The sequence below is a fragment of the Lotus japonicus genome, chromosome 1 (genome assembly GCF_012489685.1).
Source record: "Lotus japonicus ecotype B-129 chromosome 1, LjGifu_v1.2".
Classification (NCBI taxonomy): domain Eukaryota; kingdom Viridiplantae; phylum Streptophyta; class Magnoliopsida; order Fabales; family Fabaceae; genus Lotus; species Lotus japonicus.
Window position 1 is genome coordinate 64,267,204 of NC_080041.1, and position 72,089 is coordinate 64,339,292.

The 72,089-nt window shown below is 38.9% G+C and overlaps 4 protein-coding genes across 4 annotated transcripts; 3 read left to right on the forward strand and 1 right to left on the reverse strand.

The window, feature by feature from the left end:
• Positions 1-21,381: 21,381 nt before the first annotated feature.
• Positions 21,382-23,289, forward strand: LOC130742179 (uncharacterized). The gene has a single exon (XM_057594439.1). The coding sequence runs from the start codon at positions 21,382-21,384 to the stop codon at positions 23,287-23,289; it is 1,908 nt and encodes a 635-aa protein (XP_057450422.1).
• An 8,607-nt stretch (positions 23,290-31,896) lies between these two features.
• On the forward strand, positions 31,897-33,480 carry LOC130731967 (uncharacterized). The gene has a single exon (XM_057584120.1). It carries the CDS (start codon positions 32,602-32,604, stop codon positions 33,403-33,405), a length of 804 nt encoding a protein of 267 aa, XP_057440103.1. The 5' UTR covers positions 31,897-32,601; the 3' UTR covers positions 33,406-33,480.
• A 14,244-nt stretch (positions 33,481-47,724) lies between these two features.
• On the forward strand, positions 47,725-49,519 carry LOC130731968 (protein ALP1-like). Its single transcript, XM_057584121.1, has one exon. It carries the CDS (start codon positions 47,967-47,969, stop codon positions 49,413-49,415), a length of 1,449 nt encoding a protein of 482 aa, XP_057440104.1. The 5' UTR covers positions 47,725-47,966; the 3' UTR covers positions 49,416-49,519.
• Positions 49,520-58,117: 8,598 nt separating this feature from the next.
• LOC130742195 (uncharacterized) lies at positions 58,118-60,304 on the reverse strand. The gene has a single exon (XM_057594440.1). It carries the CDS (start codon positions 60,302-60,304, stop codon positions 58,118-58,120), a length of 2,187 nt encoding a protein of 728 aa, XP_057450423.1.
• Between the last annotated feature and the right edge of the window lie 11,785 nt (positions 60,305-72,089).

A 72,089-nucleotide genomic window follows, 5' to 3' on the forward strand; every position in this document is an offset into this window, starting at 1 on the left:
GGCTCTTCTGTGTTGTCTCATGAGGGGAATCAGGGGTCGTATTTCTGGCAGTCCATTCTGAAAGCTAAGAAAGTCCTTAAGGATGGTTTTAGCGTGCGGTTTGGTAATGGGAGCTCTTCCTTTTGGTATGATAGCTGGTCCCCTTTGGGCCCTCTTTGTCATAGGGTCCCTTTTGTGGTTATTCATGATATGGAGCTTCAGCTTCAAGATGTCTATGCTTCAGGATCTTTTAATGTTAACATGTTGTATTCTGGTCTCCCCTCGGATTTATTACAGTACCTTGGCAGCTTTCAGCAAGTGTTGCTTGATAAGGATTCTCCACATTGTTTGATTTGGTCACATAATGTGAATGGTGACTATAGCGTCAGGGATGGGTACCGGTGGTTGGTGGATCGAGATCAGGCTTCGCCCGCTGTCCCCTTTTGGCACGCGCTCTGGAAGCTTCAGGTTCCGCATAATATTCAGTTCTTTGCTTGGCAAATTGTTCATAATGCCCTATCTACCTCTGAGTTTTTGTGTCGCCGTCATATATCTGGTTCTGGGATTTGTGGTCGGTGTGGCTCCGCGATTGAGATTGTGGTTCATTGCCTGCGGGATTGTCCGGCTTCGCTTCAGGTTTGGCAGGGGATTGGTTTTGTGCTTCCGGCGGCTTTTTTCACGCTACAGGATTTTCAGGATGTGTTGCATGAGTTCGAGGGGTTTAGCCTGCTTGTAGTTTTATCGACAGCTTGGACAATTTGGAAAGCAAGATGTAAGGCCTTGATTGCTGGCCAGAATCTTGAGGTCTTTCAGGTGGTGCGCGAGGCTCGTTCTCTGTGGGTGCTGGTGGCCCATGTCTTTCACCGTTCGACAACCCCTGCTGTGGAGCGATGGGTTAGATGGATCCCTCCTAGGACGGGCTTCGTTTCTCTTAATACTGATGGCAGCTCGATTGGGAATCCAGGTCCCTCTGGGTTTGGAGGTGTCGTGCGTACCTCCCAGGGTTCTTGGATATTTGGCTTTGCTGGGTTTGCGGGTGTTGGTGATAGCCTTCATGCGGAGTTGTTGGCTATTCTTAGGCGTTTGACGTTGTGTTGGGAGCATGGATATAGGAGTGTGGAGCTTTTCACAGACTCTATGCTTGCGTTGGGGCTTTTGGCTTCTAATCATCCCCCGTTTCATCAGTATGCATGCATAATTAATGGCATCAAGGGTCTTCTTTGCTGGAGTTGGGTTGTCCACTGTCATCACTTGCTCCGTGAAGGAAATGTTGTTGCTGATTATTTGGCTAAGCTTTGAGCGTCTTCTACGACCACTATTAGCTTTTGGGATTCTCCTTTAGCAAGGGTCATGTCTGCTTTGCATGCTGACGCCCTCGGTGTCGCCTTCTTGAGGCAGTAGTTTTCTTTCTGTTGTTTTTCTTTCTTTGCTTCTTTATCCAAAAAAAATGACATCAGAGTAATTAAAAAAAGTCAATTGTGACTTTTCTAAAAAATAATTAATGTATCAATTTGGCATTTAATGATTTTTAATGACATTAGAATGATTAATAAAAGTCATTTGTGAATTTTCTACCATTAAGATGTATGGTGACAATTTTTCTTTAATGATTATGGTTATTTTTTGTATTAAAAAATTTGAACATAATATCTTACGCTCAAAATGATATCAAATATGTCATAAATGTTTTTTATATCATATAGTTTTTAAGGAATAATTTGAGAATTAACAAAAAAAAATTGTATTTTATGTTTTCGTATATACATATGGAAGATTAAAATGATTTTGGTATTTGATTCAAAGCATAATAAATTAGAAAAAAGGAATTATAATGTAATTATAATTAAAAAAATTAAATAGGTGATATATGTATTTAAAAAAGAAAAACGATTGAGGAAATATGAAAATGTTTGATGTATACCGATAAAGTATTTTTATTCTATTCGTGCATGGCGCGAGATCAATACTAGTATATCCTCTAAACTAATCCTTAAGTTGCACAGCTCGTACATCAGAACGCAAAAAACTAGAAAGCCCCGGTGTAACATCCTGACTTGACGACTGGCCTCACGGTAACAACACGAGTCTTTTCAGTGCGCTTTGTCCTCACTCGCGCACTTCCCGGGAAAACTTCCCAGGATGTCACCCATCACGATATTGCTCCAAGGCAAGCACACTTAACCATGGAGTTCTTATCAGTTGGGCTCTCGAAAAGAAGTTGCAACTTGTTGTTATGAGTAGTACCAATCAAATCTCTTATGCCCTCCTTAACTGTATAGTCCATCCCTATACAGTCTCGGAATACCTCTTGTTCGGGTGTGAGATCGGTTCATTCTTGTGCCCCTCCACCTAGAAGCCTGCCAGGAGCCGCTCTTTGTCCGTGCCTCACTGCACCGGCGATCACTCCCCGCCCTCGTCGGCCCCGGGCGTCACAGGCTTAATGTGAGACCCAAGTTTTTAAGCTTAGAATAAATCGAATAAAATTCCTATTCACGATTAGTTGGATGTAACGTGAGGGAAAAACCTGAATAGGTGTTTATTGAATGGAATAAATTTATGAAGGAGGAAGTTCAGGAGAAGGCTAAGGAAAGTACTAAAGTTGATATAAGTTATAGCGCAAGTATTATTCGTTTACGCCTAGGACAAGAACCTTAGGAAAAGATTAATTTAACCCTCGGAACACTATAGGAAAAAATTCCAAAAATCTTCAAGAGGAATATAAGAATTTCTCTTATTCCTTTCCATGACAAGCGTTTCGCTACGAAACCCTGGAATGTACAAAGGTCAAATTCCAATACTCGGAAGTTTGCCGAAACTAAGTCACTGATAGTTCAAGAAACCTAAAATCAACGGACGATGAAGACTTTTTCTATTCAGAGCTTCAAACGAAGATTCCACACGCGTACACCTATTTCTCTCGATGTTCTGAATCTTTCTTCAGAACGAAGTTTCCTCATTCGACATCAACTGCAAAAAGTAACTTTTCGGGTTAAATCGATTCACACCGACTTTGGATCGTTTGCTTTAATTCCAAGAAACCTGTTTTGAGTTCTGGAATTCTGTCACCAGAACCTATCTTAGAATTCACGGAGGAATGCGCAGGAAAAATCGGAATCGCGAAATTTTCATTTTTCTGCATTTTCCAAAACCTATAAATAGCAAGAAAATGAAAAAAAATTCAAAAAACCCTCACCATTCTCACCTTTGAACCCGCGAGCTTGGAGGAGGAGGAGGAAGAAAAGATTTTCGCCGTTTCTTGCCCGATCGCTGCACCGTTCGTTGCTATGCGTAGACCTCGAGGTATAGATGTTATTCCTTACTTCTGATCGTCAATTCTGTCGCTTTTCTCTATGTCTTTCTGTGCTCAAAGTTTTGAGCTTTTTGTAAAACTGTCCAAATAACTTGATTTCAGTGTCTAAACTTATTGCCTACATGCCCAAGAGCATGAATATCCGGTTGTTTTCTGTTGAATCTCGCCGAATTGCCGCCGAGTTTCAATTCTGCTTAAAATACCCATTTTTGGCCAAAGCTTCGTACTTTGGATTAAAAACTCTCGACTGAGCTTAGTGTTAGTAGGATTAGTTGTCATAAACGTCGTTGGTAACGTCCCCATCCAATTTGTTTTTCGAAATTCCAATTTTGAAATTCTAAGCTAAAAATATTGACCAAAATACCCCTGCGACAATTTTCGACCCAATAATTTTTCTGAGAGTTTCCCTTGCTTAGATATCGCCTAAGAATACCTAGGAATTAAATTAGATCGAAGAAAAAGTTCGGGAAGCCCTATTTTGATAGTGGCCGAAACTTATATGCCATGGTACCGTGTCCAAAAATAATTTTTGGGTCTGTATGACCTGAGTTATAGCGTAGCTCTCTCCGTTGTCGAAATTTTGGCTTTGGTTTCGTGTCATTCTGAGTTCTGTAGCTCGAGTTATGGATGTTTTAGCGAATAAAGTGTTTTTGTACAAAACTTGAATCGAGTCGAAACTCATCCATTAGGGAAAAGCCTTTCCATTCGTGCCTAAATGTGGTACTCTGAAGCTCCTTGAGCTTTGTCTAACTTTAGTTAGTATTGTTTCGAGTGTATCGACTTATTTTGATTGATTTTGCTTTGTTTGCTCTAAGGTTCGTTGTGGAAACCTTAGACTTGACTGAGCAAGCTTGGCTGTGTGACTTACACTGTGATTCTGGAAGAACTAGAGGTAAGGGCAACTTACACTGCTAGCTAATGCTTTAGGCGTCGATAATTTCGACTTGCTTATTTATGTTTCTTTATCGCTGTGACTGGAGAAAATGTTTTGAGGCTTCGGCCGTGTGAAACTAATATGAGACGTGTGTCTCCGTTTTCTGAGAGGCTTCGGCCGTTTACTGGTTTCCGTCTTACTGCTTCCTAGTGGATAGGACAGGGTTATGTTTTACCGCAATTACTTGATTCACATGCCATACTTGCTATGTGCTAAATGGTTAATCTTAGGCTATGTGAATACTTGTGCACATTATTTTGGAACATGCAATTATTGTTAGAATATGCTGACCATATGGTGCAATTTATATCGTTTATTCATGGACTACCAAAATGTGAGGAATAACGGTTAGTTATGCCTCGTTGGTGGCGAATTCTTAAGGGTTTATCTCGACAAGACAAACTGAGGTTCAGACTCTTGTCTTCTTTTGTGGTTTCAAGACCTTCTCATGGGATTTGGGGGATATCGGGATCTTTTGAACTTATAGTTTTGGAAAGAAAATATTTTCATGAGAAATTCCATAATGCTTTAAATAACATTCAAACTCTTTTAATTAAATGTTAATGATCTCAAATGAACTTCTAGGATTTGAATATTAGTTTTGGAAAATGAGAAGTGTCGCTAAATCAAAGTTTTGGGGAAGCTCAAAAGTTTCTGAGTATGCTTATACTTTTTCGCTCGATGAGCAGTTTATTTATTTGACTATCTAAAGGATAAGTCAGGGAACTATAAGTTTCCAAGTACATTGTTACTCTTTGCTCGCTGAGCAGTTTTGACCATCGAATTAGATGAGTCGGAGGACTCGAGAAGTTATCATGAGTGATTGCACTCTTTTTATAGTTATCTGCCTTTTGTCGCAGAATCGATATATGCCTTCGGGTACAGTATATGCCTTCGGGTACAGTATATGCCTTCGGGTAACTCGGGCATTTGATGGGGGATATGATCGACCGTATGGTTAGGATCGACCTGTTGATGTCAGGCACAGCGGAGGGAAAAGTCGACCCGCAGGGTTAGGACTGATCCGGCTATGTCAAGGTTGTAAGTGACACCCGAGGGTTATGGTCGACACAATGCCAGTGTTAGGACCGACTCGATCGTGCCCAGCCTACTTCTTCCGGAACCTTTTGAATTGACGTTGCATTGACATATCATGCACTCTAACTATATTTGTTGAGGTCTTGATGATTTGATGTTGATAAACATCGTTATGTGTTTTGATGATTTGATATTGATAAACATCGTTATGTGTTTTGATGATTGAATTGTATTAGAGATTTGATAACATGCTATGTATAAACCTTAGGGTAGACAATACAGAACTTATATGTATATATACAACATATATATGTATACCCCTTACACTTTACCTTTTGTCTTGTATTCATTATACTATATTTTGTAAGTTGACCCTTGCGCGTGCTACCTGTGTGTGGGGGGCTATGTATGCCCTTTTTGTCAGATGCCGATGACGGATTGTTTCGTGATGCTTCGTCGTTCGGGGAAGACCCGGAGTGAAATGACTACTACCGAGCCTTCGACGTGGACCCGGACTTCATGCAGGATCGGATGAGGGTCGATGTTAGGGGTGTAGTATATCGGGTTTCGTTGTCATAGCTCTGATTTTCATTTCTTATTTTGGGGCAGGGTAGGTCCCCGACTATTAGCTTTTTGTGTGATTCCCTTCCATGAGGATCACAGAGAGTTTGTCGGACGTAGGAAGTCCTTTGGAGGCCGTTTGGGCTGACTTACTTTCTTGGAGGACTGTATTTATAAAACTTAAGACTCTAACTATGGGTCGCACTTGTTTGCCTTTGGGCAATACGTTTAGTTACTTGATGTTACTTTCCGTCACTTGAGGACACTCGTGACGATGATTTTGGTTGCAGCAAGGGCTGTGCTTTTATTGTATATCAGTCGCAGTTAATCGCGATTGGGTTGAGTCTTTATTTCGACAAGTCTTTTTATTTAAAAAGAAAACGAAAAAAAAACACCTGCTTTTCCGCTTTATTTGATTTTTGGTTACTAAAGTGACGCCACCGAAATCGGGGTGTTACACCCGGCGGACCCTCCTCTATTCAGACAACATCATGAAAGGTAGAGATGTGCCAAGCAAGGTAGTCAGCACAAAAGTTCCCTTGACGACGAACAAAAGAAAAATCAACATAATCAAAAGCTGAAAGAAAACTACGACAATCACAAATAATTGAAAATAAATAAGAAGTTCCATTCGCCTTCTTCCAAGCCTGAAAGAGAGGTAAGCAATCTATCTCAAACTGAACGCGTCTGAAGCCAAGATGCACAGACAACTCCATAGCCCACCTAAGACACAAAGCTTCAGCCACCGTTGGAGAAAGAACAAGCGTTGGAAATTTTGCAGTAGACGCGAGCAACTCACCGGCTTTGTCCCTCGCCACCATACCAAACCCCACCATCTTGTCCCTCCCCACTGCAGCATCCACGTTGACTTTCACGATGTCAACCGGAGGTCGGACCCACTTCCCTGACCCTTGACCCCGCCCACCATTCGCCAAGGAGAACGACGACGAGTGGGGCATACTAGCGCAGCAGCCCGAGCCAAAACCGAAGCCACATACCAAGGTTTCTCCTAAAAAATCTGCTTATTCCTGGCCTCCCACATATCAAACAATATCTGTTGCACATAAGCCACCACCTCTAGCTCCATCTCCGTCACAACCTAACCCATAAACTCAGCCATCTTCGTACCTGATAAAGATATCAAGCCCAAATTCCTAGCGAACCAGCAACCACAACTCGCATTACAACTCAGGAAAAGATGCTCCACGGTCTCATCCTCCAACCCGCATAGAGGACAGTTCGGATCCACATCAACACCACGCTGGCGGAGCTTAACACGCACCGGAATCGCCTCCGTGCACACTTTGCACGCTACTTCTCGTACTTTTGGTAAACTCGGCGCTTTCCAAAACTTTTCCTATTGAACCGGCTCAAGTCCCACTTCATGTGATGAAGATGGACACTTTTGGTTAGCCAACTGTTGAAGCCACTCATAACCTGTTTTAACCGTGTATACACCATCAGCAGTGCCCAACTAGAAAAGACAATCAATCGCATCCTGATGTCGAATAGGTATAGACAAAATTCGAGCAGCTGTGGAAGGACAAAAAGTCCACTCAACAAGAGGAATATTCCATCCACCATGGTTTGGGAGGAGGAGATCCACCACCTTAACCAACTGTTGCTCATCAACAACCTCTTGACAAAAATTAATGCGAGGTCCGCTAGGTAGCCAATTATCATCCCATATTCGAACCTGTTTACCATCACCAATCCTCCAACAACTACCTTCCTAGATCATAGATGAAGTTTTAAGAATGCTACTCCAAGCATAACTCGGGCAATAACCCTTCTTAGCATCAATTAAGTTACTAGAAGGGAAATAAACAACTTTAAAAAGCCGCCCCAAAAGTGATACCGGGCAATTCTGAATGCGCCACTAATTCTTAGCCACAAGGGTCATATTAAAATATTTAAAATATCTAAAGCCAAGACCCCCCATACGTTTGGGCTGGCACAAAGTTTTCCAATTAGTCCAATGAATACCACGACGAGTAACATCCCCACCCCAATAAAAACGAGAAATCATACTCTCATTCTCATCACACAAGCCATCCGGTAAGATAAAACATGACATAACATAGGATGGGATGACTTGTGCCACTGCCTTAATTAACACCTCCCGACCTAAACGAGACAAAGTTTTTTCTTTCCACCCCTTAAGTTTCTTCCACGCTCGTTCCGTCACAAAACTGAAAACCCTACTCTTTGATTTCCCAATAGGTAACCCTAGATATTTGGCATAGATATCTACAGCTTTTACTTCCAACAACTGTTGCAAATCAATAAAACAATTCTCTGGCACATTCCGGCTAACTGACAGCATAGACACTAAAGATTGTGTTTTCTCTACTTGTGAAGAATTGGATTTTAAGCTGACACTAACAAAGTTGAGGACGCTTGTTGAAGTGCTTAGAGCCAAGCAATAGTCCACCAACATTATGAGTCTTTTTTTTGGTACCAACATTATGAGTCTATCTAAATTAAAATGAACATTAAATTATCTGAAAAGTAATTATACTCTTAAATAAAAATAATTCATAATTACTAAGGCTAAGTAGATTTTTTTTTGATAAGCCAAAGATGTATTAAAGGGAGTAAGACTAAGTAGATATTGACACAAAAATATTTGAAAAATAAAATAGGTGATAATTGAATATATATATATATATATATATATATATATATATTTTGATCGGGGAGCGACCAAACTACCCGTGGGAGAGGGTAGCGGAGAGAGGTGGAGGAGTGGCGAGCCAGCTATCAGGACGTTCCCAGGAGGGGCTCCTGCAAGGGACTCTGATGTTAAAGTAAGTAGAGGAATGAAGAATGTGTAAGTGAAGAGGTGAAGAGAATGAGTTACCTTAATATGGAGGAGGAGCCCTCCTTATATACACGGGAAATTAGGGTTGGAGCCATGCAACGTCATGCCTGGCTCGTACTTGGTTCATCTTGGGCCGTTAGATCCTCTGTTGCTCCCTGCCGCAAAGTCGTGATCCAATGGTCCAGGGTTCCTTGGGATCTGTGCCTCCAACCACTAGTACCATAGGGTGGTTGGGATAGGTCAACCCCTACGTGGGCCCGGTGATTGTCTTGTACTCAAAAGGGAAGTCTCCTCCATTCCAAGCGGGCCGGGAGGAGGTAGCGATCGTTTAGTGGGTGATCGTCCCATTAGGTCCACTCTGGTCGTCCGTCCAAGAGTTTCCTGGAGCGGTGATCGTCCACGGGCGGTGGTGGTCGTTTCATTAGGTTTCCGCCCTGGGCCCGCTCTGGTCGTTCGTGCCATGATTTCCCAGAACAGTAGTCCCCCAGCTCTGGTCCACTGCCACAGTGGAGCATGAGCTTTAAGGGCGGCGTTTTCACGGAGGAGTTACTGGGTTTCCCGGAACATTCATGCATGCCCTGTGTGCGGGTGGCTCCCAGTCGTTTGATCCTCAGTCATTCCTGCGACGCTAGTGAGATATCACGGTCCAGGATTCCCCGTGTGGTAGGTTCAGTCCCTAGCTTTCTAGGGTGGTTGAGGGAAGTTAACTCCTAGTTCCTGGGTCCCACCGTTGTCCTTTGTGGGAGCGTGGGGCCAAACCTAGGTATTTCCTAAGTTCCCATAACAGTAGTCCCCCAGCTCTGGCCCAATGATTCAGTGGGGCATGAGCTTAAGGGTGATCTTCCCACACGATCTCCCTACAGCTTGTGATGTGGGTCTATGGGTGGACGGTTGCGCGGTTTGCGTGCTCCTCCCTCCCCTTCCTTCTGGTCTAGACCAGGTCATAGAAATAGGGAGCGTAGAGTTAGAAGACGACTTCCTTTAGATTCGATCCTTTTTTAGGGCGGTGCCGTTGTGGAGCTTGAGCTACGAGATTGGGTCGATCGTCCTCGGGGTACAGTCGGTTTTGGAGGCTCCCAGAACAGTAGTCCCCTAGCTCTGGTCCACAAGGGTTGTGGAGCTCGAGCTACAAGAGTTTAGAGGTCAGGAAAGGAGTTGGCGCCTAATACGAGGGTGGTGTGACCCGATTGCAGATTTAAGGCTCAGCCCAGATGAGTCCCAGCCCGATCGCTCGTGTGGTATGGAGCGGAAGTTCTTTGACATTTTGTTGTTTGCGCTGAAGCTGTAGGATGCTTAGACAGGGTTTGTCCCTTCTCTGATCTTCTTGACTCTGGTCGTTGCCGGAGGTGTTGTGGTGAGCTATTTCCCATAGCGTGGTGGAGGAGAAGTTTTATCGTTCCCCACAGACGGCGCCAATTGATCAGGGAGCGACCAAACTACCCGTGGGAGAGGGTAGCGGAGAGAGGTGGAGGAGTGGCGAGCCGGCGATCTGGACGTTCCCGGGAGGGGCTCCTACAAGGGACTCTGATGCTAAAGTAAGTAGAGGAATGAAGAATGTGTAAGTGAAGAGGTGAAGAGAATGAGTTACCTTAATATGGAGGAGGAGCCCTCCTTATATACACGAAGGGAAATTAGGGTTGGAGCCATGCAACGTCATGCCTGGCTCGTACTTGGTTCATCTTGGGCCGTTGGATCCTCTGTTGCTCCCTGCCGCAAAGCCGTGATCCAATGGTCCAGGGTTACTTGGGATCTGTGCCTCCAACAACTAGTACCGTAGGGTGGTTGGGATAGGTCAACCCCTACGGGGCCCGGTGATTGTCTTGTACTCAAAAGGGAAGTTTCCTCCATCCCAAGCGGGCCGGGAGGAGGTAGCGATAGTTTAGTGTGTGATCGTCCCATTAGGTCCACTCTGGTCGTTCGTCCAAGAGTTTCCTGGAGCGGTGATCGTCCACGGGCGGTAGTGGTCGTTTCATTAGGTTTCCGCCCTGGGCCCGCTCTGGTCGTCCGTGCCATGATTTCCCAGAACACCAATTGATCGGGGAGCGACCAAACTACCCGTGGGAGAGGGTAGCAGAGAGAGGTGGAGGAGTGGCGAGCCGGCGATCTGGACGTTCCCGGGAGGGGCTCCTGCAAGGGACTCCGATGCTAAAGTAAGTAGAGGAATGAAGAATGTGTAAGTGAAGAGGTGAATTCGTTCCTTAAATATAAATGTATTTTACACACCTACTTGACTTTTTAAAAAAACATTAATGTTAGTCAATGATCAAAAATTTAATTTCGATTATCTTGTTACGTTTTAAGAAAAAATGATTTTAAATATCATTTTTAATGATTTAAATTCAAAATTATAAATACAAATTAAATCCTTTATTCATGTGTAATTAATTTAAAATGATGTTTATTGTGAGTTAATGTTATTAAATATATTACTGTTAGTCAACGAAATTACATATATGTTACATTAATTTGATTTACAACATTCAAATTTTATTGAATAATAAAAAAACATTAATACACCTATTTAATGGTTTTAAAAATCAATAATTAAGGTTGTTGCACAAGTATCAATAAATAATAATTAATATTCTTGTTTTATTAAAAGTACTATGTAACTTTTTATTATACACTTTATCTCTCTTATTAATTCTAAAATTTCAATCTTCCTACCACCAATAAATGAAGAGTACAATTGGTAAAGTATAATTAATGCTCTCTTGAACATTGTAAAGTGACAGCTAATTAGGAACAAAATTCAACTAAAAATAGTGTTGGTTATATAGGAACAGAGGGAGTACAAACACTGACAACAAATTTCCGTTCATTGAAAAGAAACATATTTTCCACACCTATTTATTGTGTCTAAAATACAGTGATGTTAGTCCATGATCATAACTTTAATTTCGAATATTCTTTAACGCTTTAAAAAAAGGTTTTAATACTCAAATTTTAATGATTTTAATTCAAAATTATAAATACATATATACTGTTATATTCTTTTCATTTTAAAAAACCGCGTTCATTTCCTTTTTTATAATTATTACCATATTTAATACTCGCGTTCATGCCCTTTTTTATAAATATTACCATATTTAAAACCTTAGGGACGGTCTTTTAAAAACTTTAATTTTTATTCATTGATTATTTTTAGACTGTGCAAAAAACAGTAAAAACTATATTCTATTCATTAAAAATAACAATTTTAAATATACTATTAATTTTTTACTACATTACTTCTTACTGGACTAATATTTACACGCAGCTACTAATTTTAAAATGAATTAATGATAAATTTCGAATTTTATGGGGTATTAAAAATCGACTTTGATGATTTTTTCAGAACTAAATATTGAAGATGATCAGTTACAAAATTTGTGTTTGGCGGGATAGAGAAAATACTTTAAAGAAATGACAAATCTCTAAAGGAACATAGTTGTCTGCCCTATCCAATTTTTGATGATGTGGAATAGTTTCAAAACAAGTTCATAGCAGATGAGCTTAACTACAACAAAGAAGAAATGACAAATAAACATGCATCCTATCTAACAATGATGAAGGCAGAACAGAAGGGTGTATATGACAGCATAATGCAATCGATGTTGTCTGATAGTGGCGGATTTCTCATTTTGTATGGATATGGAGGAACTGGCAAAACTTTTGTCTGGAATACATTATATGCAGCCATCCGTTCAATGGGTATGATTGATCTGAATGTTGCTTCAAGTGGTATTGCTTCTTTGTTGTTGCCGGGTGGTAGAACAACACATTCCAGATTTTGCATTCCATTACAAACCGATGAAACAACTACTTGCAACATCAAACAAGGTAGTTTAAGGGCAAATTTACTGATCCGTGCCAAATTGATCATTTGGGGTGAAGCTCCTATGTTAAATAAGAATTGTTTAAGGCGCTTGACAGGACTTTGCGCGATATCATGAGACAGGAAGATGAAAGCAACATGGACAAACCATTTGGCGGTAAGGTTGTAGTTCTTGGTGGTGACTTCAGAAAAATTCTTCCAATCATTCCAAAAGGTGGAAGGCAATACATTGTATCTGCTACAGTAAATTCTTCTGATATTTGGAAATACTGTAAAGTTTTAAAGCTCACTAAAAACATGAGATTACGCACAACAGGTTCACTAGAGTTTGCAACAGAAATTAAAGAGTTTGCTGACTGAATTCTCAAAATCGGAGATGATGATTTCGAATCAAATGAGCGTGGTGAATCAGATATTGAAATTCCTGAAGATCTTTTGATACAGGATAGTGAAAATCCGCTTCTTGACCTGGTTGATTTGCATATCCCAATTTGGTGCAGAACATGAAGACTGAAAAGTTTTTGGAAGAACGATGCATATTGTACCCTACATTGGAATGTGTTGAGAAGGTTAATTATTTTATGCTTGATTTACTACCAGGTAATACAACAGAGTACTTAAGCTCAGATAACACTTGCAAATCTGACGAGGACATTGAACTACAATCAGAGTGGTTTACTACATAATTCTTAAATGATATTACATGCTCAGGAATGCCAAATCACAAAATTATCTTGAAGGAAGGTGCTCCGATAATGCTATTGAGAAATATAGATCAAGCAACCGGTTTATGCATTGGAACGCGGCTAATAGTGGCTGATCTTGGAACAAATGTTATAAAGGTCATTGTAATAACAGGAACCGACATTGGAGAAGATATTTTCATTCCAAGAATGGACATGGTTCCATCTGTCTCAGGTTACCCGTTTAAGTTTGAAAGACGTCAATTTCCGACCAGTCTATCCTAAATAATTCTGAATTTTATGAAATTTGTATGACGGTAAAATTTATGAGGCATCACAAATTTATTGGTTTTCTTTATATGTTTTGCTTCTTTACTAATTGTCCAAAAATAATGTTGAACAATCGTATTGAAACATATTACACTACGAATTTAATAATAAATAAATTAATTAAAGGAGTGACTAAAAATCATAAATTCTCACATTACAAATTAATAAACGCATTTTGATGACTTTTTTCTACATTTACTTTTATTCCTTAAAGAATCACGCACATTTATGTGTTTTAGTCATGCATTTAATGTTTTTTTCTGCATTAACTTTTAGTCAATAAATAATCAAGCGCATTTATGATATTTAGCATTTAAAAAATTAAAATTTAAATAAAGGTATTTTTCAACCTTTAATGCGTAAAAAAACCATATTTATTAAAAAAATACCAAATTTATTGCATTACTAACGTGATAAAGTACATTAAATTCAAAATAACAAAATAGTCTAACTGCCTTAATTACATTCAATTATTTTTAACAAATATTCCTTAAAAATATCCTTCCTTAAAATCGTTGACTGCTATTTAGGAAAATCGAATTAAAATACTTTTAAATTAGAATTAAAAAAAAACAAAATAATAACATTGATTTAATTTTAAAATTCATCCATCACAATTAAGTACATTAATTACATCGATTTATTTTTAAAAAATCAAGTAAAAACTTAGTAATAATTCCTTAATTACAATAAATTGATTATATACATTAATTATACAAAATTGTGTGCGTTAATTAAGTAAATAAAACCTACATAGATAAATTAAAAATTCAGAATCAAGTAAAAAATTGAATAACACATTAAATTTTAAAAAAATCTCAACTTATACTAATAAAAATTCGAGCTTCAACAAAAAATAATAATAAATCAAAACAAAATCAATTAGGAATCACAGAAGAGCAATAAGCCTACATATATATATATATATATATATATATATATATATATATATATACTTTAGTATACATCTCTTTTTATACACAAGTTCAGGCCAAAATCAACATACGTTAGTTTTCATCTCCAAAACTTCCTTGCATCATGAATCCGAACTATAGCCTACTTGAACAACTGACTCCTTTAGCACATGATTGGACTATTGTCGTTCAAGTAATAAGGGTGTGGTTTGCTGAAGAAGAGGAGGAAGAATATGAGGAAGGACACGATGGTTCGTTCTATAATCTGTTGTTGATGGATCGAAAGGTATGTAAACCAGAAACAATTTCGCTATTATTAAATATGTAATTGTATTTTAATTTAATTCACGGACATAAATTCATATGAAACTCCTTCATTTCTAGGGTCAAACAATCCATGCATAGTGTAGGTGTAACCTTCATGAACGTTTTGCCAACAGAATCACGGAAGGTTTGGTATACCGTTTTGAATATTTCTGGGTATGACATAATTTCCGAGGTCTTAGTGCATCTAGGCATATCTACAAGATACACTTGCAAAGTAGAACAAGGATGGTTCCATATAATAAAGATGTGTTTCCTGTGCGTGATCTGATATTTGACAACGTGCATGAAATTCTAAATCCTGACTTTGACGAGCGGTTCTTTGTTGGTATGTAAATATTTACCTTCATTTAAATAACTTCAAATACATCAACACTTCAATGTATTGACATTACCATTAAAACAGATGTTATGGGCGAAGTAACGCACGTCGAAAATTACAACGGATTTGTGCGGAGTGGAGTCCATACGCAGAGCAGAGACATTGAACTTGAATCTCAAGGGTAAATTTGCTTTTATCAATAAAAAATTAGTATTATTAATTTCTATAAATTTATACATAAGAAAGTTAAAAACTTTTATTTAATTTTTTTCCAGCAAAAAAATTAAATGTTTTTTATACGGCCAATTTGTCGACGAATTGGATGCACTCCTAAATTCAAAAGACAACAAACATGTTGTGATTATCATATTGTTGAGAGTTGTAACAATTCATCAAGGTACATTTAACTATTTTGAGCAACAAACAAACATACATTTCTATATAATAAATCAACATGTTCAAACTTAAACTTACAATCGATCGCTAATTTTTTTTTCCAGGGGAATATAAACTAACTGTTGGGTTAAACTGCACTAAAGTAATGTTCAATCCTGACATTCCACAAGCAGTGTCCTACAGAGAAAGGTATGCATGTACTGTGGATTTCATATTACTTTGAACAAATTTAGATGACAAATAACAACATAATTTTTGTTTCTTCGAAGATTATTTGAGTGTGACGGAGTTCATACTCAAGTAATGAACGTTATGATTGAAAGATTAAACGTTACTGAAAAAGATGAGTTCCTAACGCTTTTCCCAAGCACAAGTATTAAAAATTTGGTTACTTGCATATCAGTATGTTCTCATCACTTTTAATTTAATTTATTAGACTTTTTTTTATTAAAAAAAAACAGACATTGATTTTCATTCAACGTTTTAATTAAATAAAACAATTACTTATTATATTATTAACTTAGTATTAATGAATACATTATTAAATTAGTAAATAAACATATAATGTTAGGATTACACTAAATAAAAATGCGTTTTAAATAAAAAATTCATGGGGTTAGAGATTTTTAAACACTAACTACAAACTTAAATACTTATTAAACTAATTTAATAATCACATATTATGGGAAATTAACAACATATGAATAATGAGATAAAATATCAATTAATTAGACCTTAAACTTTTATGCTCTTTCATTGAATTTAATTGCTTTAAATTCATAACGTTATAATAGGAGAAAAAAATTTGATACATGTTTTATATTCATAATGGTTATTTATATCTACATCATGATTTCTAATAGGCTTAAATGCATTTTTGGTCCTCCACGAATATGTTTCGTGCAAAATGAGTTCATAACCTTCAAAAATAGCATTCTTGATCCCAAACATTATACTCCATTAACAGTTTTGGTCCCTCTTCACTTTTCCATCCAAAGACTAACGGTTTATGCATTTTCCAGAAAATTCAACCACTTCTTCATACATCCTTCCATCATCTTCATCATATTCTTCAAACCCATCACTCTCACAACATAAATTTTGAAACTTTTCGCACTACCTTCATATCCAACATTTTCACTCTCTGACTCTTTCTCTCTCTCAGATCCAAACCCAGAGTCTCCTCTTCTCCTTCAAAGCTCCAGTTCTTCTTCTCACAAGATTAGCCACCACTTATCTCTCCCTAGATCGCACCGTCGCCGCTCCTACTCCTCTTCTCAGAAGAACCGCCACCACTTCTTTCTCCCCCAGATCACCCCAACCACCGATCTACCCCGACAACCGCCTTCTTTGTCCAGATCGCACCACTGCCAGTATTCCCCTTTCCAGCCCCGCCGAGACTTCACCCTGCCACATCCAAACCAAATCGAGACCTTCTCATCTTCCCATATCACGCCACAGGCCACCACCTGCCCCTTCTCCTCATTCCAGCAAACCCATCAATAGAAAGAGAGAGAGAGAGAGATATTTCAAAGATGAAATCCTCATATCACTCTTCGGCTGAGGTGTTGTGAAGGTTTCGTTGGCTATTCATGGTAGTGGGACGAGATTGTGAGGAAGGTTTCAACCTGGGTTTTCAATTTTTATTGCTTCTGGGTTTCAAAGCTTGAGCAAGGTTGAAACTTGAATACCAGATTTAGGGGAAAAGGGTTATGTTGTTGAGAAATTTTTGAGTTTCTCACCAGATTTGGGGGAAAAGGGTTTTCACTAATGGGGTTGGATGAGTTTGGGAGATGTGGTTTTGTAGTAATGGGTTGGGAAAAGCTTCATAAACACCAAAGATTTTGCTGAGTTTGTTGTTTCAATAAAAAAAATTCAATTTAAATTTTATTAAAAAAATCCACGTAAGCACAAACCGTTAGTTTTCTAACAGAATAAGGAAATGGGACCAAAATTGTTAACGGAGTATAACGTTTGGGATCAAGAATGCTATTTTTGAAGGTTAGGGACTCATTTTGCATGAAACGCATTCGTGGGGGACCAAAAATGCATTTAAGCCTTTTTTATATTTTCGATTCAAATGTAAAATCTCTGACTGAGGTATTAGTAATCACTATTGTAAAATAGGTTTGGTTTAGACATTGGTCATCACTATTATAAAATAGGTTTCTTTTGCAGACAATCACTAAAAGTGGTAAACGAAACACACCTCCAACTATAGTTAAAGACTCCAACACACCTATTCAACGTCGTTCAGACGATGGTTCCATAACAGAAGTTGTTGGAAGTAAAGATGCAGAAATGTTGAAAAAGATCAAGGTTTCAAAGATTTAGTTGCATTTCCTTAAGATTGTTTGCAGATAAATAGCGTTTGTTCTAAACTTTCACTTTTATGTCTTTACCCACGTTGACAATTTGTTTTTTTTTTTGGTAAATTGACCTCGGTGGTCACTTTCAAACATTTTGACTTTTTTTTCGTATATTGACCATGTTACTAAAATATTCAATAAATCATTTTATGTTTGTAAATCTTCGTGCATACGTCAATTTAAATGTGCTTTCAACCCTTAAACACATTACTTTGCAAAAAAAATAACCTACACCACAAATGTGCAAAAAACGAAAAATAAACCAAATACTTATATAGAATAAATAAAAAAAGATATTAATTAATTAACAAAAATTAAAAAAAATAAATCCAAAAATAAATTCCCCGTGCAAGGCACGGGTTAAAAACTAGTCAACTTACATTTAGGAGTTCCTGTGTGTTGGTTTGAGAAATTAACATAATATTTTTTAAAACAAGAAATTAATCAAGGAGTATACTATGTTTCCTCTAAACAAGGAATTGATATTAAGAGATATGATTGAACTCATAGATGGTAGTTAAACACTAATTAAGGTAAGAAGAAAAAAAACTAGAAAAATAAATAAGCATAAACTCAAAGTAAATGGCTAAAGGAATAAATAAATGATGAAATGAATAAAAACAAATGAAAAATAATAGAGTACGGGAATTAGTATTTTGATTGATGATTGTGTTTTCATACAATTGTACAAATAATCATCTCCCTGTTTATCGGAAGTATTTCGGCTTACTATAACAGTTTTTTTTTTTACATAACTATAATAGTTACCAGACCTATAACCACTAAATCATGAAGTGTTCATGCCTCTCACTCCTTGTCACTAGTAGAAAACACTCAAATTAGGATGAAATTTTGTGACAAAAAAATTCGGTCCCGAAATAATTAATTTGTGATGGATTCAACGACTTTCTCATCGCTAAGGTTTTTCAAAACATTAATTATCATTTTGAGACGGAATACGGATTTTCACAATTTAGGGATAAAATTAGGCAAAATTGAAACGAGCAAAAAAATTATTGGAGGGAAGCAAGGCGCCAACATTGGGGACGCAATAATTAATTATTCTGTCACAATTTGGGACGAAGTTAGCAACAATTTTCTGTCACAAGTGTTTTTTGAAAATTTAATTTTTTTTTTGGGACGGAGTTTGTATTCTGTCACAATTTAGAGACGCAGTTATATAAACTATCGCAATATGGGAACGACATTTATAATTATTCCTAAATTTAGGAATTGTTCTCATTTTCAATTTTGACGTGTTTAAACCTATATTTTGTACCCATACGTTGAAAATATATCTATTTCTAGACTGATGCATACCATAAATCATGTCCATGTGCAAAGTTATTTTACCTCGACTACCATCGCGATTCCGGCTAAGGTTACCTGCTTACTTGTTGGTTGACGTCCCATAACAACTCATGCATTTCTAGCCATTATGAAAATGACCAATATTTTGGTTCCAACACATTGCCCTTTGCCTTCTAGGTTTTTGTGGTAACACGCTGATATCTGAATGCAATCATATGTTTCGTCTCCTAAGAAATATATTAATGTTTGACTTATATACATTCCTCTAATTTCAAACTTTAATTATCTACACATTCTAAAGTTTATCTTGTGTGGATACTTCAACTCTCTTTTGTTCATTGCTTTTGCTTAAATTCCAAAAACTCTTACTTATTATTATGCCGTAATCATGTTTTACCATGTCTGGCAACAATTATTCTCAATATCTTAGCCACTCTTACACAACAAGAAAAAATTTGATTACCGATGGTCAAAAGTTGTCGGCACTTAAAAAATCACAGTAATGCTTAATTATCGACGACGAACTGACGACAAAAAAAATGGATAATAGCCTCGTCAGTATTTTTTTTCGAAGAATTTCAAAAACCGTCGGGAATTATTGACCATCTAAGTCCTTGGTAATTTATCGACAACTACTCCAGTCGGTAGTTAACGATGGCCTAGGCCATCTGTGATTGATTTGGTATATATGCACACAAAAATTCATTTTGTTGTAAATAAAACTGTGACTTTAATTTGATGAAAGTTTCACTAATTAAAGTAACATTCTCATTTAAAGCAAAAGGAGCATTTCATAACATTTTAAAGTAATAGTATTCATAATTTATACGAACGAGAGAAGAAGAAAGATGTGTGAGGAAGAGGTTTTGTAATCGTTTATTTATAGGTTACCGACGATTGTTTCAAGATAGTTACACATGATAAAGTTTTCAGAAGTCCACTAAGGTTTTAGCCGATGACAATTTCAATTGTTGAAATAGCTGACGACCAAAGCCGCCAGTAAAGCCGCTAGAAATTGATGTCCAAATTCTTTTTGAACCCGCCAAACTATAGACCTTCGGCAATTTCAAGTTTTTGAGTTACCTCCAGCGTTGGTTGTTGCTAACTTGACAGTAACTAATCCCGCCAAAAAATTATTTATAGCCAAAATTACCAACAACTTTTTTTGAAATACGTTATGTCATGGGTAATACTGAGATTTTATGATGGTTGTCAGGTCATCTGTAAAAATCTGTGGTAATTACATGTTTCCTTGTAGTGTTATGGCAACCAAAATCCTTCACGTTCTCCTCAATCAAATCATTAGGATGATTATGATCCAAGGAGCCGAAATGAAAAAGGCTATCGAATGAGGATGAACTTCCGCCACCTCACTGTTAACCAAACAATTTTGGATAATTTCGACCTATTTTGCATAATTCGATTTGATGATAAAGTCGAAAGTGAGGAGACTCAAGAAAATTTACCAAGTGTTAAGTGACTTCGACTAAAAAGTACCTTTCGAGATGCGAAGAATTCAACACCGGAGGTCGGTTGTTTCTGAAGACAGTTCACGAAAGACACGTATGGAGCAAAAGGACACGTGTAGGACGAAGGCATACTCGGAAGACACTTGTAATGGTTTTATCAATTGACCGTTAGAAGTTAGTTATATTTTTAAGTCTATAAATAGTGGATTTGTAGATAGAATCAGGGTTCACAATCTTTACTCGAAAACTCTCAAGCGCTTACAATCGATCACAATGATTACAAGCCAAGTTAGAGCAAAAAAGTAGGGATTCGTGCAACACTTTGTATTTTAGATTTTATTATCATTATTTAGAAAGTTTACTTGTCTTTTCACTTACTTCAGTCAAATCTATTTGTTTTGTTTCCAACTTGCTATCAAATTTCTTTAGTTTTTAGTGATTAAATCGAATTCATTTTCACCAAAGAACCCAAGAGGACTCGAATCCAGTCCCAAATTGATCTTTGGATTCTCTATTTGTTTTTACCAAAATTTGGTGTAAACACTCACATATTCATGTCTTGATGCCATTCGGCATTCCAAGCCACAAGTACCTTCTTGGTCCTTGCACTCAGAATCATATTGAAATTCCTTTAATGTTGAAGGAGTACATTGTACCCGGGGGTTTTCAACCTCCACTCAATTGAGATTGGTACACCTCTCGTCTATTCAGATAACATAATGTTAGTTGGGTCCCCACGGAATCCCCATCAGACTTCGGCTTCTAATGTTGGGGGTCGAAATAATATTTATCCTCAAGGAATGGCAGGAGTGGGTATCAACCCTATAGGGAATTCCTTAACTAATACATCTGTTAATGTGTTGAGGCAACAAATGGATGATAGTAACCATGAAATGGTGAATTTGTTGGCCCAACAAATAGGAACGGTGTTTCACCCTTTTATTCAAAATACAAATGAGTCTTATCAGCAATTGACAAGACAAATGGGTCGAATTGCAGACGCATTCGGGGTCCCTCGAAATGAAGTGGTGAACCCCGTGGGTACAGCGTTGAATAACGTTGTTGAAGTCAATGCAGTTCCTCAGAATGAACCATCCCAGACCCACGTCGAAATACCGGTAGGGCAGGGTGGCCGAAATCAATTAGATAATCTGGGCATCCAAGGGCGTCAGAACGTCGAGAATCCTGTTTTGATAAACCGAAATATGGATGCGGATAGGATAGTCGAGCGAATTAGACAGAATAACGTTGGGGGGCATCAAAATATAGCGGGAATAGTCAAACAATTATTGAATCAACATGGGTTCAATGTAGGCTACGCGAACCGACCCCATTTCGCTTCGGCCTTTTCCGACTTTGTTCTCCAGGTCGAATTACCTAGGGGATGGAAAGTCCCAAAATTTACTAAATTCTCGGGAGACACCGGAGAATCTACGGTCGAACATATTGCAAGGTACCAAATAGAAGCAGGGGACATAGCCAATAATGAGAACTTAAAAATGAAATATTTTTCGAGTTCTTTGACTAAAAATGCTTTAACTTGGTTTACTACTTTGTTGCCTAATTCAATCCATAATTGGGCTCAGTTAGAGAGAGTTTTTCACGAACAGTTCTTTAGGGGTGAGTCGAAAGTCAGTCTGAAGGAACTGGCTAGCGTGAAAAGAAAATTCAAAGAAACCATAGACGATTACTTGAATAGGTTTAGGCAGATGAAGTCGAAGTGCTTCACTCAGGTCCCAGAACACGAGTTAGTCGAAATGGCGGCTGGAGGCTTGGATTATTCAATTCGTAAGAAGATAGATACCCAACATCTTAGGGACATGGCTCAACTGGCTGACAGAGTCAGACAGATTGAAAATTTGAAACTCGAAAAAGAGAAATTTAATAGAGTCCCCAAGAAGGGTAAGGTTGCGTTCGTCGAAAGTTGCGAATATGAAGTCGATTATGACTCTTATCAAGGCAACTGTGACGACGTCGAACAACAGGAGGTTGATGTAGCCGAATTGGTATCAGGACCTCCTTATGTTTGTAGGATGTTAAAGCCTTATGAATCTAAAAATACGGAAATAAACAAAGGTGTTAGTAAGTTTCCTGTGAAAGCGTATAACTTTGATGTTACTAAATGCGATGCAATTTATGATATTTTATTAAAAGATGGGCAAATCAAAGTCCCTCATGATAAAAAAGAAGTACCTTTCGACCAAAGGAAAGGGAAAAAGTTTTGCAAGTTTCATAACGTATTCAGTCATTGGACTAATAATTGTGTGCGTTTCAGGGATCTGGTGCAAACTGCAATAAAAGAAGGACGGCTCAAGTTCGAAGAAAAGGATAAGGGTGCGATGAAAATTGATTCTTACCCAATGCAAATTGGCAACGCCAATTACGTCGAACCAGCCGGGATCATGATGGTTGAGTTGTCTGATTTGAACCAGGTTGCTACTGGGGATGATGATATCGAAGTTGTGGGGCCTACTCCAGGGATGGAGAAGGTCGAACTTCCTGAAGATGGAATGGAGGAAGAGGGCGTGGTCGAACTTATATGCCACCAAGTCGAGTGTCGTTTGACAAGTGGATGGCAAGGAGCCAGGCCCCTCACCCTAAGGTTAAGGTGGTCGAATTGGGGAATGGGTCTGCCTATATGGATAATTCTCGAAACAACAAGAATTATACCTATGTCCCAAGACCGTATTTGGGTCGAAACCCAATGACAAATACTCAGTGGAGGCGTCACCAGAGGGAGAAATCCTTTGAGGCCGGTCAATCCAGTTCTGAGAAGCCAGTCAAGTACCAACTATTGGTCCAGAGTGGAGGGGTCCCTATGGTTCCTATTTAGGTGATTAAACAGAGTATGAAGAATGCTGGAAACTGGGTGACAACTAACCAGGCGAAAGGGAAAGAAAAGCAGACTGGAGATGTCGAAATGAAGGACAACTTTGAGATGCTGGAGTCTGAATTTGAGTCTATGTGTAGCTTGGTCTCGATCCTTCCCGAAGAATTTGATGTGAAAACTGAAATCACTGATGATGAAGAGGATTACTACGTCGAAGAGGATGATGACAATCCACTATGTTATTATGTGATGACCAAAGGAGGGGTCGAAGATGATTGTGCTGTTTTTAAGAAGCCAGATATGAAGATGAAGAAGCATTTGAAACCCCTTTTTGTGTGGGCTCGCATCGAAGGAGTTGGTGTCAATAAAGTTTTGGTTGACGGTGGGGCCGCAATCAATCTGATGCCAAAGTTTTTGCTTAAGAAGATTGGGAAGTCTGTCGAGGATTTGCAGCCTCACAATATGATGTTGACTGATTACGAGGGAAAGACCTCTAAGTCCTTGGGGATGCTATTGGTGGAAGCCACAATTGGTACTGTTTCTCGACCTACTCTTTTCGTAGTAGTACCGTCGAAAGCGAACTACAATCTGCTACTAGGACGAGAGTGGATTCATGGGGTGGGAGCTGTGTCATCCTCACTGCACCAAAAGCTGTCTATTTCGAGGCCAGATGGGGTGGTCGAAAATGTTGATGCCGACTAGAGTTACTACAAAGCTGAAGTGGAGTTTGTCGACCGGAAGAATTTCGAGAAGCGGATGGCAAGCATTGCTCCATATGAATCAGAAGGAAAAGAACACATGGAAGGCTCTACTAATTATGCAATGAATCTTCACCCAGAGTACGGATTTCTTTGGAATAAGAACTTTCGCACTCAGAATGTCACTGGAGAGTGGCAAATCGTCGAATTAGATGATTGAGTCAAGCATGGCTCGAATATCGGCTTATGCAGCCGAGATAAGAATAAAGACGGCCTTGGAGGCCGAACAATATGCAAGAATGGCAAGGGAAGCCGAATATGAAGAAATTTGCAAACCGGGGGAGTGCCTAGACTTGGATCATTTAAATGAAGACAGATCAGAACCGGTTCTTGATTGTATATATGATGATGAACCTCTTGGATTCGAGAAATCTTTAGACCCTATGTTAAAAATGCATGCTCAGGATCCATTAGAGGAGGTCGATTTGGGAGATGGGACCAAGAAAAGGCCGACATATGTAAGTTCGTTGATCGACTCAGATTTTAAGAGTCGAATTGTTAGTTTATTGCAGGAATACAAAGATTTCTTCGCGTGGGACTATGACGAAATGTCGGGATTGAGCCGAGAGTTAGTGGTGCTAAAGTTACCCATTCGACCCGGTAGGAAGCCAGTGAAGCAAACTCCAAGGAGATTCGCCCCAAAGGTGTTCTCAAAGATTAAAGAAGAAGTGGAGCGTCTACTTGGAGCAAAGTTCATATGAACAGCCAGATATGTTGATTGGTTAGCTAATGTAGTTCTTGTACTTAAGAAAAATAGTAAAATGAGGGTTTGCATAGACTATAGAGATTTAAATTCGGCTACGCCAAAAGATGAATACCCTATGCCTGTAGCCGAAATGATGGTAAATTCTGCTGCAGGAAATGAATATTTAAGTTTACTGGATGGATATTCAGGGTATAACCAAATTTATATTGCAGAGGATGATGTGTCGAAGACTGCGTTTCGGTGTCCAGGGGCACTAGGAACATATGAATGGGTGGTGATGCCATTCGGCCTTAAAAATGCCGGCGCAACTTATCAAAGGGTAATGAACACTATTTTCCATGAATATATTGAGAAATTTATGCAAGTGTATATCGATGATATTGTAGTAAAGTCGAAATCTCACGATATTCATATCGAACATCTTAAGTTGTCACTTGAAAAAATGAGAAAGTATGGCCTAAAAATGAACCCACTCAAGTGTGCTTTCGGTGCAATTGCAGGGCAATTTCTGGGATTCATTATTCACAAGAAGGGCATTGAAATCGACCAGAACAAGGCGAAAGCAATCTTCGATACTCAACCGCCGTCGAATAACAAACAGTTGCAGTCCTTGTTGGGCAAAGTTAATTTCTTGAGAAGGTTCATTATGGATCTAAGTGGGAAAACCAAGGTATTCTCCACATTGCTTCGACTCAAGAAAGAACAAGTGTTTCAATGGAGGGAAGAACATCAGAAGGCATTCGAGGAAATAAAAGCCAGTTTAACAACGGCACCAGTCATGGCTCCCCTCATTCGTGGAAAACCAATGAAACTCTACATTTCGGCATCAGAAGAAACTATTGGTAGTGTGTTGGCTCAAGATGATGAAGATGGAGTCGAAAGGGCTATTTATTATTTGAGCTAAATCCTTAATGATGCTGAAACTAGATATAGTTTAGTAGAAAAATTATGTTTGTGTTTGTATTTTTCATGTACTAAACTTAAGTATTATATTAAACCTATCGATGTAACTGTTATTTCCCATTATGATATAATAAAGCATATGCTGTTCAAGCCCATTCTTCATAGTCGAATTGGAAAGTGGGCGTTGGCCCTTACTGAGTTATCTTTAAGTTACCAACATTTGAGGGCTATGAAAGGCCAGGTAATAGCTGATTTTTTGGTTGATCATAGTGGGTCGAAAGAACAGGAGATGGTGGTGACATTGAAACCGTGGGAAATGTACTTTGACAGTTCGAGGCATAAGAAAGGTACTGGGATAGGTATCATAATAATTTCGCCCCAAGGGATCCCGACAAAATTAAGTTGGGAATCGAAGGTGAGTGTTCGAATAATGAGGCGGAATATGAAGCTTTATTAATAGAAATCAAAACAGCTCTAAGTCTGGGGGCTAAAGAGCTTGTAATTCGTGGAGATTCGGAGTTGGTTATTTAACAACTAACCGGTGAATACCAATGTATTAGTGAGAACTTAATGAAATATCATTCGAAAGCAGCTAAAATGTTGAGAAATTTTGATGAAGTCGAATTATCTCATATTCCTAGGATTGAGAATGCTGAAGCGAACGTTTTAGTACAAATTGCGTCAGGTTACCGGTTACCTCGGAAAAAGTTTAAGGAGTTAGTAAAGGTCAAAAGAAAGTTTATCCCTAGCTTTAAGGAAGGGCGAACAGAGTTCGAGCGAGAGGTATTGGTCATTAATAATTTAGCTAATAATGATTGGAGGAAACCTATCGTAAGATACTTGCAAGACCCAAACGCTCCAGTAGATCGAAGAATAAAGTATCGGGCTCTAAGTTACTTGATTTTAAATGGCGAATTGTTCAAGAAAGGAATGAATGAAGTTCTACTAAAGTGCCTAAGTGAGGAAGAAGCCTTTCGAGCAGTCAAAGCCGTTCATGATGGCATATGTGGAGCACATCAGGCAGGCCACAAGATGAAGTGGACATTGTTTCGACAAGGAGTATATTGGCCAAGCATGTTAAAAGATTGCATCGAATATGCTAGGTCCTGTGTCGAATGTCAGAAGTATGTTGGCGTCCAACATGTACCGGCAAGCGAGTTACATTCGATCGTGAAACCCTGGCCATTTAGGGGTTGGGCGTTGGACTTGATAGGTCAGATACACCCTTCTTCGTCCAAACGACATGAATATATTATAGGGGCTATCGATTATTTCACCAAATGGGTCGAAGCCATTCCGTTGAGAAGTGTAGATCAAAATACGGTTATTAGTTTTATTCAGGAACACATAATATTTAGATATGGAATTCCTGAGACGCTAACTACTGAACAAGGGTCAGTATTTACTGGAAGGAAAATGGCCCAGTTTGCTGAGGATTTTGGAATAAAATTATTAACTTCGACGCCATATTATGCTCAGCGAATGGTCAAGTCGAAGCGGCTAATAAAGTTCTGATTAACTTAATTAAAAAACACATTAGTCAAAAGCCGAAAAGGTGGCATGAAACTTTGAGTCAAATTTTATGGGCTTATCGAAATCCGCCCAAAGAGGCCACTGGAGTAACTCCTTTTCGACTTACGTATGAGCATGAGGCGGTTTTGCCAATCGAAATATGCTTGCAGTCCGTTAGGATTCAGAGGCAATTCGAGATTCCGTGCGATGATTATTGGAATATGATGTACGATGAGTTAATCGAACTGGACGAGGAAAGATTAAATGCTTTGGAGGTAATGATTCGACAAAAAGAACGAATTACTAAAAGTTATAATAAAAAAGTTAAGTCTAAAGCATTTAGCGTTGGAGATTTAGTCTGAAAAGTGATTCTTCCAAAGGACAAAAAAGATCGAGCATACGGAAAGTGGGCCCCTAAATGGGAGGGGCCATTTAAAGTGATTAAGTGTTATTCGAATAACGCTTATTCAGTTGAGGAAATTGGGACAATTGCTCGAATATTGACGATAAATGGAAAATACTTAAAAAGGTTTAAGCCAGCAATTCATGAAATAAAAATTGACGTCAAAACGTAGTTCATAAGCTGAAGACAAATATGGCGAAAACCCCATTTGAAAGTACATAGGGGAATAAAGTGGCACAGGCGCCATATGAAACAAAGACATAAACAAAGAAATAAGACTAGAATGGTGGAGTGGCTTTCATGGGAGCATATCGACCCTTGAGTTTCTTGAGTCGTTTGTCAACCTTCGCCTTCTTGTTCTGAAGCTCAGAAATTTCGCCTTCAAGCCGATTCTTATCTTTCACGTGAGAGATGACCTTGGCAGCAACTTCAGTCTTCTGTATCTTGAATTTGGTCAGGTTGGCTTTGAGGGACTGTTCTTGTTGTTGAAGTTCAGCAATTTGTTTCAAAACTTCATTCAATTTCACTGAGTCAGCTTCTTCGAGAAGTTTGATGGAATCCACTTCAGTTTTTGCTCGGTCGAATGACTCAGCTGCATGTGTACACTCAGTGGATTTGGAGGCCAAGTCCTGACTGACAAGCTTGGCTTGGTCAAAGGTCGAAAGTGATTCATCAAGAAACTCCTGAAATTCGTGAATGCCCTTTTCTTGCTGATCAGCGAGGTCCTCATTGCCAAGGTCAGAGATAAGTTGCTTAATTTCTCGGCCTAAATTAGGATTTGAGCCGAGGGCGGCAAATAAGTCTTGCCCAAACACAAGGGACCGAAGCTTGTTGATGATGATGGTGGTAGTGTTCAGAGTGCTTGTGCCTTCATTTTGCAGAGAAGATTCTTAGCTTCGACTGGTGCTAAGAGAGACTTGACCGCTTACGAGTTGCTCAAGGGCTAACACGGGGTCATTCATGGCAAGAGCATCAAAGTCTTCGATAGGGATGGAGTGAGGAGAATTCCTACCAGCAACAGGGCTCGAAGCTTTAAGAGATTTTTCTTGGTTCTTCGAGACTTTGGCAATGGGCGAGGGGGTAGGTTGACGGTCTTCGTCAGTATCTGACTTTCCGGTCGAAGCACCCAGGTCCTGCAGAAAGGACTCATTGTCAGTTGAAACATAGCTAAATATTCGACCAGAAGGATATTGAATTCGTAACGGTTGAGAGTTTAAAAAGTCATCAAGACTTTGGCAGTCAGAAGAACTGGAATCAGAGGATTTTGGAGACAAATGGATTACTTGAGGAGTAGGCTTTGGTTTCGAGGAGGCGTCCTGAAGAAAAGTGTAAGAGTGCAAAAGGTAAGTATGAGGTTAAGGAATAACGGAGAAAGAAATGACGAACGAAGAATACATACTTGTTCTTGTTGAATTTTTGTCGGGGAAGAAGCTCCCGAGCTTTCACTGTGAGAGGAGCCAGAATCTTCTTGGTCAGTTTCGGCTTGTGGTTCCTCTTGACTCGGCTCGGCCCCGACACATTTCTTTGCAGAAGAAAGAGGTGGATCCTCTTCGTCTTCGTTGATTTCCGAGGCCTTGGAGCTAGTCTTGTCTTTTCCAGCTTCGTTTGGATTAATAGATTTGGGAGCAACGTTCTCGTCCTCAGGAATTGGGTCTACCTGCAAAATACAAGTAAAGAAGATGAGTATAGAAGTAAGAAAATGAAATGGAAAAGATAGAGGATAAGATTACCAAAGTTCTCTCTGAATCATCTTTTTCAGACGAAACTCTCATTTTCTTTCGAGCATCTGAAGTCGAGCTTTGAGAACCTCTCTTCCGAGCCTGGAAAATATATAAAATGTAAACTCGAAGTCGAATAAAGGGTAAGCAACAAATTGATGAATATACCTTAGGGATGTTCTTTTGTTGAACTGGAATGCCTGTTGAATTGTCAGAACCCTTGTCTTCCTTGCGTGGAACTTTGGGTATTGGTTCGGCTGAAAGAAGATGCGTAAGTACAAGAATAGATAGAGGAAAACAAAAGTAAGACGAGTCTATCTAACCTTGATGAATTTGTGTAAGGACTTGGACGTGACATGGGTTAACATGAATGTGTCCGGGGTAGTTGTGCAAGAAATATTTAGTCGAAGTAACCCTTTTCGGAAGTGGTAAAAGACTTTGTACAAAACATTTGTATGTAAAATGGTCGAGCCATTTTGGGTAAATAACAGGTAAAGCCAAAGCCATATCACTAGTAGGAAAAGCTGGAAATCTTGGATAGTAATGTCGAAGAGTATAAGCATATTTGTCCACAAAAGGGGGGAAAAGTTTAATTTGAGAAATTTGGCTTTGATTTTTTCTTTTAAAACTTCCGCCGCTTCCGAAAGGGTTAAGTTCAATCGACCTGGAAGATAAACAGTTTTGAAGAATCTCTGAAATAACTGGATTTCTTTGATGTGCGTACCTCGAGTTTTCTTTGTAGCCTTTTTCTGCACAGATTGAAGAGCTTCGGTCATCTTTCCAATACAAACTCCTAAGGTGGTCTGTATAGACTTGTAGTAGGTCAACCACCAGACTTCAAACTCTCTAGTGCAATAAAATGATGGTTCGAAAGACAATGGCTCAAGACGAAGAGCGGTCGTCTTCTTTTCATAAAAGGTGAGGGCTTCGTAAAAAGAGTCGACATCTTTGTCGCAAAACCCTTTATTGCAAATTGCATCTCTTTTTGAGAAGAGTGGGATAGGAATGATTTGACTTAGGCCGAATTGTCTGGCCACGAGTTGAGGCTGGTAGCCTAACACGTTCACTTCTGATTTTTTGAAACCAAAGGAGAGAACTTGAGGTCGGAAAAATTCCCACCAAATGCTAATACTTTCACTCTATTCTCCCGGAAATTCACATGGGAAAGGTCGAACAAGCCATTTAGGACTGGTAGTTTGAGTGGCAAATGGAGCAAAGTTGGGAGTAAAGGAGGTCATTTCCATGAAAGCAGTAAAAAATTCACGGAAGGTGGTTTCAGCATCAACTTTATCCTTGGTAGGAGTCAGGCAGTTAAGTCAAAAAGCAGGAATGGAGGTCGAGACATTTCGTGGGATTGGAGTTGAAAGTTTACATTTTTGTGCTTAATTGTTATGACTTAGCCATGTTTTGACCATTAGTGTTTATTTGGATTATTCATGGAAAAGAGCTTAATTCTACACTTTTAGTTTCTATGACTGTTTTTCTAGAACAGCTTGAATATGGAGCTAGCAATATCGAAATAAGGCCCATAATATGTCGTTGGAAAGCTAACTCGAAGCACAATTGAAGAACAAGCCTCTAACATGGTCAAAATGGCCTTGCAAAGTTGTTGTCGCTAATCCTGCGAGTCTGGAACAATCTGCACTAAAATGATCATATCTTGGGCTACAGAACTCCGAATTAGGATCCGATTGAAGGCCCGCGAAGCTGACTTAAAGATCTACAACTCTCATGTTTACCTCAATTGAAGATTCAGACTTATTATGGGATCCGCGAATGCCTGATTGTTCAGAAGCTTACTCTTTTATGTAGGCCCGATTTTGTGAAGATTTAGAAAAGATTTAGATAACAAGGATTGTTACTTGATGAACAAGTTTATTTATTAGTATAAATAAGTGAGTTTAGGCTTTTGTTAGACCTCACCACCATCTAACCTCCTCACCACATCTCACCATCACCTCCTCCACCTTCTCCTAATATCTCTCTCCATCTTTTATAGTATGAGTTGCTAAACTTCATAGTTAGTCTTAGGATTTTTAATATTCTTGTGTTTGCAAACTTGAAGTTCTGTTCTTAATGAAAATTTCTTCTTTATTAATTCTCTTCATCTCTAATTCTAATCTAGGGTTTGCTTAATTCCGTAATTTTAGAAATAAGAGTTGATGCATGTTCGCTTAGTTCATGTAAGTTCGTAACTGTTTCTTAATAGCTTAGTTTAGGAAACTGTTAATTGATTTTCGCTTAGTTAATCAACTCTCACGAATTAGGGAAACAGTAAGGAAGAATTAATCTTTTGTAACCAATGAAGGTTTGTTGCACTTGAATGTTATAATCCGATGACTAACGCTTTCTCTTTTCTGTCTAGTCTATTTAGTTATTGCTTTGTTACTTTTCAATCCAATCAATCAACCCCCCTTTTAGGCTTTTTTGTTTTACTCTAATATCAATTAATAATTTATCAAGTCCTTGTGAGAACGATCCTGGTGTTAACACCTTGTACTGCATTCAAAGCAAAAATACTTTGACACGCACCCGCGACAGTGCGTTCGTCAAATTGGCGTCGTTGCCGGGGAACTTCGGTGATTATTAATTGTGTTTAGAGTACTTGTTTCCTTTTTTGTTTTATTTATTTTATTTTCGTTTTTAATAAAAAAAAAAAAAAAGAGACCAGCGAACAAAGATTTGATTTTATTTTATTAGATTGTAGTTTTTTTATTTCTTTTGTTCTATTATATCTTCTATATCTATCTTATATCTTCTATCCCAAACTCTTATCTTTTTATTCTTTTTCCTATCTTCTATTTTTATATCACTTTCATCTCTCTTATTTCTCTGTCTTTTTTATCTTTTACTTTATTTTGCTATCTTTTCTATCTTCTTTCTCTTTAATATTATTCTTTCTATTATTACTATTATTTGTTTTTTTTTCTAAGGTATACTAACTTTTTTTTTCTTTTTTTTTTTTCAGATCCTTGGGTTTTGCTTTAGATTTTCTTTTTCTTTTCTTTTATATATTTGCCGTTACTAACTTCATTATTATTCTTTTTAAGTTTTTTTTTCTTTTACTGTTTGGATTATCATTATTTTTTTCTTCCTTATTTTTTTTTAAACGTTTTTTTTCCACTAACATATTTTTGTTTAATTTGAAAGTAACGGAACTCAAGTGTTAGTTTGTGGAGCTATTGCAGTGATGGAAGCTAAACTTGATAAGCTAGAAGCCAAACTCGACGAGATACAATTTTCTGTTACACAAATGTTGCTCAAGAGCTATCAACAACAGTTTGAGTCACCTCAATGTTATCCACAAGAGAATTTTGAAAATATTTGGTGTGACCCACCTTGCTATTATCCACAAGGGCAATTCCGGCAGTCTATTTATGCACCACCATGCTACTATCTGCAAGAGGAATTTCAATATCATTTTCATGATCCACATCATTCACAAGAGGAATTTCATCAACCTTGGAGTGGTCCACCTCCTTTCTTGGAAGAATTGGTGAAGCAGTTTGCGATCCATAACATGCAATTCCAGCAAGAAACTAGATCTGTCATTCAAAGACAAGAGGTCTCCATTGAGAATTTAACCAACCAACTAGGACAGATGGCTACCTCATTGAACACACTGCTAGTCGCACACGCTCACAAATTGCAGCATGAAGTTGATGTGGAGATTGATGATGAAGTTAATCCTTGTGTTGATACTCATCTTGATGCTAGCACCGATGGTTCTTGTGATGTTAATGAGTTTGAAGTCAATGTTGCTTCTGATGCTAATTCTAATGATGAAGACAACCAACAAGCAATACATTTCCCTCTTCCACAGAGAACTTATGAGAGTGAGAAGATGTATCATGGTGAAGAAGAAAATAAGTTGTTGGATGATTTCAAGAAATATTTTGCAAGGGATGAAGTTAAGAAGATGGATGTAGAACGTGGATCTAAATTAGCAATATTTCCACATAAGCCGCTTTTAATTAATCTAGACATTTTTTAAAAAGTCGTGCTTATTGGAGACTCTGTTGATTGCAAGGAGTCAATTTCCATGGAAGAATATGTTTTGAAACCTCTACCAAAGCCTCCAGACAAAGAGTTGATTGTTGAATGTACTAATTTTTCATTTACTCTTATTTCAGGTGATACACATGCTCGAAAAAAGTTTTCACTGAAACTGATCATTGTCATGAGACATGCTGAAGGTGCTAGAAAGCAGTTTGTGTTTGTTCATCCTTTTGATGAGGAGATCCCTCCAAAGCCACCTGACTTGTGGATTGTTGCTGCTGTGCCTCAAGACTACGAGCTTCCGCTTAATGCAAGGCCTCCACCAGATCCAGGTGATAGCATTTTCAGAGCATTACCAGGTTTCATGTCTCGCCAGCTCCCTTGATCCTAACCTTTATCTTTTATTACACTTGTCTAATTTATTTGATGATTTGTGCCTCACATTGTGGACAATGTGTGATTTAAGTGTGGGGGTGGGAATATTATTTAGGAGTAGTAGAACCTCAGTTAGGATAGTTTGCAATTTTATTTTAATTTATTTGCTTTGTTTTTATTCTTTTCAATAAAATAGTTCACACTTTTTCATTGAGTTTTAGTGATGCTGAGTTTGTGAGCTATATGACCATTTTTTTTTTGTTAAATTTCATGTCTCTCTTGGATGAAGTTACTTGTATTTTGAGTCCATCATGAATTGCATTGAGAATTGATTTGTTGGATTCATTGTGTTATATGCTTGCCATGTGAGGACTACCTTGTGAGATTTTGGACCAAACACTTGAATGGTAATGTCTTTGCCATGATTCTCTTCTTTCTTGTGTGATTTCCTCATGTTTATATGCACTGCAGAACTTGACTTGATTCTGACTAAAATTGTTGTTCATGTGCATACATTGAAGTGATAAGGCATTCTTTTTCAATAAGCTATTGGCCTAAAAAGCTTAGCTTGCATGTTTTAACCTTTGTTTTAACCCCTTTGAGCTTAATATCTCTATTCTTTTGCAGCTCATTACAAGCCTACGTGAAAAACAATGATGATACCTTAACCTTAGGGAATGTAAGAGCTTTGGAATTATTTTGAGAATTAGTATTCAATAACTGTGGGGGTGAATTATTTGAATGCATGGTCTAATTTGCTCAAAAGAGGTACCTTCCTTGTGGATAAATTGTAAGCAAGCTGAGAAAAAGTTGAAAGAAAAAAAATTGGAAATGCTGAAAAGAAAGAAAAAAATAAAAGAAGAGAAGTTACAGAGTGAAGGAAGATACTTATCGCAAAAGAAAAAGAAAAGGAAGTGAAAGTTGTAAAAAAAAAAGTTGTGAAAAGGAAGAATGTGTTGTGAGTAAGTTTAATTTGAATTATTCTCCATTGCTCTTATTTTTCCTAAGGTTTTAACTCTGAATATCTTTCATAAATTCTTCCTTGACCTTGGCCTCATTACAACCTTGAAAAGTCCTTTGATCTTTGTATGCATTTGTTCAATTTAATTGATGTTTAGAATCTTGTCAAGCCTATGATAGATGCATGTTTTCATGAGATGATGAGAGTTGCTTAAGCATGATTAAACACAAGCCCAAACACTTGAGAGTAGAGAGTATAACACTTGCATCCAACTTTGATGTTCAATTTGAAATTTCTTGTTGGCTTGGAATGTAGGTGATGGAATCTAATTTGTCTAATCTTTGTGAAAAATGAAGTGGTTGTTTTCTTGCTCATAAATCTGAATTTTTACCTCTCAAAGATAAGTGTGAGCTGAGTTTTTATGTTTTAGAAAGTACTTGTTATCAGTGATTTTCTGATTCTTCTTTGAAGTTAAGTTTTGCCCATGAGTACAAAAGGTTAAGTGTGGGGGAATTTGATAAGCGCATAATTGATGCACTTTACGTCTGTCTTTCTAAGCTTCATTATATACATTTTTGTGCTTAATTGTTATGACTTAGCCATGTTTTGACCATTAGTGTTTATTTGGATTATTCATGGAAAAGAGTTTAATTCTACACTTTTAGTTTCTATGACTGTTTTGCTAGAACAGATTGAATATGGAGCTAGCAATATCGAAATAAGGCCCATAATATGTCGTTGGAAATCTAACTCGAAGCCCTACAACTTTCATGTTCACCACAATTGAAGAACAAGCCTCTAACATGGTCAAAATGGCCTTGCAAAGTTGCTGTCGCTAGTCCTGCGAGTCTGGAACAGTCTGCACTAAAATGATCATATCTTGGGCTACAGAACTCCGAATTAGGATCCGATTGAAGGCCCGCGAAGCTGACTTAAAGATATACAACTCTCATGTTTACCTCAATAGAAGATTCAGACTTATTATGGGACCCGCGAATGCCTGATTGTTCAGCAGCTTACTCCTTTATGTGGGCCCGATTTTGTGAAGATTTAGAAAAGATTTAGATAACAAGGATTGTTACTTGATGAACAAGTTTATTTATTAGTATAAATAAGTGAGTTTAGGCTTTTGTTAGACCTTACCACCTCACCACCATCTAACCACCTCACCACATCTCACCATCACCTCCTCCACCTTCTCCTAATATCTCTCTCCATCTTTTCTAGTATGAGTTGCTAAACTCCATAGTTAGTCTTAGGATTTTTAATATTCTTGTGTTTGCAAACTTGAGGTTCTGTTCTTAATGCAAATTTCTTCTTTATTAATTCTCTTCATCTCTAATTCTAATCTAGGGTTTGCTTAATTTCGTAATTTTAGACATAAGAGTTGATGCATGTTCGCTTAGTTCATGTTAGTTCGTAACTGTTTCTTAATCGCTTAGTTTAGGAAACTGTGAATTGATTTTCGCTTAGTTAATCAACTCTCACGAATTAGGGAAACAATAAGGAAGAATTAATCTTTTGTAACCAATGAAGGTTTGTTGCACTTGAATGTTATAATCCGATGACTAACGCTTTTTCTCTTCTGTCTAGTCTATTTAGTTATTGCTTTGTTACTTTTCAATCCAATCAATCAACCCCCCTTTTAGGTTTTTTTGTTTTACTCTAATATCAATTAATAATTTATCAAGTCCTTGTGAGAACGATCCTGGTGTTAACACCTTGTACTGCATTCAAAGCAAAAATACTTTGACACGCACCCGCGACAATGCGTTCGTCAGTCTCAAAGATGGCATTTAGCCAAAGTTGAAGAAACCACAAAGGTCCAGCAAACAAGATGTTTTTCTCGGCTCCAGGGGGCTTCTAAAGAGAAGTGATGGCTTGACTCAAAGAAAGGTAAAGTTCGCCTAACATAACTTTACCTAGACAGACGTCAGCACCTTCATGTAGAAGCTGAGCAAGAAGCACGAATTTCTGAGGAACTTGAAGAGACTTGGAACATAGGAAGAAGGCAGATAGCCAGAACAGCAAGACAGCTACATGTTTCGAGTCGGAAACATTCGCAGAAGTTTTGTCGTGGTTTCTCAAAATGAAGCTTTTGTAAGTCAGATGGTTGTAGTCTAGTTTGATTTCTTTCTTGACAGACCGGTCGAATGTAAAAGAAGATCCTGTAGGTCGAAGACCGGTGATAGCAGCTGCATCTAAGAGAGTGGGGGTAATCATTCCATGAGGAGTGTGGAAGGTATTGGTCAAACGCTCCCAAAAGAAAAAAGAACTGGCTAACATCGCCGGATCGTAGACAATTTTCAATCTGGATAATTGAATTATGTCGAAAATTCCTAAAGTTTTCAAGAAATCTCCTTTCACTTTCTCGACTTTATTTAACCATTCAATGTAAGGATTCGTCTTCACTGGAGGTGAAGAACGGAAAGCTTTAGGTGGTCACCTAAGAAGGACAGATTGTAGGAATCCCTAAAGGCTAAGATCTTTTCATCTGGTAATGGTGAAGGAAAGAATGCAGATGCATTTTTTGGGAAAGTGGTTTGGTAAGGTTCTAAATATGCATGTAACTTATCACCAATGGAGAAGGGAATAAGTACCTGGGAATTCCAGATCTTAATCTTTTCATCTTCATTAGGAGGTTCTGGAACAAAGGTCCTCCCCTCAACCTCAATGGGTTTTGAATGAGAAGCAGCAGACGAAACCTGAGAAGAATACGTAGAAGTCATGGTAGTTGACGGTGAGCCGGAAGAAGACGACGACGCAATGGTGGTGCCGGTGAAGTCTTGCGCAAACCAAAATGGTTCTGACGGAGCTCCAAAACTTCAAGGGAGTTGCAGAGAGTTAGAAATGGTTTTTTAGAGAGTAAAAGCTAGAGGTTGAAGAAGAAGTAGAAGTGGGAAGGTTTCTCCACCTATTTATAAGATTTGAGCTTGAGTGAGATGAGCGGTTGAGATTGGACCGGATGCCAAAACTTTGTTCAATGGAATTTAGTTTAATCCGTTAGAATTCTGAGTGGGGTATGGCAGTTTCCACTTTTTGATTTCCCTTGAAGAACGTGTCTGACATGTTTAGACATTTATGATAGTGGAGTGTGGAAGTTGCTAAAGGTTAAAAGAGACTTTTTCTTTGTCAGGAATAGAAAAGGAAAAAACTAACATTTAGCGTTTGGTCGAAATCATGTAAGACGAAAATATCATTTTTCTGATCGAACAAATGATATTTTGGGGGGCATCTGTTAACCAAACAATTTTGGATAATTTCGACCTATGTTGCATAATTCGATTTGATGATAAAGTCGAAAGTGAGGAGACTCAAGAAAATTTACCAAGTGTTAAGTGACTTCGACTAAAAAGTACCTTTCGAGATGCGAAGAATTCAACACCGGAGGTCGGTTGTTTCTGAAGACAGTTCACGAAAGACACGTATGGAGCAAAAGGACACGTGTAGGACGAAGGCATACTCGGAAGACACTTGTAATGGTTTTATCAATTGACCATTAGAAGTTAGTTATATTTTTAAGTCTATAAATAGTGGATTTGTAGATAGAATCAGGGTTCACAATCTTTACTCGAAAACTCTCAAGCGCTTACAATCGATCACAATGATTACAAGCCAAGTTAGAGCAAAAAAGTAGGGATTCGTGCAACACTTTGTATTTTAGATTTTATTATCATTATTTAGAAAGTTTACTTGTCTTTTCACTTACTTCAGTCAAATCTATTTGTTTTGTCTCCAACTTGCTATCAAATTTCTTTAGTTTTTAGTGATTAAATCGAATTCATTTTCACCAAAGAACCCAAGAGGACTCGAATCCAGTCCCAGATTGATCTTTGGATTCTCTGTTTGTTTTTACCAAAATTTGGTGTAAACACTCACATATTCATGTCTTGATGCCATTCGGCATTCCAAGCCACAAGTACCTTCTTGGTCCTTGCACTCAGAATCATATTGAAATTCCTTTAATGTTGAAGGAGTTCATTGTACCTGGGGGTTTTCAACCTCCACTCAATTGAGATTGGTACACCCTTGCAGCTTGCCCTAGAAGTTTTGGGGAGGGCCTACCAGCCTCAATATATTTGGATATTCTGCATGGGTAAATCGTGTTTCCTAAGCAAAATGGGACCTTTGAAAATGATGTGGAATCTTTGATATGGCCATGCTTTCTAAGCATGTCGTTCCTTGTAGCCTGAATCTCTTGTTAGACTTTGCCAGTTTTTTGTCTACAGAAATCAATAGATTCTTTCTTTTATTACTTTCACTATGAGTTTTCTATCATGTGGTTGTAATAGGCTATTGATCTTGGTCGTTCAAGGATTTTGAGGCGTCCCAAAGTTTATTTCCTCCATAGGGTCTTGTGCCTCAAATATTGGAACATGCCTGTTAATTTGAGAGGGACACTCTTCTCCCAAAGATTGTACTTCTCTATCTTGCATCTGAAGTTGTTTTCATTTTCATTAAGTCGTCTAGTCAATTCAAGACTTCTTGAAGTATTTTATGTTGTGTCTCCATTATCAATTTGATAAAGTTGTAAGTCGTCTTTGAAACTTTGTTTAGAGAATTTGTTGGATCCATCTATTTCCTTTTAAATTTAAATTGTTAACAACTTCCCTTTTGGTGAATAGAACACTGCCTGGGATATGGTAAAATTTGAGGCAAATGGGTTCTTATCTGTTGGGTATACTTCTACCTTTTCTCTAAAGCAAAAAATCAACATTTGGTGTAGAGTGAAAGTCACACATAGCCTTGGACAAATCTAGTCCCTTCCAAGTGGAACATTGTAGCTTGGTTTGACATCCACAATGAAGAATGTTGATCGCTAGTCTTAGGGCCTACCGTGATATATGTTATCGAAGACATTTACTACCTCTATCGAATCCCTTGTGAAATTGGACATCTTCATATTAGTTTCTAGGAGATCTTTAGAAGTTTTTTCAAGTTTCCATAGGATTGAACACGACATCACAATGAGGAAAACCTCAGGATCGACAAACACTGTGGAGAAAGACTTCGCTTTAATATGGTCAGTCACGTAAATGGGATTTAGATTTCTTGCCATGTTCTTGTTAGGTTTTTCAAAAGGAATGACAACTTTATGTTTGGTTGTGAGTAAAGCTCATTCTCATTCTTCAAAAAGCATGTCCCCATGACCTTGGACGAGTGTCCATTCACACGATCGAGTTCATTATAGTAGCCACTATATCTAGAATATTGACATATTTAAGCAAGACCTACACGTCCTCTATAGAATTGTTAAATTCGAAGTTTAAGTTCGTCCTTCTCTTAGGAAGTTAGGAGAGTTTTTACCTTACTTTGATTCGGAACCACCTTGATTGGGCCTTCATTTTCTTTTCGCTCTCAGCCACAAAAGGGATGACAACCTTTGAGGATTGAAAAAAACTATCTTTCTACAGTCTCAAGTGCCTTGAGCATACTATGCATTTGCTTCATCTTTTGCATGGCTCTGATCCTCTATCGTCTGATCTTTTGAGATCTAAATAAAATCTAAGTTTCAGGTTTAGGATCCTTAATGTACCTGTTAAGGAACCACTAATCTTTCTCTACGTCTACCTTATGCTTTGCGATTTTCTTGTTGATTCCATGTTTCGTCCAAACCTTAGTTGCATGCGCTACCTATAGTTTTGTCTAGGTGATGGAAACTTCTCAATAGTATTGTGACTCCCACTAATCGTTCCTATTTTTTGGTTTAAAAAAACTTTTAGGGACTTTGCCTATATGAATCGATCAAATAAACAACCTAGTTGAGGAAGGACCTTTTTCCTCAATGCAGATTCCTAAGACACTCCTTATAGATCTTAGTTAGTCACACTATTGAGAGTTATGATGAAAGTGGTTTGATAGTAATGGCTAAGGTAAATAAGAAACGACTAACTAAAATAGAAACAAAATTAATATAGGTGAGAGTGTAAAGGATAAAAGTAAAGTAAATAGTTGGAAATGTAAGTGAAAACATAAAGGAATGGTGAAGTATGAGAAATTTGTATTTCGTATTAATTGGTTTGAGCAATGTGTCGTTTTCAAATTACTTAATCCCCTACTTATAGGGTGAATTCAAGTTGAATGCAACTGTTAAAAGGCATAAATGATCTAACCACATTCCTTGTGCATGCCTGTATCTAAATTGTGACCTTCATTCCAACTTTCTATCCTAGTTAGCTGAAGACTTGGTGTTCCGAATGTGTATCACTTAGCCCCAATTTTCAACTCTGATTCCTATAATTTAGGAAGTAGATCCATTTCTGATTTCCATATCATAAAAAATTGGTAATTACATGAATATTATGAGCATAATTTCTATCTTATGTTTTCATCATAATATTTTCCTAAAATCCAACTTTGATGAAACTATCTTTCATTGACTCTTGTTTTCCACGAATGTCCTCTTGGAATGACTCACAACTAAATTGGTTATGATTGATAAGGGCTCGACTGCATAGCTTTTAGATGATGGACTTTTTTTGTGATTTTTCAGTCCCCAAAGTTGCATTATGTTTATCTTCAATTTATATCCACCTTCCAAATCATCCTTGATCGGCTTTTTTTTAAATCCGATCATTAATACAACGGAAAGTGAAGAGAGTGAGAGAGAGTCCAATAAATAAGAATACTATTGTAATAATTAATGCACAATAAATTCATAATTGATTTTGAAAAAAAAAATGATCAAATTATTTGAGGTGAGCAACGATTTCACGACCGTTTAACCCAATCCAATTGAAACCGACATGAGCACAATGACTCAACTCTGTCCGAACTATAGACTCGGTTTGTTTGGATTCAAATCCATCAATTATGCAGGCTATCGGGTGGGTTCATTCCTCCTCCTAGGCTTTCCCTTCCTCCCAAAACACTTGCTCGATTTTGATCCGAAAGAAGAACAAATAAAACAAAGAACTATGAGAGGACATGGACCAAAAGAGGTTATTGACATTCCTTAAGGCTCAAGTGCTACACAGAATACAATCTCAACTTTTCCGCACAAAGGACCACCACGCCACCCTCTAGTTCACCGGCTACAGTGAGGTGGAGATGGAGAACACTAAGACAAAAAAAAACCCACCTTGTGGATTAGAAACCACAATCCCCTTGTTTTGCTCAAAACTGTAAGGGTCGTATGTGACACTTATCAAGGCCACAACGACTTTTTTTCCTGCGACCAAATGCAACTCTGATCAACAATCGTGAAACAAATAAAATGTAAAGATGAAATCGATCAACAACCGTGATGAAGGACCAAGCCAAGAGAAGAGAAGAGAAGAGTGAAGCTGTAAGACCTGGATTTTCAGAACAAGTTAATTTCCGACTCACGCGTAGAATCAGTGTGAGCGTGACAGGAGTTTGATATTTGAGAAAGATTAATGAAGAAGAAAGTTCAGGAATTGCTTGAGGAATGTTGCGTAGTTGCTTTCGGAGTTAGTGCGGGTCGTCTGCACACCTGCCTTATGGCGAGCGCGTCCAGAATAGGTTAATTTCGCTTTAGAGCAACGTTTTAAGTGAGATCTCGAACTCTTGGAAAATTTAAAGATTCTCTTTATTTTTCCATCGACCAGCGTTTCATTTCGGAACTCTGGACTGTACGCACGATAGTATTTACTTTTCGGAAGCTCGCCGACGCTTATTTCTTTGCTCCGAAACCCTTGATTCGAGCAATGGATGAAGACTTTTTCTATTCGGGACTTCTAACGAAGATTCCGTCTGCGTTTCCAAATTTGTTTCGACATTTCCAATCTTTTTCCAGTACAAAGTTTTGTCGTTTGAGCATCACAGCAAAAAGTAGTTTTTCGGGTCAGGTTAACTTACACCGCTTTTGGGATTTTAGATATCGTTTTTCCCAAATCATAGATACTTGTTTTGAGTTCTGGAATTCTGACGCCAGAATCTCTCTTAGAATTCCTCGGTGAACGTGCTGCAAAAATCGGAATCGCGAAATTTTCATTTTTCCGCGATTTCACCTGCCTATAAATAGGCGAAAAAGCAAAATATCTTCATTTTCTTTCTATTTGGGCCGCGGTTTGAGGAGAGCAAGGGGGAGAACGTTTTTCGCCGAAACTCGACCAATCTTCGCGCAGTTCGTCCCTACTTCTAGGTATCGAGGTAACTAGCATGAATCCTACCTCTGATTACTGTTTTTGTTGCGTTTCTGTAGTCGTTTCTGTGCTCACAGTTTTGAGCTTTTTCTAAAATGGTCCGATTTCTTCGATTTCGTGGTTGGGTTATGTTCTCTAGGTTCCCAAGAGCCTAAAACCTCTGTCAGTAAACGCTGATTGTGATCCAGTTGATAAGGATCTGAAAAACTGATTCAAAATCCTTTTTGTCTCACATTTCGAAACTTTATTGTCGAAAAGCTATAATCTGACTTCGTGCCTTTAGGATTTGTTGTCACGGATGTCATAAGGATCATTGCTGTCAAATTTGTTTTCAGAACTGATAACTTTGAAGTTTTGAGCCTTTATTTTGGACCAAAATGCCCCTGGATAGCCGTATTTCGACCCGATTGTCCGAAAATTGTTCCGACAGTTTCTTTGCCTTAGTTTTACCCTAAAACTACCTTGTGAATTGATTTGATCGAAGAAAAAGAGCCGGAGCTCTTTTTCCTTTGAGGTCGTGGGTTATTTCCTTTAGGGGGGAGTTTTTCGTTTTCGAAAACTTGTCTTTTCGTACCCGATGATCGTATTCTGAAGCTTTAATGCTTTGTCTATCGTTTATGTATTGTATTGCGATCGAACTAATCGATTTTGTTTGGATTCTGCTTTGTTTTCTCCGAGGTTCAGTTGAAGGAACTTTGGAAGGTTCAGAGCACTTGAGTGAAGGAGCTTGTGATTTCGAAGCTGGATCAGCTCGAGGTTAGGGCAACTTACATAATAGTTATGACTGTATGATAGGCGTCGATAAATTCGACTTATGCTTTATTTGATGTTTTTTATGATGATGAGTTGATGTTATGATGCTTTTCCATAACTTGTGATATTGTTGGATGGTGGGTTCTGACGCAATTTCAGAGTGGAGATTCATTGATCTGGTGATCTTTGATATTTCGGGTTGGATGAACAACCCTAGGCAAGTCCAAATGTGGGGTTTGAGACTTAGCCATTTGTTGGGATTCGTTTGAATACTTAGACTTTCCCCGGGAAATGTATTTTGGGTGGTTGATCTTTGAAAACTTAGAACGATAGAGCTTTGAAAACTAAAGACTTTGGGAAACTTAGACCTTGAGAAATAAACTCATAACTTGACTAACTCGAATCGAAACAATTTTTATTAACGTTTAAGGATAGGAGAACTGAAGGGGAAAATATTTACGAAAGACGGGGAAAAGTCGACTTTGTTGTGGGTTTGGAGAGTTATTGGAATTGGGGAAAGCCACTAAGGTGAGCTATGGTGATGATTGAAAGTCACCGAGTACTCTAGTACTCCTGGTAGTGTTGTTCGAGTCGTGTTGTATTGACCGACACTGACTCTGGCTTTGATTTTGGGTTTTGTTGTTGGGGTTGTGTTGTATTGACCGACACTAATCCCTTGGGTTATCTTGTTGTTGGAGCCGTGTTGTATTGACCGACACTTAATGCTCTTGTTGTTTGGGCTGTGTTGTATTGACCGACACTAGACCCTTGTAAATTCTGTGGGTGGAGTTGTGTTGTATTGACCGACACTTACTCCGAGTTGTGTTGTATTGACCGACACTAACTCATGGGTTTGTTTTGAGTTTGGGTTGTGAGCTAAACACTTATGTGGTGAGGACGATTCAATGTTTGGCTAACCATATTGCATCAATCGGGTGAATAACGGGAATGGTTCACCTGTGCATATCATGGTGAATAACGGGAATGGTTCACCTTGCATAAATGATGAATAACGGGAATGGTTCATCATATGGTGAATAACGGGAATGGTTCACCAAGGATGAATAACGGGAATGGTTCATCCAGGATGAATAACGGGAATGGTTCATCCATAGTGAAGAACGGGAATGCTTCACTTGTGGCGAACGGGAACGCGTCACAAATCCGGATTCATGATTGCATATCACGCATACATTCATGCTGACTTGGATTGTGTGCTGGTTGATTATTGAAGCAATGTTAGAGTCATAACATGCTAGGATTGTTTATATATATATATATCAACATATATCTATACCCCCTATCACATGTTGAGTGTATACCTACTTATTTCCGTGAGTTGACCCTAGCGCCTTGGCTTTGGTTGCATGTTTGTGTTTGGGCGGTCGGCCTGCTGCCAGATGTCGATGGCCGACTGGTGTTCGAGGGTCTCTCCCTCGGGGGGGGGGATCAGGTATGAGCTTGTGGATCGTGCTGCCCCACCGCTTGGGTGATCGATGCTGTGGATCATCGGGCGACGTACCGGGGAAGGGTCATGGAGGACCGGACTGACGAGCGTGAACGTCTGACGGAGAGAGTCCTACGACGCATGGAGCTGAGTTTCAACTTGCCGACTTCAGTTCGCTGTGGACTCGGTACTGGAAGGGTAGGTTAGGCAGGCGTCATATTTTGTGTAGAGCTCTGATTCGTTTTGCTTTTGGGACAGGGTAGGTTCCCGACGCATGACTTCTCGTGTGGTTCTCTTACTGAGGGATCACAGTGAGTTAGTTGGACCATAGGGGTCTTTGCTTAGGCCATTTTGAGGCCGACTTTCTACTAATGGATTGTAATTACAACTTTTCTACTCACACTTCTGGATCTGTAAATATTTGCCTACGGGCACGCTACCTTGGAGTCACTGCGAGTGCGCGTGACGTGGAAGTGCAGCTGAGGCTGTACACGTTTATATTTGATGTATATTGGTTAGTTTAGTGGTTGAGTTATGTCTTTATTTTCTATTGCTTTATTTAAAAGGAATCAAACGAAAAAAAAATTAAAAAATTACCTGTTTTCCGCGTAAAGTTATTTTTGGTTACTAAAGTGGCACCCGGAAATCGGGGTGTTACAGAAGCAAAGACGAGAGAGATGAGATAGCCTGAAGGAGGAGAACTAAGAAGGGCTAAAGAGAGTAGATGTTGTTTTAACCACTTATGAGTTTACGGGTTGCAATATTCATAAGAGGAAAAGTTTAGCTTTGGTCTTGAGAATAATTTTTCACTATAATTTGAGAGAGAGAGAAAATGTTTGAGAAGTAGGTGTAAGCTAAGACTATCAGCAATGGTGTGTAAAGGGGGGAGTTGAATGTTGAAATGGGTGATTAATGGTGTTGAAATGTGGTGTTGAAAGTTGAAAGGAGGAGAGAGGTGTTGAAAATTTTCAACACAGCTTAAACCTGAACGCGGTGACACGTGGCAGCGCCTGGTTGGTGAATGCCAGGCGCGTGCCACACACGCGCCAACAAGACGCGTTTGTTGCAGAAATGGCAGGGCTGTGGGACCCAGGCGGACCGTGGTGGGACGCGTGGCACGCGACGGTTGGGCACCGACAGGCGCGTGCGTGCCACGCGTCAGAGGAGAGAGGGACGTTCTGATGTTGGACGCGTGTCGCGTTTTAATTCGTCCGGGCGATTTTCTTTTATCCTAATCTTTCCAACTCAATTATTTCATTAAAAAAAAATTAAAAAAATATAAAAAAATTATCAAAATTCATGATTTTTTTTCTCTATAAATAGAGACTTGGTTCGTTTGATTTGGACACAGAAAAAAAACCAAGTTTTCCATCATCTTATTCATCTTATTATCTTTCAACTATCTCTTTTGCTTTGAAATGGATCCCAACAACTACCATTTCAACACCCATAATTCTTCTAACCAAATTCCCAACAATTATCAACATCCAAATCAGTTTCCCAACAATTATCAACATCCAAATCAGTTTCCCAACAACCAAATTTCCAACAATTATCAACATCCAAATCAGTTTCCCAACTACCAAAATCCCAACATTTATCAACATCCAAATCAAATTTCCAACTACCAAAATCACAACAATTATCAAGATCCAAATCAATCCAACTACCAAAATCACAACAATTTTCAAGATCCAACTCAATTTCTCAACCAACGTCCTCATCCCCATCATGGATCTATGTTCAGATATCCATCTCCAACACCGTCGTCTAATGATGGTGCACCTGAATTTCCCGAGTTTTCAACACAAATGAATCTTACTGGCATGACAGCTGGTAATGAAGCCACTCCAAATGAAGAGGATTCAACTCCTACGAGCAGGATAAGTCACTTACCAGCATGGAACACTGATCAAAATAAGGTGTTAATTAGTGGGTGGCTTAAATATGGAACAAACAGTGTTGTCGGGAGAAACCAAAAAGGAGAAACATTTTGGGGTCAAATTGCTGAGTATTGTAATCAACATTGCTCATTCAATCCTCCGCGGGATGGAAATGCATGCCGAAACCGTTATAATTATATGAGCAAGCAAATAAATAAATGGATTGGCGCTTATGAAGGCGCTAAGCGTATGCAACGAAGCGGTTGGTCGGAGAATGATATTTTGACCCAAGCGCAAGAATTATACGCAGATGGGAAGAAGGGTCAATTTAATTTGATGGCAGAATGGGAGGCTCTCCGCGATCAACCACGTTACAGTAGTCAAGCAGGAGGAAGTGTTGGCTCAGGAAGTAGTGGATCTAAGAGATCTCGCGAGAGTGATGCATGTGGCTCAAACTCTATAGGATCGATTCCCCGTCCAATGGGTAGGGATGCAGCTAAAAAAAAGGGTAAAAAGAAGAGCACAACAGCTGCCTTGGAGGCGATGGAGAAAGATTGGACTGCATACAAACAAGTCAAGGAGATAGAGGTTGAACAATTGAAGCAGATGGCGGCGATGCAACAAGAGACTAATAGATTGAGGAAAGAGGAGACTGAAGCTAAGAAAATGGAATTATTTCTAAAGTTAAGTGAAGAGGAGCATCTCAGTGACCACAAGAAAGAGCTGTTGAAGCGGTTGTCCCAAGAGCTCTTTGGAAATTAATTGTCTGTAGTGTTTGCTTTATTATTTTTCATGTGGTGTCAAGTCTGTAGTGTTTGCTTTAATAATTTGTCAGTGTTGTCGAGTCTGTAGTGTTTGCTTTAATAATTTGTCAGTGTTTTGTCAAGTCTGTACTGTTTACTTTAATAATTTGTCGGTGTTGTCAGTGGCTTTAATGTATGGGTTACCGAGTTTGAATATGCATCACTCAATTCGAATCTAGTCCTTATCCGATAATTAACTATAGTTCATATTATTTCGAATCCGTCAATGTCCACCATTCAAGTTATCTATATATATGGACTCATAGATCCACCATTCAATGTATCTCTTCCCATCTCTTCCCATCTACTTCCCATCTACTTCCCATCTCTTCCCATCTACTTCCCATCTTTTCCCATCTCTTCCCATCTACTTCAAATTTCACAAAAAATGGATCCACCAGAGTTTGATCTCGAAGCTTACCTTGAAAAAAGCAAGAGAGAAGACACTTATGTACTCAACCACTTTAGGGAGCGTAGAAATCTAATATTGGAGGGTAGCGCACCTCGTGGTAGAAAATATCTCAGTAGAGATCATGCAGGGGCAAACCAAAGGCTAATTGACGACTACTTTTCCAATGAGCCTACATACGACGATGGAATATTCCGTTGCCGGTACCGGATACAAAAACATGTGTTCCTTCGAATCGTTGCGGACCTTTCAAGTAGTGATAGCTACTTCACCCAGCGAGTCGATGCAGCGAAGAAAGAAGGTATATCGCCCTTAGCAAAATGCACCACAGCAATGCGAATGTTAGCATATGGTGTGGCAGCAGATGCAGTCGACGAGTACATCAAAATAGGAGAGACTACAGCATTGGAGTGTGTACGTAGATTCTGTAAAGGAATCATACGATTGTATGAGCAAGAGTACATGAGAGCACCAACCCAAGAGGACCTGCAAAGAATACTACAGGTTAGTGAAATGCGGGGGTTCCCAGGCATGATCGGGAGTATTGACTGCATGCACTGGGAGTGGAAAAATTGTCCTAAAGCATGGGAAGGTCAATTTGCTAGAGGGGATAAGGGAACCACCACAGTTATTCTTGAAGCAGTTACATCTCCTGATCTTTGGATCTGGCATGCCTTTTTTGGATGTCCGGGAACCTTGAACGATATAAACGTTCTAGACCGGTCACCAGTGTTTGATGAATTGGAACAGGGAAACGCTCCACGTGTGAATTTCATCGTGAACCAACGTCCCTATAATATGGCATACTATCTAGCTGATGGTATCTACCCTTCTTATCCAACTTTTGTCAAGTCTATTAGACTTCCTCAAACTGAACCCGATAAGTGCTTTGCAAAACATCAGGAGGGATGTCGGAAGGACATCGAACGTGCATTTGGAGTGCTTCAAGCTCGTTTTAAAATCATCCGTGAACCAGCTCGCTTCTGGGACATAACTGATTTGGGTATCATCATGAGGTCATGCATCATATTACATAATATGATTGTTGAGGATGAACGAGATACATATGCTCAACGCTGGACCGATTTTGAGCAAGCTGAGGGAAGTGAATCTAGTACACCGCAACCATACTCGACCGAGGTGTTACCCGCTTTTGCGGATCACGTGCGTGCTAGATCCGAGTTCCGTGATCCAAATGTCCATCACCAACTACAAGCAGATCTAGTGAAGCACATCTGGGCAAAGTTTGGAATGTATGATGATTAAATATGCTTTGTATCGTACTAATTACGTTATTTGTGTGTTGTGTGTTTAGTTTGTTGTCTTGCATTTTAAGTTAAGCAAATAAAATGTATTATTGTGTGCTTAGTTTCTTTTCTTCCATTTGAAGTTAATAAAATAAAATAAATTATTGTGTATATTTTATTTAAAAAATATTAAATTGTTAAGTTTTTAATTTAATTTACGTTAAAAAAATATTACGTTAATTTAATTTAATTTAAATAAAAAAAATTAAGTTAAATTAAATCGATAATAGTTTATTTAATTTAACTTTTATCGTAAATTTTAATTTTATGAAATCATAAAAAGAAAAATATAAAATTAAATCAAAATATGAAATAAAAGTGGTGGGGTAGGGGGTAGGGTGTTGAATGAAAAACCATTGGAGTGGGTAAAAGTTGAATGAAGTGTTGAACTGGAGAGAGAAGGTGATGTGGAGTGTTGGGAAGAGAAAAAGTGATGTTGAATGTTGAAACCATTGTGGGTAGTCTAAGTTGAAAAGTGAGTTGTGGCATAATGAGAGAAAATACTCTAGTGCTCGTTTCAAGAATTAATTTTTGGTAGCTTTCATTTATTGGTAGTTGGTTTTAGTCGCCCATGAGTGAAAAATGTCGGGTTCAAACCTAGGCAAATGAATTAATTTACTAACAATTAATAACTAATGCTTTCTTATAAAAAAAACCGATGAGTGAAAAATTCTAAAACCAACACTAACCGAAAAGTACCCACTTGGATCTGTTTGAAGAACCCGATGACCCGTGAAAACACTCACCCTGTACATGGATTGGGTCTTGGGTTTGTTGAGTTCAATTTGATCCAAATAAACATTCTCATCCGTACAAGTTAAACCTCTACGTTACATTTATGTTAAGAACCGGAGGTCGGGAAATGAACTCAATGTCTCATTAATTCGTCTTTCATACTGTCACCAGCCAGGCAATTGGTGGCCCTAGCCTAATATTTTTCTTTTGATACACCTAGCCTAATATAAGTGTATAGTAATTGACATTTATGTTCAGAAGAGGCCCCTAGCTATAAATTACTCCTTTCTATTAAGTTCAGAAGAGTACAACTACACTATATAAGTTCATATGCGAAATGGGAAAAAGAAGAAAAAGGAAATAGATGCTATAATTAATTGATTAAATGTCACACTAATGAATTGCTCAATCTGGAATAAAGAAAACTGCGTTGTTTAATTGTTGATGATTTTAGTATCATCAATGGATTTTAATAGTAATGTGATTTATTATAGGTCAATGCAATTACGCGTTAAGCTCGGAAACGAGTTAGGGTAGTGCGGAGTGCACGCTCGTTGAGCCAACGTATAATTGACCGCGAATACAATGCGGGGTTCCAAGGGGCGGAGCCCCGTTTGAAATTTTTCGAAAAGTTAACTGTTAGAATTAACCGTTTTTCGGTTTCTAAAACAAACTCCAATATAATGAGTCATTTGGCCTCAGATTTCAGTACACAGAAAATAAAACATACATTCTCTCTACATTCCTGATCTGTTCTCTATTGCCAGAAACAGGTTGTTCTTCAAGAATTATCTCAACAAGGATTTCGTGAACCTAGGCAAGAATAGGGTCGAAATACTTTGTTCGAAAAGTGTACGAACACGATTCTTCGAAGTTATCCAGGATTATCATACCCAAATTTCCAACATTAATTGCATTTGTTTTTTTTTTGGGCTCTCGTGGCTTACATATCTGACATTATAGTGACCATCCTACAACACCAAGGATGATGGATACGGCACCTAAGACGAAAGACTGGATTTAACATGCAGGAAAATGACTGGTAACAACCCATGTGATAGGCATTAATTTATTTCATCGTTCAGTACTTGAGTTAATTTATTCACAAGATTATCTTATATTCACGAGAAAGTAAATGTCTTCACTCTTCACTTTCTATTACTTGATGAATTCAGAAATTTCAGTGTCTTTTACACTTATTTGAGTGTAGATGAGAGTGTATGAAGAAAGAAGATAAGAAAAGAAAAATGAGAAGAGAAAACATGGTGAGAAAAAGAATATGTTTTTAGGTTGTTTGGTAATCAGAGAAATACAAAGAGAAGAGAAAAAATAGATGAATAATATAAGATGAAAAATGAAAAAAGGTTTTTTTGACCAAATGACATCTTTGCCCACATGAACCTAAATATCTAGCAATTTGTGCTATCAATGTAAATGACATAAAACGATAAAAAAGTAAACAAGACAAGCATGTGCCATTTCTTCACCAATTGGAGAGAAGTGAAAGAGCACATGAGGCTCAAACCTGCAGCATCTCTCCTCCCTCCTCACATGAGAATCAATCGCAGTTGCCACTTTAATTCATGTCAATTCCTCTTTGTCATCTCTTTCTTCCCAAACCATGGTGTAACAAACAAAGTTCAAGGCCCTGTATAGCATCTATCAGTGGCGGATCCAGAACCCCAGGGTCAGGGGGTTCAAAAAATTTAAATAAACACATCGGTAAAAATCACAATATTGAATTCCACTTAGTCTTCAAAATCACAATCTTGAGCTACAAACTACAAAGTATGTCATAACAAATGGATTTCACAATATCAAATGATCAAACTGCAGTCTCAAAGGGAGGGTGAGGTGGGGGTGTTCAAACTGCAGTCTCACTGCGATTACCACCATTTCATGAGAGTTGAGAGATATGTAGGTACATGGTAGCTAAGCCACTTTTGCCTCAATTATTGTATAATAACACCACATAAAAAAACATTAAGCAAACTAAAGCATGCTGGTTCAACAGGTTTAACTTTGGAAGCATTTTAAATCACAGACATCACGGCAAACTAGACTAAGAGAGTTCATTTTAATCTTCACCAACTCAGAAACTCTTCACCTGTAGTAATTATGAGTGCAACCAAAGAATTCATGTATGAGGAAATCATTGAAAGCCAAAAATTATGTTAAAAATGAATACAGGTGCAGATTTAAGCCACCACAATAGATGATATTATCAATTCAATTCAATCTAGATCCTATAATATGACACAGACACATTTGCTCTGCTTTGCTACACTTGCTACTTCAATGCTGGTTGCAGATTTTAAATGGCACTCTAGAAGAAACCCATAAAAATTCTAATTGATTGTGCCTCAGCGAAAAATCCCAATCCAATCCACTATCCCCACAGCAGCAACACAAACTAATAAAAACCCTCCTTCAATACACCCACCACATAGTACCAGGTGTGTACTACGAACAACAAAAGCATAGGAAAAGTAGTAGTCACAAAAAGCAGGATGTTGGCAGCAGCATTCCCCTACTGATAGAGCCACAATGCACACATTAATTTAGAAACTTCACAGAACAGACATGATTCAAATAGGCATAGTGCAGTAGCTTCAAAGAAATCACAGAAGAGCTTAAGCAGAGTTAATTGTTCCTTGTTAAAGAGCTAGCAATGGAGAAGAACCTATAATTTCCTTCTTTTTGTGATATAAAGACTTCAATATTTCCAATAAAAATGTCAATTAAGCATTTGTAGTTGTAGACTCCCACTGTGCATCACACTCAATGTCGAGGGTTACTACAAAATTATTACCAGCCTAATGATAAACTTTGTAGAAACATGGAAGAGAATAATTGAATAAGTTTAGGGATAGGAGAAGAGAAAGGAAATCAATTTAGGGAAATCAAGCTTGTGTTTACACCAAATTTTGGTAAACACAAATAAAGAATCCAAAGATCAATCTGGGACTGGATTCGAGTCCTCTTGGGTTCTTTGGTGAAAATGAATTAAATTTAGTCACTCAAAACTAAAGAAATTTAATAACAAATTAGAAACAAAACGAATAAATTCGACTTAAATGATAAAAACATAAATGAACTTTCTGAATCTGAATAATAATAATGAACTATAAGATGCAAAGTGTTACACGAATCCCTACTTTTTCACTCTAACTTGGCTTGTAATCATTGTGATCGATTGTAAGCACTTGAGAGTTTTCGAGTAAAGATTGTGAACCCCTATTCTTTCTACAAACCTGCTATTTATAGACTTAAAATGTAACTGACTTCTAACGGTCAATTAATACAACTATTACAAGTGTCTTCTGAACATAGCTTCGTCCTACACGTGTCTTTCTATTCTATACGTGTCCCTCGTGAATCATCTTTCAAAGACAAACCGGCTTCTCATATGGAACTCTCCGTATCTCGAAAAACAGTACTTTACAGTCGAAGTCGTTGAACACTTGATAAATTTCCTTGATTCCCTTCACTTTCGACTTCGAAGGTTGAACCCAGTATAAATTCCAATCGAAATGTCCAACAATAGGTCGAAATTATATGCAATTAACAGATGCCCCCCAAAATATCATTTGTTCGATCAGAAAAATGATATTTTCGACTTACCTAATTTCGACCACATACTATATGTCAGTTTTCCCCTTTTTCATTTCTGACAAGTAAAAGTCTCTTTTAACCTTTAGTAACTTCCACACTCCACTATCATAAATGTCTAATCATGTCAGACACGTTCTCCAAGGAAAACTGCCATACCCCACTCAGAATTTAAACGGATCACAAATAAATTCTATTAAACAAAAGTTTGGCATCCGCTTCAATCTCAACCGTCCATCTTGTTGTAGCTCCAGACTTATAAATAGATGGAAAAAACTTTTCCACTTCACTTCTTCTTCAACCTCTAGCTTTTCTCTCTGAAAAAACCCATTTGTAAACCCTGCAACTCCTTGATATTCCAAAGCTCTACCGGAACCATTTCGGTTTACGCGAGCTTTCACCATCACCATCATTGCATCATCATCATCTTCCAGTTCGCCGGCCTCCACCATGACTTCCACATCCTCTTCTCAGGTTCCGTCTGCGGTTTCTCTTTTAAAACCCATTGAAGTTGAAGGGAGGACCTTTGTTCCAGAACCTCCCAATGAAGAAGAAAAGATTAAGATCTGGAATTCCCAGGTACTTATTCCCTTCTCCATTGGTGATAAGTTGCATGCATATCTAGGACCTTACCAAACTATTTTCCCAAGAAATGCATCTGCATTCTTTCCTTCACCTTTACCGGATGAGAATATCTTGGCCTTTAGGGATTCCTACAATCTGTCCTTTTTAGGTGACCCCCCTCGAGCTTTCCGTTCTTCACCTCCAGTGAAGACGAATCCCTACATTGAATGGTTAAACAAAGTCGAGAAAGTGAAAGGAGATTTCTGGAAAACTTTAGGGATTTTTGACATAATCCAATTATCCAGGTCGAAAATTGTCTACCATCCAGCAATGTTAGCCAGTTCTTTCTTCTTTTGGGAGCGTTCGACCAATACCTTTCATACTCCTCAAGGAATGATTACCCCTACTCTCTTAGATGTAGCTGCTATTGCCGGTCTTCGACCTACAGGTTCTTCTTTTACATTCGACCGGCCTGTTAAGAAAGAAATCAAATTAGACTATAACCATCTAACTTACAAAAGCTTCATTCTGAGAAACCACGACAAGACCTCTGCAAATGTTTCCGACTCGGAACATGTAGCTTTCTTGTTGTTCTGGCTCTCTGCTTTCTTCCTTTGTTCCAAGTCTCTTCAAGTTCCTCAGAAATTTGTGCTTCTTGCTCAGCTTTTGCACGAAGGTACCGACGTCTGTTTAGGTAAAGTTTTATTAGGCGAACTTTACCTTTCTTTGAGTCAAGCCATCACTTCTCTTCAGAAGCCCTCTGGAGCCGAGAAAAACATCCTTTTTGCTGGACCTCTATGGTTTCTTCAACTTTGGCTAAATGCCATATTTGAGACCAAACTCTCAACTCCAAGTCCACAAAATGTCTCGACTTCTATTGCTGCTTTTCGACTTAATTGCTTGACTCCTTCCAAAGATAAAGTCGATCCAGAAACCACTTTCCGTGAGTTTTTTACTGCTTTTATGGAAATGACCTCTTTTACTCCCGACCTTGCTCCATTTGCTGCTCCAACTACTGGTCCCAAATGGCTTGTCCGACCTTTCCCATGCGAATCTCCAGGCGAACAGCTTGAAAGTATTAGCATCTGGAGGGAATTTTTCCGACCTCAAGTTCTTCCCCTTGGTTTCAAAAAATCTGAGGTGAACGTGTTGGGTTACCAGCCTCAACTTGTGGCTAGACAATTCGGCCTATGTCAAATCGTTCCCATCCCTCTTTTCTCAAAAAAGGATGCCATTTGCAATGAAGGGTTTTGCGACAAAGATGTCGACTCTTTTTATGAAGCCCTCAACTATTATGACAAGAAGACGTCTGCTCTTCGTCTTGAACCTCTGTCTTTCGAACCATCCTTTTATTGCACTAAAGAATTTGAAGTTTGGTGGTCGACCTACTACAAGTCTATTCAGACCACCTTAGGAGTTTGTATTGGAAAGATGACTGAAGCTCTTCAATCTGTGCAGAAAAAGGCTACAAAGAAAACTCGAGGTATGCTCATCAAAGAAATCCAGTCATTTCAGAGATTCTTCAAAACTGTTTATCTTCCAGGTCGATTGAATTTAACCCTTTCGGAAGCGGCGGAAGTTTTAAAAGAAAAGGTCAAAGCCAAAGTTTTAAAAATTAAACTTTTTCCCCCTTTTGTGGATAAATATGTTTATACTCTTCGACATTATTGTCCAAAATTTCCAGCTTTTCCTACCAGTGACATGGCTTTGGCTTTACCTGTTATTTACCCAAAGTGGCTCGACCATTTTACATACAAATGTTTTATACAAAGTCTTTTACCACTTCTGAAAAGGGTTACTTCGACTAAATATTTCTTGCACAACTACCCCGGACACGTTCATGTTAACTCATGTCACGTCCAAGTCCTTACACAAATTCATCAAGGTTAGATAGACTCGTCTTACTTTTGTTCTTTTTCCTTTACTCTCGTACTTATACCCCTTTTCCTTCAGCCGAACCAATACCCAAGGTTCCATGCAAGGAAGACGAAGGTTCCGACAATTCAACAGGCATTCCAGTTCAACAAAAGAACGTCCCTAAGGTATATTCGTTAATGCGTTGTTTTACCCTTTATTCGACTCCAAATCCATATCTTATATATTTTCCAGGCTCGAAAGAGAGGTTCTCAAAGCTCGACTTCGGATGCTCGAAAGAAAATAAGAATTTCATCCGAAAAGGACGACTCAGAAAGAACTTTGGTAATCTTATCTTCTATCCTTCTCATTTCATTTTCCTATTTTTTTTTTTTACTCATCTTCTTCCCTTATATTTTGTAGGTAGACCCAATTCCTGAAGACGAGAACATTTCTTCCAAGACTGTCAATCCAGATGAAGCTGCACAAGACAATGCTAACTCTAAAGCCTCGGACATTAACGAAGAGAATCCACCAATCTCTTCTGCAAAGAAACGTGCCGGGGCTGAGCCGAATCAAGAGGAGCAACAAGCAGAAACTGACCAAGAAGATTCTGGCTCCTCTCAAAGCGAAAGTTCGGGAGCTTCTTCTCCGACCAAAACTCAGCAAGAACAAGTAAGTATTTTTCGTTCAACACTCCTTTCTTCGTTATTCCTTAATCCTTGTACTTACCTTTTGCATTCTTCTTCAGGACACTTCCTCGAAACCAAAGCCCCCTCCTCAAGTAATCCATTTGTCTTCGAACTCTTCTGATTCCAGTTCTTCTGACTGCCAAAGTCTTGATGACTTTTTAAACTTTCAACCATTACGAATTCAATATCCTTCTGGTCGAATAGTTAGTTATGTTTCATCTGACAATGAGTCCTTTACGCAGGACCTTGGTGCTTCGGCCGAAAAGTCAGATACTGACGAAGACCGTCAGCCTATTCCTTCGCCCATTGCCAAAGTTTCGAAGACCCAAGAAAAAGTCCTTAAGGTTTCGAGCCCTGTTGCTGGCAGGAAGTCTCCTCAGTCCATTCCTATCGAAGACTTTGACGCTCTTGCCATGGATGACCCAGTATTAGCCCTTGAGCAACTCATCAGCGGTCAAGTCTCTCTTAGCACCAGTCGAAGCCAAGAATCATCTATGCAAAACGAAGGCACAAGCACTCTGAACACTGCCACCACCATGATCAACAAGCTGCGATCTCTTACGTTCGAGCAAGATTTATTCTCTGCCCTCAACTCGAATCCTAACTTAGGCCGAGAAATTAAGCAACTTATCGCTGACCTTGGCAATGAGGACCTCACTGATCAACAAGAAAAGGGCATTCAAGAATTTCAAGAGTTTCTTGACGAATCACTTTCGACCCTTGACCAAGCCAAACTTGTCGGTCAAGACTTAGCCTCCAAATTCACTGAGTGCACACAAGCAGCTGAATCATTCGACCAAGCTAAAACCGAAGTGGATTCCATCAAATTACTCGAAGAAGCTGACTCAATGCAACTGAATGAAATTTTGAAACAGATTGCCGAACTTCAACAACAGGAAAAATCCCTCAAAGCCAATCTGGCCAAGTTCAAGAAACAAAAAACCGAAGTTGCTGCCAAGGCCATTTCTCACGTGAAAGACAAGAATCGGCTTGAAGGCGAAATTTCTGAGCTTCAAAACAAGAAGGCGAAGGTTGACAAGCGACTTAAGAAACTCAAGGGTCGATATGCTCCCATGAAAGCCACTCCACCATTTTAGTCTTCTTATTTCTGTTGATCATGTTTTTTTACATGGCGCCTGTGCCACTTTATTTCCCTATGTACTCTCTAATGGCGTTTTCGCCATATTTATTTTCAGCTTATGCACTACATTTCTACATCGATTTTTATCTCATGAATCGCTGGCTTAAACCTTTTTAAGTATTTTCCATTTATCGTCAATATTCGAGCAATCGTTCCAATTTCCTCAATCGAATACGCGTTGTTTGAATAACACTTGATCACTTTAAATGGCCCTTCCCATTTAGGGGCCCATTTTCCGTATGCTCGATCTTTTTTGTCCATTGGAAGGATCACTTTCCAAACTAAGTCTCCAACGCTAAATGCCTTAGACTTGACTTTTTTATTATAACTTTTAGTAATTCGTTCTTTTTGTCGAATCATAACTTCTAAAGCATTTAATCTTTCCTCGTCCAATTCAATTAACTCGTCATACATCATATTCCAATAATCATCACACGGAATCTCGAATTGCCTTTGAATTCTAACGGACTGTAAGCATATTTCGATCGGTAAAACTGACTCATGCCCGTACGTAAGTCGAAAAGGAGTTACTCCAGTGGCCTCTTTGGGCGAATTTCGATAAGCCCATAAAACTTGACTCAAAGTTTCATGCCACCTTCTCGGCTTTTGACTAATGTGTTTCTTAACCAAGTTAATTAAAACTTTATTAGCTGCTTCGACTTGTCCATTCGCCTGAGCATAATATGGCGTTGAAGTTAACAGTTTTATTCCAAAATCCTCAGCAAACTGAGCCATTTTCCTTCCAGTAAATACTGACCCTTGGTCAGTAGTTAACGTCTCAGGGATCCCATATCTAAATACTATGTGTTCTTGAATAAAACTAATAACCGTATCTTGGTCGACACCTCTCAGCGGAATGGCCTCGACCCATTTAGTGAAATAATCGATAGCCACTATTATATAGTCATGTTGTTTAGACGAAGAAGGATGTATTTGACCTATCAAATCCAACGCCCACCCCCTAAATGGCCAGGGTTTCACGATCGAATGTAACTCACTTGCCGGTACATGTTGGATGCCAGCATGCTTCTGACATTCGGCGCAAGATTTGGCATATTCAATGCAATCTTTTAACATATTTGGCCAATATACTCCTTGTCGAAACAATGTCCACTTCATCTTATGGCCAGCCTGATGCGCCCCACACATACCATCATGAACGGCCTTGACTGCTCGAAACGCTTCTTCTTCACTTAGGCACTTTAGTAAAACTTCATTCACCCCTTTTTTAAACAATTCGTCATCCAAAATCAAGTAACTTAGAGCTCGATACTTTGTTCTTCGATCTGTTGGTGCATTTGGGTTTTGCAAGTATTTCACAACAGGTTTCCTCCAATCACTATCATCCAAATTACTAATGACCAATACCTCCTGCTCGAACTCCACTTTCCTTTCCTTAAAACTAGGAATAAACTTTCTTTTGACATTTACTAGCTCTTTAAACTTTTTCCGAGGTAGCCGGTAACCTGACGCAATTTGTGCCAAAACATTCGCTTCAGCATTCTCGATCCTAGGGATATGACATAATTCGACTTCATCAAAACTTCTTAACATTTTAACTGCTTTCGAATGATATTTCATTAAATTCTCACTAACGCATTGGTATTCACCAGTTAGTTGCTTAATAACCAACTCTGAATCTCCACGAATTAAGAGCTCTCTAGCCCCCAAGTTTAGAGCCGTTTCGAGCCCTATCAATAAAGCTTCATACTCCGCCTCATTATTCGAACACTCACCTTCGATGCCCAACTTAATTTTTGTCGGGATTCCTTGGGGTGAAATTATCAAGATACCTATCCCGGTCCCCTTCTTATGCCTCGAACCATCGAAATACACTTCCCAAGGTTTCAACGTCACCACCGTCTCCTGTTCTTTCGACCCACTATGATCAACCAAAAAATCAGCTATTACTTGGCCTTTCATAGCCCTTAAATGTTGATAACTTAAAGAAAACTCAGTAAGGGCCAACGCCCACTTTCCAATTCGACTATGAAGAATGGGCTTGAACAGCATATGCTTTATTATATCATAATGGGAAATAACAGTTACATCAATAGGTTTAATATAGTACTTAAGTTTAGTACATGAAAAATACAAACATAAACACAATTTTTCTACTAAACTATATCTAGTTTCGGCATCATTAAGGATTCGGCTCAAATAATATATAGCCCTTTCGATTCCATCTTCATCATCTTGAGCCAACATACTGCCAATAGTTTCCTCTGATGCCGAAATGTAGAGTTTCATTGGTTTTCCACGAATGAGAGGAGCCATGACTGGTGCCGTTGTTAAGCTGGCTTTTATTTCCTCAAACGCCTTCTGATGTTCTTCCATCCATTGAAACTCTTGTTCTTTCTTGAGTCGAAGCAATGTGGAGAATACCTTGGTTTTCCCGCTTAGATCCATGATAAACCTTCTCAAGAAATTGACTTTGCCCAACAAAGATTGTAACTGTTTTTTATTCGACGGTGGTTGAGTATCGAAGATTGCTTTCGCCTTGTTCTGGTCGATTTCAATGCCCTTCTTATGAACAATGAATCCCAGAAATTGCCCTGCAATTACACCAAAGGCACACTTGAGTGGGTTCATTTTCAAGCCGTACTTTCTCATTTTTTTCAAATGACAACTTAAGATGTTCGATATGAACATCCTGAGATTTCGACTTTACTACAATATCATCGATATACACTTGCATAAATTTCTCAATATATTCATGAAAGATAGTGTTCATTACCCTCTGATAAGTTGCACCGGCATTTTTAAGACCGAACGGCATCACCACCCATTCATATGTTCCTAGTGCCCCTGGACACCGAAATGCAGTCTTCGACACATCATCCTCTGCAATGTAAATTTGGTTATACCCCGAATATCCATCCAGTAAACTTAAATATTCATTTCCTGCGGCAGAATCTACCATCATTTCGGCCACAGGCATGGGATATTCATCTTTCGGCGTAGCCGAATTTAAATCTCTATAATCTATGCAAACCTTCATTTTACCATTTTTCTTAAGTACAGGAACTACATTAGCTAACCAATCGACATACCTGGTTGTTCGTATGAACTTTGCTCCAAGTAAGCGCTCCACTTCCTCTTTTATCTTTGAGAACACCTCCGGGGCGAATCTCCTTGGGGCTTGCTTCACTGGTTTCCTACCAGGCCGAATTGGTAACTTCAACTCCACTAACTCCCGGCTTAAACCCGGAATTTCGTCATAATCCCATGCGAAGCAATCTTTGTATTCCTGCAACAAACGAACAATCCGATTCTTAAAACCCGAATCGATCAACGAACTTACATACATCGGCCTTTTCTTGGTCCCGTCTCCTAAATCAACCTCCTCCAAAGGATCCTGAGCCTGCATTTTTAACATGGGATCTAAAGATTGCTCGAATCCAAGGGGTTCATCATCATATATACAATCAAGAACCGGCTCTGATCTGTCTTCATTAAAATGATCCAAGTCTAGGCACTCCTCCGGTTTGCAAATTTCTTCATATTCGGCTTCCTTTGCCGTTCCTATATATTGTTCGGCCTCCAAGGCCGTCTTTATTCTCATCTCGGCCGCATAGGCCGATATTCGAGCTACGCTCGACTCAATCATCTAATTCGACGATTTGCCACTCTCCAGTGGCATTCCGAGCACGAAAGTTTTTATTCCAAAGAAATCCGTACTCCGGGTGAAGATTCATTGCATAACTAGTGGAACCTTCCATGTGTTCTTTTCCTTCTGATTCATACGGAGCGATGTTTGCCATCCGCTTCTCGAAATTCTTTCGGTCAACAAACTCCACTTCAGCTTTGTAGTAACTCTGGTCAGCATCAACATTTTCGACCACCCCATCTGGCCTCCAAATTGACAGCTTTTGATGAAGGGAGGACGGCACAGCCCCTACCCCATGAATCCATTCTCGTCCTAGCAACAGATTGTAGTTTGCTTTCGATGGCACTACCACGAACAGAGTAGGTCGAGAAACAGTACCAATTGTGGTGTCCACCAATAACATTCCCAAAGACTTAGAAGTTTTTCCCTCGTAATCAGTCAACATCATGTTATGAGGTTGCAAATCCTCGACAGATTTCCCAATCTTCTTAAGTAGAAACTTTGGCATCAAATTTATGGCGGCCCCGCCATCAACCAAGACTTTATTGACGCCTACTCCTTCAATGCGGGCCCACACAAAAAGCGGTTTCAAATGCTTCTTCATCTCCATATCTGGTTTCTTGAAAACGGCACAATCATCTTCGATTCCTCCTTTAGTCATCACATAATAGCACAGTGGATTGTCATCATCCTCCTCGACGTAGTAATCCTCTTCATCATCAGTGATTTCAGTTTTCACATCGAACTCTTCTGGAAGGATCGAGACTAAGCTGCACATGGACTCAAACTCAGACTCCAACATTTCAAAGTTGTCCTTCATTTCGACATCTTCAGACTGTTTCTCTTTCCCTTTTGCCTGGTTTGTAGTCACCCAATTCCCAGCATTCTTCATACTCTGCTTAATCACCTGAATAGGAACCATAGGAGCCCCACCACTTTGGCCCAAAAGTTGGTACTTGACTGGCCTCTCAGAACTGGATTGGCCTACCTCGAAGGCTTTCTCCCTCTGGTGACGCCTCCACTGAGTTTTTGTCATTGGGTTTCGACCTAGATACGGCCTTGGGACATAGGTATAATTCTTATGATTTCGAGAATTATCCATATAGGCAGACCCACTTCCCAATTCGACCACCTTAACCTTAGGGTGAGGCGCCTGACTCCTTGCCATCCACTTGTTGAACGGAACTCGACTTGGTGGCATATAAGTTCGACCACGCCCTCTTCCGAACCCAAAGGATCCCCTTCCCCTTATGAAGGGAGAATCAGCTCGTCCTCTGGACCCAAAACTAGGAGGCCTTTCCGGTATTACTGCGCGGCGTTTCTTGATTTCAGCATCTTCTATAGCTTGAGCAGCCACCTTGTCAAATACGACACTGCACCTTGGGCACAACATCACTTCAGAGTAAGACTTTTGGCAACGCTGCAGGAATTCCAGCAGGCTTTCCTCCGACCGAGGGTAAACCACCTTCTTAGCGGTTTCGACCTCTTCTTCCACGGAAGGAGCATCCATTCCCTCTTCAGACAATTCGACCTTCTCCATCCCTGGAGTAGGCCCCACAGCTTCGATATCATCTCCTCCAGTAGCAACCTGATTCAAATCAGACAACTCAACCATCATTATCCCGGCTGGCTCGACGTAATTGGCGTTGCCAATTTGCATTGGGTCAGAATCAATCTTCATAGCAGCCTTATCCTTTTCTTCGAACTTGAGCCTTCCTTCTTTGATTGCAGTTTGCACCAGATCCCTGAAACGTACACAATTATTAGTCCAGTGACTGAATACATTATGAAACTTGCAAAACTTTTTTCCTTTCCTTTGGTCGAAAGGTACTTCTTTTTGATCAGGAGATACTTTAATTTGACCATCTTTTAACAGAATATCATAAATCGCGTCGCATTTAGTAACATCAAAATTATACGCTTTCACAAGAAATTTACCAACACCTTTGTTTGTTTCCGCATTTTTAGATTCATAGGGTTTTAACATCCTACAAACATAAGGAGGTCCTGATACCAATTCGGCCACATCAACCTCCTGCTGTTCGATATCATCACAGTTGCCTGGATAAGAGTCATAATCGACTTCATATTCGCAACTTTCGACGAACGCGACTTTACCCTTCTTGGGAACTCTATTAAATTTTTCTTTTTCGAGTTTCAAATTTTCAATCTGTCTGACCCTGTCAGCCAATTGAGCCATGTCCCTAAGATGTTGGGTATCTATCTTCTTACGAATTGAGTAGTCTAGGCCGCCAGCCGCCATTTCGACTAACTCATGTTCTGGGACCTGAGTGAAGCACTTCGACTTCATTTGTCTGAACCTATTCAAGTAATCATCTATGGTTTCTTTGAATTTTCTTTTCACGCTGGCCAATTCCTTCAGACTGACTTTCGACTCACCCCTGAAGAACTGTTCGTGAAAAACTCTCTCTAACTGAGCCCAATTATGGATTGAATTAGGCAACAAAGTAGTAAACCAAGTAAAAGCATTTTTAGTCAGAGAACTCGGAAAATATTTCATCTTCAGGTTCTCATTATTTGCTATATCCCCTGCTTCTATTTGGTACCTAGCGATATGTTCGACTGTCGACTCTCCAGTATCCCCCGAAAACTTGGTGAACTTAGGGACTTTCCATCCTCTAGGCAATTCTGTTTGAAGGACGAATTCAGAGAAAGCCGAAGCAAAATGGGGTCGATTTGCATAACCCACATTGAATCCATGTTGGTTCAATAACTGTTCGACTATGCCTGCTATATTTTGATGCCCCCCAACGTTATTTTGTCTAACTCTCTCGACTACCCTATCTGCATCCATATTTCGATTTATTAAGATAGGATTTTCAATGTTCAGAGGCATTTGGCCACCAAGGTTATCCAATTGATTTCGACCTTGCACTGCCGCCACTTCGGCATTTGCTTGAAGCGGAACATTCTGAGGAACCGCATTCATTTCGACGGCATTATTCGCCGCTGCCCCCACAGGATTCGCCACCTCGTTTCGAGGGACTCCAAAAGCGTCAGCAATTCGACCCATTTGTCTCGTCAACTGCTGATACGACTCATTTGTGTTTTGGATTAAAGGATTAAACACAGTTCCTATTTGTTGGGCCAACATATTCACCATTTCGTGGTTACTATCATCCATTTGTTGCCTCAATACGTTAACAGAGGTATTTGTCAACGAAGTCCCTAAATTGTTGACACTCGCCCCCGCCATCCCCTGAGGATAAATATTATTTCGACCCCCAACATTGGAGGCCGAAGCCTGGTGTTGATTCCTCGGGGATCCGACTGACATTACGTTATCTGAATATACGGCAGGAAATGTCCCTACTCCAGCCATTAACCCTGGAGGCATCCCAAATGGCGGATTCACCGGCATGTTCACCGGTTGAGGGCGAGATGCCCCAGCAACCATTTGTGATACGACTGGAGTCGTCAGAGAGGGCACTGTAGCCGCTTGCGTCCCCACAGGTATAACATTTTCGGCCACATTGGTCGTTGTTTCCTGTGCCGTTCCAGAGTTCAAGGCATTTCCCTCAACATTCACTCCAGCACCGGGATTTCCGGTTTGATTTGCCGAAGGTCCAGTATTCGTGGGAGGGGAATTACCACTTCTCGATCTACCATTCGCCATACTTACTAGTCTTCCACTTCTTAAACGCATAAACGTGGGTTAAGTAAGTTTGAATGATAACCGAATTCAACAACTATTTTCACAAAGAGGTCCCACTGGGCGTGCCAATTTGTTTACACCAAATTTTGGTAAACACAAATAAAGAATCCAAAGATCAATCTGGGACTGGATTCGAGTCCTCTTGGGTTCTTTGGTGAAAATGAATTAAATTTAGTCACTCAAAACTAAAGAAATTTAATAACAAATTAGAAACAAAACGAATAAATTCGACTTAAATGATAAAAACATAAATGAACTTTCTGAATCTGAATAATAATAATGAACTATAAGATGCAAAGTGTTACACGAATCCCTACTTTTTCACTCTAACTTGGCTTGTAATCATTGTGATCGATTGTAAGCACTTGAGAGTTTTCGAGTAAAGATTGTGAACCCCTATTCTTTCTACAAACCTGCTATTTATAGACTTAAAATGTAACTGACTTCTAACGGTCAATTAATACAACTATTACAAGTGTCTTCTGAACATAGCTTCGTCCTACACGTGTCTTTCTATTCTATACGTGTCCCTCGTGAATCATCTTTCAAAGACAAACCGGCTTCTCATATGGAACTCTCCGTATCTCGAAAAACAGTACTTTACAGTCGAAGTCGTTGAACACTTGATAAATTTCCTTGATTCCCTTCACTTTCGACTTCGAAGGTTGAACCCAGTATAAATTCCAATCGAAATGTCCAACAATAGGTCGAAATTATATGCAATTAACAGCTTGAGAAAGGAGAAGAGAAAGAAAGGAAATCAATTAGGGAAATCAAGCTTGAGAAAAGAGAAGAGAAAGGAAATCAATTTTTCCATTTAGGGTTAGGGAAATCAGTCATACCTTTAGTATGTAGAACCGCAGAGCCAGAGGGAGTGGGACGGCTGGACTGGTCTGGTGGTGCGGCGGCCGGCGTGGTGGTGGCCGGTGGTGGTGCGCGTTGATGACGGCCAGACCTAGGTGAGAGTGCTTGTGGTGTATCGTGTGAGAGAAATCAGAGAATGAGAGTGAAGGGCGTGAGAGAGAGAGAGGAGTTGGGGTCAGGGTGCAAATCCAAATTCTCAGGGGGTTCAAAAAAAATATTATAGGGGGGTAAGTGAGAATTGTTTTCTTTTCGAACCCCCTGGGCTGGCTGTGGGTCCGCCCCTGGCATCTATCACCTCTTTGACACACCACTTGTAACTTGTTAATAAAATTTGTAACCATGTAAAATAATGTTCGTTATTAATTTTAAAAAATAGTTGTAAATCAAGTGGGTTGGTGTAGTGGTTCAGCACTTCATCCATTAAGCAAGTGGTTGGAGGTTCGAATCCCAACTCTTGCGAATAGAAAAATCTCATTGGTCAGCCCCTACCGCTTAGTGTGTTGACCGTGGGACGAGGGATTAGTCTCACGACTGTCGACTGTGAGGATACCTTAGTCAAGACCAAAAAATAAAAAATTGTTGTAAGTTGCCCGAAATTTAGCTGTCAAATAGCTGGGAAATAGCTATTCTCTAAGCTAGTTTGCAACAATTTAATAATCCCCCTGTCTTATATTATAAGTCACATTTTTCTCAATATTTTTTTCCTAAATAAGTCACTCCAATATGAAAGAAATAATATAATTTTAAAATGTTTTTAAGTTGAAGAGAGAAATTCACAAATAATTTAGAGAAGTCGATAATATTTTTTACAAATTTTTTACAAGTAAATGTGACTTATAAATTAAGACAAGGGAACTAGAAACACCTCCTCACCCGAACATATCGTGGGTGTAAGGCCCGAGTTTTTAAGTTTATGTTAAGTGAATAAACTTTTTATTCACGATTAGGGTTGATGTAATGTGAAGGGAAACCTGAACGAAAGTTTATTAAATGAAATATATTTATGAAGGAGGAAGTTCAGGAAAAGTTCAAGGATTGCATTATGATCGATAAAAGTTATAGCACGAACGTTTTACGCTTAAACCTAGGTCAGAAACCCTAGTATATAGCTAATTTTCACTTTTAGGCACGATGGCAGTTAATTCCAAAAATCTTCAGAGAAATGTTAGAACTTCTCTTTTTCCATATATCACAATCATTTCGAGGCGAAACTCTAGGATCTACGAACGTCCGATTCCAATCATCGGAAGTTTGCCGAAACCGAATCCCTGGTATTTCAAAACCCTAGAATTTCCCGACTTTGAGGACTTTATCTATTCAGAGCTTCAAATGAATATTCCACACGCGTACACCCATTTCTCTTGATGATTTCAATCTTTCTTCAGAAGGAAGTTTTCTATTCCGACATTCGAGGCAAAAAGCAACTTATCGGGTAAAATAGTTTTACACCGACTTTGCACCGACTTTGCATTAGTTGCCAAAAATACAAGGAGACATCTTCTTAGCTTGGGAATTCCTTTGCCAAAACCTATCTTAGAATTCATGGAGAATGACGCCGGAAAAATCGGATTCGCGGAACTTTCATTTTCCCGCGAATTTCCACCTTCTATATATAGCAAACAAAGGAAGAAAAAACACAATTTTCCTCCATTTTCTCTCCTCTAAACCGCGGCCAAGAACAAGGAAGAAGGAAGAAGAGTTTTTCTTCATCGTTTGCTTGATCGTCGATCAATCAGTTGCTACTTCAAGGTTTCGAGGTATAGTCGCTAATCCTTACCTCCGATCGCTTTTTCCATAGCTTTTCTGTAGAGTTTTCTGAGCGGATAGTTTATGGGTTTTTGCAAAACTATCCTGAATCTTTCATTTCTGATTCTAAACCTCTTCTAGGTATGCCCAAGATCACTTCTGCCGGATTAGATTTTCCGTTATGTCGCCGGAATTCCGCCGGAATCAATTTGAACCTAAAATACCCATTTTATGTAGTTTTTGAGTAAAGTTCCAACCTCTAGGCTGAAAACTATCGCCTTAGCTTAGTGCTAGTAGGATTAGTTGTCATAAACGTCGTTGGTGACGTCCCTGCAAAATTTTATTTTTGGGATTTCAGTTTTGAAAATCCTAAGTTAAAAATCATGACCAAAATACCCCTGCGACAGTTTTTGATCCGATAATTTTTCCGAGTTCAGAATACCCTTAGTTACGGCTTATGAAAGCATAGGAACCAAGTTTGATCGAAGAAAAATCGAACCCTACAATTACCTATAGTGGCCGAGAGCTATTAAGGGGGAGGAAGAAATTTCCTTTTCCGAAAACTTGTCTTTTCGCGCTAGATTATCGTACCTTAGAGTATAGATTACTTCGAGTAACCTTAGTAAGTATCGATAGCTTAGTTTCCGATAGATTCTGATTGATTTTTGTGGTTTTGTTCTAAAGGTGATTTTGAGGAATTTCCTGAGGATCAACACCTTGCTTGTGAAGAAGAGTTTGAAGTTTTTGCTGGAGAACCTTCAGGTGAGGGCTTCTCACTGAATCTCTAGTTAATGCTTAGGGTCGATATTTCGACATTGTTTACTGTTTATGCACTGAGATTGTGTGTGATTGAAAATGTTTTCTGAGGCTTCAGCTGACAATGTAGATGATTCATCTACTGAATGTTTTTGAAGATTGACTTACATGCTATGTGCTATGTGGGTAATCTAGGATGTGTGGTGCATGCTTTATATGCTAAGTGCTAAGTGTTTATGATGCGATTTATTGATATATGACATGTTGTTGATTGTGATGATTTAAATATGCTTTACACTGAAAATCTGAGATTCTGAATGGTGAGAATAGCGGGCAGGTCATGCCGATTTTATTTTGAGAGTTTTGAGAAAGTTTGATAGGACGAACGAGGTTCGGGCCTTGTATAGGGTTTATGGATCGAGACATTCTCTGGAGTCATTTGGGGATTCGAAGATCCCGAGAACTTATAGGAATTGCGATAAGACTAAAAATGATATTATTTTGAAAAGAAAATTCATAAGACATTAAACAACCTCTAAATCTTTAAGTAAGGGTAATAATCTCGAAAGGAGGCTTTGGATGAAAATCATAGTTTGGAAAACGAGAAGTGTCGTCGGATCCAAGTGTTGAGTCTGTTGTTGTTGTGCTGTTGGAGCAGCGTTGGTTGTTGTGCTGTTGGAGCAGCGTTGGTTGTTGTGCTGTTGGAGCAGCGTTGGTTGTTGTGCTGTTGGAGCAGCGATGTTGTTGGGCTATCCTGGGGATAAGTCCGGGGAACCGTTAGTTCCCGAGCATGTGATACTCTTGTGCTGTTGGAGCAGCGTTGTGTGTTGTGAAGTGTGTCTTTTGTCGCAGAATCGACTTTACCTTAGGGTAAGCTTTTAGAGACTTTAACTTCCCTAGAACACGTGGCGACGTGTCGAGTGAGGACGGAGACGTTGTTTGACTAATCATTTTGCATACATGCAACATTAATGAGGTATTAACACAGGACGTACTCTGGACCTCGTCGGTTTCCAAAATGGTCATAAGACCCGGAATGCCGTGAAAGAGCGTTTGTAGACGTCTCTTGTAGCAGACCGAAATGGCAGACCTACGGGTTACGGCTGATCTGGCTACCTTGGTTTGGTGTAAGAGACACGCGGGCGGAAATGGTCCCACCGTTGCTGGTGCTAGGATTGATCCGTTGATGTCCATCCCAGAGGCACGCGAGCGGAAATGGTCCCACCGTTGCTGGTGCTAGGATTGACTCGTTGTTGTCCATACCTTTGCTTGGTGTAAGAGGCACGCGGGCAGAAATGGTCCCACCGTTGCTGGTGCTAGGATTGATCCGTTTTGATGCCCATCCGTTTCCGGATTGCATATTGGTTGACTGGGTTAACCTGCATACATATCACGCAACATGCATACTGACTTAGTTGATGAGTGTGGTTGCTATTTGATAAACTTACTTGGAACATGCTAAATGTTATTATTGTCATTATGATTTGGTGGAACATGCAACCCTAGGAATGATATCTCTAGTTATAAGCCTAAGTGGCTATCTATTATTTGTACCTATTGGGTTTATTATCTACATAGTTCTTTAGAGTTGACCCTCGCGTCTTCTGTGTGTGTTTTGGCGGACAACGCCTTTTGTCAGATGAGTATTGCGGACTGGTTCACCATGGTTTACCCTTCGGGGGAAACTAGGTTGGGATGCTGGAACAGGAGCGCGTCGCGGTAGCGAGAGGATGACGGATGGTGTACATAGACTAGGTCGTTCTGGATTTCGAATTCGGACGACGATCATGCTAGCATGTAGGTTTTGGTGCTGGTGTGAGCTCCTCAAGATGGGATTAGTGTAGGAGTAGAGTCTTAGCTCTGAACATCATTTGTTTCTTTTGGGACAGGGTAGCTTCCCACCTATAGCTTTTGTGTGGTTTCTTAACAGGAATCACAGAGAGTTGGTTGGACTTAGGAGGTCTTGCTTCAGGCCGATGGGCCAGCTGATTTTCAGTTTTGAGGGATGGTGTTGCGGACACTTCACCTTTATTTTCAGTCTGTACATATTGCCTTCGGGCGCTACACTTTTCTTTCCGTCACTGGAGGTTTACTCGTGACGAGGTTAGTACTACAGCGGGGGTTGTTTATGTATTATATATTAGTTCTGATTTTGTTATTGTTGGGTTTTATTTAATTCAGTCTCGTCTTAGTTATTATCAAAAAAAAAATATATTCACGTTTTTCCGCATTATGTTTACTTTTGGTTACTAAAGTGACGCCACAGAAATCGGGGTGTTACAGTGGGCGCTAGATGCCCCATCTTTTAATTGGTGCATGTGTTCTTTTGACACAAGCTGTTTTGTATTGATGTGACTTTTTAACTTTTTAATTTAAGTTGGGGTTCAACCGATACATAAGAATAAGCCAAAGAAAAAACACAATTTAATTGAAGATGAGGAGTCCAATTGAATGGATCGAGATACATCATTTCCAAATAATATCCTAATTAATGAAATTATGTTATGCCAATTAAAAAATATATAGATATGGCAATATTAATATTACATGGTGATTTTTAATTGACATGTCATAATCTTATTAATAAGACATGGAACGAGACATTGACCCTAATTGAATAGGTTAGGCTGCGTTGTGTGGACTGAGTTGGAGGTTAGGTTACTTATTGCGTAAAAGGTATGATTTGTTTAAAAAAATTATTTAAATGTACTTCTGGAGGAGAAAGTGAGAGAAATGAAAGTGAGAAAAAATGAAGATGAGTAGAGAGAAAGTTAAGAAAAAAAGTAATTTTATAAGTTGTTTGATAAAATAGAAAGAAAACGAGTGAGGTGAATACTCTTTCCTATTGTTGGCTAGAGAATGAAAAGGGAGAAAATTGGGGCCTACCCCACCATGTTAAAAAAAAAAGGAACAAAATTGATTTGTATAAAATGACATGTTTACCCTAAATATAAAATATTAAAAATTGATTGTAAGATAATTATTGGAGCTTTAAAATGTGTAAAAGTGGGGTAAATAAAATAATTGTCTCTCGCTTTTTCTTCTCTTTTTTGACAGGGAATTGATTGAAATTCGATAAATTTAAAGTAATTTGGATATTTATGAGATTTGGGGTTAAATAAGAAAGATTTGGGTTTTTTTTTTTGAATGAAGTCTTCGCGGATTTTCTATTTGAGTGAAATTCAATATATTTGTTAGTGAATTTTCAGTGAAATAATGTCTAATAATCATTTCATTTTGTGAAATTTTCATCTAGAAGATGTGCCTTTGAGAAATTAATGAGGAATAAAATTATGGTGGGATTTAATTTTAACCATCACACTTGCTATACTGGTCTACTAGAAAACCATAAACGCAATTGAGCATAAAAAATTCAAGACTCA

Bases quoted from the DNA above. Each gene is read 5' to 3' on its own strand.
- LOC130742179 (XM_057594439.1), top strand. From the start codon at position 21,382: ATGGCAGGAGTGGGTATCAACCCTATAGGGAATTCCTTAACTAATACA.
- LOC130731968 (XM_057584121.1), top strand. From the start codon at position 47,967: ATGTCCACCATTCAAGTTATCTATATATATGGACTCATAGATCCACCA.
- LOC130742195 (XM_057594440.1), bottom strand. From the start codon at position 60,304: ATGAAACTCTACATTTCGGCATCAGAGGAAACTATTGGCAGTATGTTG.
- LOC130731967 (XM_057584120.1), top strand. From the start codon at position 32,602: ATGGAAGCTAAACTTGATAAGCTAGAAGCCAAACTCGACGAGATACAA.